The sequence below is a fragment of the Phaseolus vulgaris genome, chromosome 3 (genome assembly GCF_051622355.1).
Source record: "Phaseolus vulgaris cultivar YP4 chromosome 3, ASM5162235v1, whole genome shotgun sequence".
Taxonomy (NCBI): Eukaryota; Viridiplantae; Streptophyta; class Magnoliopsida; order Fabales; family Fabaceae; genus Phaseolus; species Phaseolus vulgaris.
The window spans coordinates 49,352,604-49,424,692 of NC_143500.1; the positions used below are offsets into that span (position 1 = coordinate 49,352,604).

The following is a 72,089-nucleotide window of genomic DNA, read 5'->3' on the forward strand; positions in this document are numbered from 1 at the left end:
CTCTAGATCAGTTGTCGTAGGTCTCAGCGATGTTACCTTGGGTAAGAGAGTGAGAAGAAAGTAAAAAAATGAAAGAAGAAAAATAAAATAGAAAATGAAATTGTTTAAAAATATTGAAAGTGAAAAATTGAGTAAAAATTTGTGAGTAATTTAAGATGTGATAATTTTTTTATCAATTAGTATTAAGGGTGGACAAAAAATCCAAATTACAAAATCCAATCCATAATTATCCATATCCATATTAATTTTAATCCATTTAAATGGATTTATTTCAAATTCAAATTTTTAGATTTTAAATCCAATCCATTTAATTGGATATGGATTAGATATAAATTGGATACATTTTTGGATTATCCAAATTGCATTTTGGGATGGATGTCTAACCGAGCAGTCTTGGGCCCATATTGAGCTGAGTGGGTCCGAGTTGATTTCGAGTCGAGCGCGCCCGGGCCGTTGTCCAGCCGAGCTGGCCCGGGCTGATGTCAAGTCGAGCTAGCCCGGGTCGATATCGAGTCAAGCAAGTCGGGCTGATGTCAAGTCATCGGGCTTGTCCCGATGTCGAGCAGAATGGGCTAGGCCAATGTCGAGCTAAGCAAGCCCGGGTCGATGTCGAGCCGAACAGGCCCAGGCCAATGTCGAGTCTCCCGGGCACGGGCCGATGTCGAGTCGATTGGGCACGGGCCAATGTCGAGCCAAGCGGGCTGAGCAATGTCGAGTCGAACGGACCCGGGTCAATGTCGAGTCTCCCGGCCCGGTCAATGTCGATTCGGGCCGATGTCGAGTCAAACGGGCTCGGATCGATGTTGAATCATCTAGGCCCAGGTCATTGTCGAGTCGTCTAGGCCCGGGCCCCTGTTGAATCATCCGGGCCTGGGCTGATGTCGAGTCGATTGGGCTCAAGTCGATGTTGAGCCGAGTCGATCGGAGCCAATGTTGAGCTGAACGGGCCTGAGTCGATGTCGAGTGGAGCGGGCCTCGGTCTATGTCGAGTCGATTGGGCCCGGGTCAATGTCGAGTCTCCTATGCCCGAGTCGATGTCAAGTCAAACGGGCTCAGGCTGATGTCGAATCATCCAGGCCTGGGCCGGTGTCGAGTCGTTCGGGCTCGGGCCGGTGTTAAGTCATTCGGGCTCGGGCCGGTGTCGAGTCATCCGGGCTCGGGTCGGTGTCGAGTCATCTGGGCTCGGACTGATGTCGAGTTGTCCGGGCCTGGACCGATGTCGAATCGAGTTGGTCCGCGTTCAGGTTGAGTCGGTTTAGGCCTGGTTCGAACCAAGTTAGTATGTGTCCATAAAATGGATTTAATGTAATTGACAAAGTGAATTTAATCTAATTAACAAAATGGATTGAATATAAATTTAATTCACTTTAAATCGATTTAAAAAAGATTCATTTAATTTTGATAGTTAAAATGGATATGAATTTTAAATCCAATCGATTTATTTAAATTTGGATTGGGTCTAGATTGGATTTTGAATCCATGACCACCCTAATTAATATATTTTAAAAAATTATTTTTTCTTTATATTATAAATGAAATATAATCAAATGATAAGAAATGAATATATATTTATCATATATTTTGAGTTAGAAAATCATTCTATCCTACATAAGTTGGGTATCTATTTTACAAAATAATCAATTATTTGATATTAGAATGTAAATGTAATTTTGTGAAAAACTTGAAGAAAAAAAAAGTTAAATATAACTTAGAGTTAAACGAATTTCAAATTAAAATAAATTTCTGTTATAAAATCGTAGTAGAAGAGAAATTATATTTTAAAATAAAAATTAAAATAAGTTACTCTACTATGTACTAAATTTTAAATAAGTTTATTTTATTTTATTCATTATTTCAATATTATAATTTTGATTCTATCTCTATAAATAGAAAATGATACAAAATTGAAAATTGAAAAATCGTTGTATATTATAATATAAACACGTAAAATTAAATAAAATACTAACAATATAATCGTACTTTAAAATTTGGGAGATGTTTTGTATTCTTTCATTACATACCCCGATGATTGGGTACAAAATAAATGTAATTATATTATGAGCTAAAGCTTCTTCAACCCCTTAGTTAGAGGCAATTTAAGTTAGGACTTTTAAGCTTCACTGAAAGAAAAAGAATGCTATTATGATAATTGAGACAAGTTAACCCATAAAGTAGAAACAATTTAACATCTTTAGACTAATATATTTAACAACCTTATTTATTGTATAAAAAATATTTCTCTCTTTTCTTTGTGTGTAAATTAGATTAAAATAGAAAACATAGATTTAGGTTTTCCTTCAATTACACAATTTCTAAACTCTAAATAATTTGTGTTATACACATGACGTTACTGTGGTTTATAAAATTAACAAAACATAACACATAAATCAACATTCCTATAAACTAGTTCATATTTAAATGTTACTAATAAGTTATTATTGTCTCCTCTATCTATTTTCAATTTTAAAATAATCAACAACAGAAAAAGCAGAGTAGGTGTTTTAACATAAAAAGAAAAAAACACTTAATTTTACGAGAATGAAAAATATATAAAAAACACGGGGTTAATATGATGGTTTTTGAAATTGTTTTTTGAGTTCGTATAATGTCTCCTATGTCCGGTTGTAGAATATGTGTAATACATGGATATGTGTTATCATAACCAACCTAATCAGTCTTTTCACCAATTCAATATTCCAAACTAAACCCTAAACCCTAAACCCTTCTTGCACCTCCATATCTTCTTCTGCCATCTTTATACACAACATGAAAATACATTTTTGTCCTTTTTGTGTCACCTCCATAAAATAGATTTCGGATTATGTAATTCGAAAACTCATTTAAAAAAAGACTTCCAGATTACATAATCCAAAAGTTAAATAAGATTTCCGGATTATGTAATCCGGAGAATAATCATGCATCTGAAAAATGGCTTCCGGATTAGATAATCCGGTAGCTAATTACAAATTTGAAAAATGACTACCGGATTACGTAATCCAGAATATTATAAAGGGGCATTTTTGGAAATTTGAAAAGTTATGGAGGTGAGAGAAGAAGGTATGGAGGTGCAGGAAGAAACAGTCTATTCAAATTAGTGTTTAAGCCCTTAGAATATATCTAGTAATCTATAACCAGGCAAATGGGAGAGGAAAAACCACAAATGAAAGTGAAGATGAGTAAGGAGGAATTTAGTCGTTTTAAATAAAAGATGTTGCTGTCTAACTGATTAGAACTTGAGTGTAGATAATAATTTATATGAAAATGAAAGGCTAAGAGGCTATAAGCACCCAAAAATAATAGGCGAAAAAAATAAACAAGGCAATAGATCATCGGAAAGAAAAACAAATGGGTGAAAAAACTTAAAAAGAAGGTGAAGATGTGTAGGGGTGAACTTAGTGGATTTACAAAACATTAGATGGTCCTAGAGTGTAGATAAAATTCTATATGAAATCGAAAGAGTAAGAGGACTATTCGTGCCCAAAAGTAGTAGAACATTAGGAGAATCTAATCATTGTGTAGGGTATAGAGGACAATTCCAAAAGAGAAGTAAATCAAAGAAAACATATTGGAATGACTTACGATGGAGGTGAAAGGAGGCAGAGAAGATGGAATAATGTCAAAAAAGGAATGAAGTTTGAGACAGAAACATTGAGAATAATTCAACTTTCAGTGAAATATGTTTGAAGGTTGATGGTTTTGGAGAATTAAGATTAAGATCTAAGATGAACAACAATATACATAAGCAAGCACATCCTCTTGGCTAAAGGCAAAAAGGCATACATAGCAAAAAAACAAAAGACCAGAATGAATGTAGAAACAATGGAAGGGGAAAGATGGGAGGAACAACATGCGAAAGTAGCTAAGTTGACTCTTAGGTTTAAATAATAGCGTATGACCCCCTTTTATTTATAAATATATAATTCGCTTTACTGAAACAAAATATTGGTGGTAGAAGATCCTAACCTAATCCATTAAAATAATGGTGACATAGGTTGAATTGAAAAATCTAACTTGTTTTACCATACTTGAAAACATGTCAACATGTTTGACAGTTGTTTGACTTGTAAAATCAAGCAACAAATTAAAGAACAAGTTAATAATTCACTCAAGATATCTTATTTATGTTTACTTTGTATTAGGAAATGATGCATAAGCTTAAGAGTTTTACACAAAATGATGGAATCATGTCCATTTAGTAGCTAGTTAAAAACCAGATATATAGTCTAGAAACCTGTCAAATGAAAATAAGCATAAATATGAAAAAGGAGGAATGGACTAGTTACACAATTTATTAAAAAACTTTAAATTTTCTCATGAACTATAATCCTCCTCTAATGCATTTTGAAGATTTCTTTTCAATTTTGGTCATGAGAAGCCAGACTTAGCAACCATTTCTGAAAAATTAAGTAGTGTTAGTAATGTGGTTTATTGAAATTTTAGCCAAATCAAGAAAGTGGTCATATTACCCATAAAAATTGCAGCAACTTGAGAGGGGTGTCCACATGAAATTCTTCCTTCATCGGTGGCTCTGCTTCTTTGGTCACAACAGCGACTGGGGGAGCAGCCGCAGGTGGCGGCGGAGAAATTGGAGGAACATCACATGTTCCATATGGGGCATTATCCTGCATATGTTTATAATTTTTCCTTCAAATAATAATGTATACAATTTTTGCACAACTTCTGCTTTATTTTACTCAATTTTATCAATATTTCTAAATTTTGGAATAGTTTATACTTTCTTTTCAATTTTAAAATTAGTGTAATAAATATTTTTCATGTTACAAAAAAAAATACCAAAAAACCATTACTTTGGTGTGAAAGGAAACAAAAGCTTACTAATTATTGTAAGTTTGTAATAATGTGTGTAATAGAATGTTCTTTCTAAAAAGTAAATGAATGTATATTATTCTTTGGAAGGAATATATTAAAAAAGTTATAAATATGATTTTGTTTCTTTTTAACAGTTGTGAGATAGAGACAAGTTGGTAACCTTGCAATAGACAATGTTGTCACATCCGCAAGTTAAGTGACCATTGGCTATGTCAACAGCTTCAGGGGCTCCTCCTCCATCACTCCTCTTTTAAGAAAAAGCACAAGGATTAACAACTCAAACAATTAGATTAATGAAATGCAATCAAGTTGTTTAATACCAGATAAAAATCAATGGCAATGAAATTCGGCCACCGGTTATCTGCAGCAACATGACAAGTTTTCAACATGTTAACTAATGGAGCCGAATTTTGAGCACAAACCGCAGTTGCATTAGCATTAGTGAGAAAATAGTTCATCAGAACCAATGACTTTGATTTGGTGTTCATTGCTGGAGATTCTCCACGATTTGGACAAGAACCATCTTTCATTCCCTCGTCTCCATCTGAAATTTAATTAAAAGTTCCATACACAATCATATGATTAGGGTTTGCCTTAAATATGATATAATGTTTTTCATGAAAAGTTATGCCTAAAGTCTATCTAGGTCAAATCAATCCTCCAATATCTTGACAAAAGAAGAGACTAATTTGACCAACAAAATATACGAATTATTATACGATGCAATTTTCATTATCAAACTCACATTGGTTTTCTACAACATAAGTCCACTCATGAGCAATTCCCTCAGAAGCTTCTTTAGATGATTTAGAGGTGAAAACAACTAAGCGTTGATTCTGCTTAACCATGTCATCCACAGTTGGCCAATCTTCACCATTTTTGGGCATTTTAGACAATGGAAACAAGTAATTGTTCAACCCTGCATCATTAAACACCTTTGAAATCCCCTGGGGAGCTGCCACATAGTCTTCAATGAAGATGGTCACAATTTCTGATGGATTTGCTTCCAGAAATGCATGAATGTCTTTAAGCGCGCTTATAGCTGGTTTCTGGCGTGATGTATATGCAGGTGTGGAAACAAATTAGAGCTTTTACAAAAAATTACAAATTTTGTGGCTAGGTAAGGTAATTCTCACTTACAAACGAAGTGGCATCGTAACATTTGCCTCCGAAGGAGTGACACAACCATATGTCATCTTTAAATTCATACATATCTAACATAAGGCCACGAACTCCATTCTGTGAATAAAATCGTAATACAATGGAAATAAGGAAGAAGTGAAAAATATATACATATCCAGAACGCATGTATAGATAAATTGCAAATGTTTTACACCTTCATTTATTAGACTTGTGTCAACTAAACACTTATTGTTAAGTTAATGTTATAGTTATAGATAATTCATTGAAGATTTTGATAAATGTGAATAAAATACTACCAAAGTTAAAAAATTACTTTCTTCACTCAATACTTTCTTATATTTTGTACAAGTTTTCTAAAAACATGATGATTTTCAGGAAGTTATTGTTACATTTAGATTGATTGGATTATTCCAATCCATGTGCAAATGCTATAAGAAGTAACTTAAATACAAATAAATCATGATTTTACCCAAACTAAAAGAACTAATAGCACAAATTTAGAAGAAAAAAATGTGTACATATGATTGAGAATTTGATTTATATTAATAAAATAAAATGAATTAAATATATTTTTAGCCCTTGATAAATTATAAGATTTTGTTTTTGATTCCTAATATTTTTATTATTATTTTTGTCCCTAATTAATTTGTTGTTTTATTTTCCCCCAAAAAGATTTATTTAGTGCTTTGTGTGGTGATCTAAAATACTTTAGATAGCGCTCTAAAGACAATAATAATAAATAATTTATTTGAAAAAAAAAAGTAGAGAGAAAAAGAAAAATTGGAATATTCATCCTCGACCAAATTATTTTTGTTATAATTTATTGGAGACCAAAATTAAAACTAGAAAACCTTTAAAAGTCTAAGCACAGGTAATGGATATCATTTATCAATTTACTCTCAATTTTTTTTTTACGCCCTGTATTATTTTGAAGTTTGAGTTAAAATAAAAATATTAAATTTCGTGGACTTTATTTAAGTTAAGTTTGACTATAAAATTTTTATTTGAGTATGTAAAATGCAATTTAAGAATGTTAAAAGATGTAATTTAAAGAATTTGAAAGAATAAAATTTTGTTGTTGTAAAAATAGAAAAGGTAAGAATAGTAAAAGAATTGAGAGAATAAAAAAAGAGAAGGAAAGTGTCTGACATGGAGTTGTTGGGCAATTGTGTCTTCCTGATTTGTGGTGGTTACAACGATTGATCCCGTGTCCGATCTAATGCCAGATTGAGCAAATGAGTTATGAGTTGTCAGCCATGAATATTTGTTGAACGCCAAACCTTTCACCTAATAACATACCACATTTAATTTAACTCACTCTATTTTTTCCATCTATTTAACCTATTCCTTTTAATTACCATTATAACACATCAAAAGGGAAACTATTCCATGCAAAATTAGATACCAATATTTTAAGGATTATCTCTTAACACATACTTTTAGATTAAAATTCACATCATAAAATTGATTAACGACTCAATATATATAATCTTCTCACTGAAAGTATTAATCAGATACACAGAACCAGGAATTACCCATAATCAGATCACAGTAACAAATATCAACTTTCCTAATATAAAAGACAAAAGGGAAATAATAGAACAAATTTCAATGCTCAAAATATTTAACAAAAACTTTTTTTTTGTGTTATAATAACTTTTTGTTAATGTATGATATATGTTGTTATTTAACAATTCACATTTTGTAATAATAGATTTTTTTAGTGACAATAACAATAAGAAGACGTCTTATCTCTATTTATATAGTTTTGTGCTTATGAGTTAGAGTAACTCGTACATTTTATCATTTATAATTTTCTTTTTGCTCATTAAAAAAAATAGTTGTTGTAATGAGAGTTGTATCTATTTATAATATGGATACTATCAAGGTTTCCCCTCACTAGACCAGACCTAATAGTTAAATTAATTTGATATATAATATTTAACAACTGATACGTAAAAGTTAAGTTAGTTATGGTAATTGTCATGTTGATGGGGTTGAAGTTGTAATGGTCTTTAGTACTGTTCTGTTTGGCATTAATAATCTCGGAAGATTGCCCAGTTTTCCCGTTTCTCTTTTTGGCAATTTTTTTTCGGCAATTGCTTCCTGCACCATATAACTCTGTATCCAATTCCAGGAAAAAAACGAAAATGTTCTTAAAAGATGGGGGCATAAAAAATGCAGATCTCCTCTTCTAGAACACAATAATTTCTTTCGGATCTACTTTTTTGAAATGTATTATTTTCAATTCTAGATTTTTTTATTCGTAATGGACTTTGGAATTTTGTTTCCAGATTTTTATTTCCAGAACATAATAATCTCTTCTAGATCTACATTTCTAGAATGTATTATTTTCAATTCCGGATTTTCATTTCTAGAATAAAGGGCATTCTTAGAATTTGAAAATTTTGTTGGGTGCAGGTTCAGTTGGGTGTAGGAAGTCTTTGCCTTTTTTTTTTCTCTGGTTGCAGGCAGGTCTTCCTTATTGGGTTTATGCATTTTTTTTCTTTGTGGACTGCAGGGTATCTTTTCCTGGACTATTTCTTCCTGCACCTCCATATTCATCTGCCAATACATATAAAATATGAAAATACCTTTTTATCCTTATTATGTTGTCCCCATATTTCAGATTATATAATCTGAAAGTTAATATTGGATTTGGAAATAGCTTATGGATTATGTAATCCATAATATATTTTTAAAAATAGTATTCTGAATTACATAATCTGAAAGTCTGAATTTGAGAGTAACTTCTGGATTATGTAATTCGAACACGTATTTGAAAAAAATTTTCCTGATTACATAAACTGGAAGCTAATTTAGACTTCCAAATTATGTAATTCGAAAACTAATCATATCTGAAAAAAGGCTTCCAAATTACATAATTCGAAGATAATTACAAATTTGGAAATAGATTTTCGGATTACATAATCTGGAATATTATAAAGGATCATTTTTGGAATATAAAAAGTTTATGGAGGTGAGAGAAGAACATATGGAAGTACAGGAAGGAAGAAACAGTCATTTTCTTGTATCAAAGGGTGTCTTTTTATTTTTTGGAGGGCTGCATCATGTGATCATCGTGCGTAAGCGGATCGAGAGGGTGTGCTTTTTTTCTGGCCCAAGGGTGTTTATGAGGAGACTGTTTTCTCCTGCACCTCCATTCCTTATTCTCTCACCTCCATAAATTTTGAAATTCCAAAAATACCTCTCTATTTTTAAATTTGTAATTAACTTCTGGATTACATAATCCAGAAACCTTTCTTCGGATGCATGATTACCTTCCAGATTACATAATCCGAAAGTCTTATTTAGCTTTCGGATTATGCAATCTAGAAGTCTTTTTTCAAATGATAATCCAGAAACTACTCTATGGGGATGACACAAGAAGGATAAAAATGTATTTCCATGTTGTGTATGAAGGTGACAGAAAAGAATATATGGTGGTGCAGGGAGAAACAATCTTATGAGGATAGAAAACTACATAGGATTTAGCTACTCTTTTTCACTTCTAAGTTGAGGTTGCTTTCTTCCTGCACCCCAAATAGGTTCTTGCACACCCCATAGTGATTGTGTAATAACACTTTTGTCCTTTAGTTAAAAATAAATAAATCCTAAAATCTTACCTAAGTTTTTCACCTCATCCCTTCACTATGCATTCCCAAGCAACCCATCTACCCCAAGACACTTCCAGAATGCCATTTTTAACATGTTGAAGGTTTTTTTTGTGGCTCTATACAAAATGTGGGAGCGTTTTAGAATGCGTTGTGATTGTGGTTGGAAATGTTAGTTTTAAAGATGTATTCCACTATTCTTCTGCACTCATTTTGTTATACTGATTTTTATATTTTTTTATGTTTTGAGAATCTTTTGAATTATTAATTCATAATTTATTTTTGAAAAAAAAAATTCAGATTACATAATTTATAAGCTATTTTTAGTAGCTTATGGATTATTATCCTAAATGAATTTCAAATTAGATTTGAAGGTTTTCTTAATTTGAAATTAATTTTTAGATTATGTAATTTAAAATATATATTTTTTTTAAAAATTGAATTATATAATACAGAAGTTAATCGAAAAAAGACTTTCAAATTATATAATAAGAAGATGCAGAAGACTTCAAACTTTTTTAACTTTTTCACATAGGGGCATTTTTGGAATTACAAAATTTATGAGGGTTCCACAATAACCTATGGGGTGCAGACAGAAGCAGCCGTAAGTTGAGCTGTATGGGCCTTTGTGGCTGCTGTTTCTGTGTGCTCGGGGATGTGTTAGTATTATCATTTCTGGATTTGCAATGTATGAGAAGAATGTCAAATGTAGGGTAGAAGGTTCTTATGTAGGGTAAAAGGTTTTTGTTGAACTCAACTTTTGTTTTGTAAGTTGGAATATCTCTTAATTGTTCCACTTTATAAATTTTATATTTTTTATTGATAAAAAATTTGTCATGTTGATACTGTTTCTACCGTAAGTTATTATTTTTATGAAAACAAATAACAGAATAAATGTTTTTCCGTTCTAATTATAAATAAAAGAAAACGTGAAGTTGAGGAATGAAAACTTGCAGAATTACAAAACTAAAGGATTAAAAAACCAATTTAACCTAAAAAATTACATTGAAAGTGAAAACAAATTATCAAATAAAAGTCCAACTTAATTGAAAATACACATGATTAAAATGAGTTTGTACCTTGGAAGTAGGGATTATAGGTTGGGTCCTGATGCATCTAGAGCGGGTATTCCCATTTTCAGGACATGTTGCACATTTAAGACCATCCTCACATTTGTTATCAGACCCACAAGTTTCTCCTAGCTGTTATTCACCATGAAACTAATCAGAATCATTCTTAACTTTATCCAATAATACTGCGAATGTAGGTGATAGTATATGATTTTAATTAATGATTAGAGAAATAATTAGGTATAAACCTTGAGGCAGGAGAAGCCATTAACCAGGGAAAGTGCCAGAAGAACTAGCATTATCACTTGGCTTTGATTCTGAATTAGAGAAAAGAGTCACACATATATGAATTTCCATTCCACGTAATTAAGAAAGTAGCTAGAAATTAAGATATTGATTATTGAATGTAATTAAAAATGTTATGAAGATGGCTAACATGCCTTCATGTTGACGTAGGGTTTCCACATTTTTGTTTGCGCTTGAGGGTTGAGAGACAATGAACATTGAGGATGTTATATCCCCGGTCTCTCTGCAATTCCCTCCTTCAACGATTCTTTTCAAAAAAAATTGAGAGCTTTTATGGTTTCATCAATTTATATATTCTGGGCTGAGAACAAAGGGATTTGTTGAGGGGAGCAAAAGTAGGGAAGGAGATATTGTACATGTCTTTGTATTCAAACTTTTAGTTTAGACAATTAAACTTTCAAACAAAAAATACATTTAAGTTATTTATTCTTCTATTTTGATCCTTAAAACAAAACTAACATTTATTTTTCTATTTATATATGAATATAGTTTAAATTTATAGATTGTAATAATCACATTGTGACGTGAATGTGCGTCAAATATTAAATTAAGATTGAAAACTAGACCGTTGACAACAAAATCAATAGGCACCAAACTTTTAACATGAAAAACCCTAGTGAAAGGAAGTGCCTAAAAATCTTTACTAATAAAGATTAGCGGTGCACCAACTCCTCATATAATGACTAAGATCAATAAAAAAAATCAATTTTCAACAATAAAGAGGATAGTACTTACACTATCACGACGAATGCATGAAAATTCAAGAACAAAACAACTTAAACTCCCAAACATTTCTTGACGTAGCATTTTTTTCTCACGTTCACGTTTTTTTTTTTTTTCTATTGATGATCTATACGAAACATAGAAACCAAAAGAACTTAAAAAAGAGAAAACGAAAACGAACATACGCAATGCCTATTAGGTACAGAACGACAGACAAAAACAAACTCAAACCGCGTGATTTATGCATCTGTTTATTTTTTCCTGAAAACTCAAATTTGAAGCAATATGTCCATTTGTTTGGTTATGATAATAGAAATTTACTCTTGAATTAAGAATATGAAGATCATGAAGGAGACAAGTGAGTCACTGTAATTCACAGATTCACAGAAAGCAGTGACTAGAGCTTGATATTTTGCCTTCAAGAATGAACACAGTGAAAAGCTAAACGTTGCCCTCCCCACCTTGGGTCGTGCCGCACGACTTGGAAGTTCTGCGCCTCCACTTTGCTGGATTTTCGGAGGTTGAAGAAGTGGTGCCGTTGGAACCTGAAATCGCGCCACCAATGGCTGCTGGAACGTGGGTTGTGGCCGTTTGGGCTGCTACCATTTTCCCTATAAAAGCAAGGGTTTCCCTCATTCAGAATGCATCTCTCCCACACACCTCTTCATCTTCTTCCTCCGATCACCACCTTCTCATTTTCCCAATTTCCATTTTTCACTTTCTCTCTCCTCTTTATTTTAATATTATAATCTATTTGATATTACTCTTTGAAAGAGAAACTTGCTAGTTCTGATCCTCGGAAATTACCGGGAAGTTCCTGTTGTATCCTGGGGGACTTGCGGAATACACCGCGGATAAGTCCTTACGGACAGTGATTACTCACGCCTCGGGAAACTATTTTTGTTCGTTTTAAGGCCTTTATAACTACAATCGTAAGGACTTATGGCTGAAAATCCGAACAACAACGACAACACCGCTACGGGAACATCAAATGTTGCTTCCGCAACGCAAACCATTTTTGCGAAACCTTTTCCGGATGTCTCCAAAATTGAAGTCTTCACCGGTCAGAACTTCCGACGTTGGCAAGAACGCGTGTCCACCCTATTGGACATGTACGGAGTTGCTCATGCACTTACAACTGCCAAACCCGACTCAACCACGGCTGCGAAACAAGTTGACGACTGGATCCATGCGAATAAGGTATGCCGTCACACTTTACTCAGTGTGTTATCTAACGATCTGTTCGATGTTTATGCTTCTTATAAGAATGCGAAAGATATTTGGGATTCTCTTATCCTCAAATATACTGCCGAAGACATCGTCAGACAAAGGTTCGTAATTGCAAAATACTACCGCTGGGAGATGATCGAAGGCAAAGACATCAAAATCCAAATAAACGAATATCACAAGCTGATTGAAGATATCAAAACTGAAAGCATAAAATTGCCAGATGAATTCGTGTCCGAACTCTTGATCGAAAAGCTTCCGCAGTCTTGGACGGATTACAAACAACAACTGAAGCACAGACAGAAACAGATGTCTCTATCAGATTTGATCACCCACATCATCATTGAAGACACAAACAGGAAGGAGTGCGCTGCTGCAAAGGCCAAAGCTTTGTCTGCCAAAGCAAACGTGATAGAAGACAAACCAGCTCCAAAAAGGTACGAGAAAAAATTTGATCACAAAAAGAAACCTAATAACAAATTCTCTCGTCCCAGTGGAACTAACCCAATTTTCAAGAAAAAAGGAAATTGCTTTGTCTGTGGAAAGCCAGGCCATCATGCACCTCAGTGCAGACATAGGGCTAAAAACGACTATCCTCCTAAGGCAAATCTAGCCGAAGGGGAAGATACTATTGTGGCAGTCGTTTCACAAGTAAACCTTGTGACAAATGTGAGCAAATGGGTGGTAGACTCTGGGGCTACCAGACACATCTGTGCAAACAGAAATGTGTTCACCTCCTACACAAGTGTGGGGGATGGAGAAGAACAAGTATATCTCGGTGACTCCAGGACAACTCCTGTCCTAGGAAAAGGAAAAGTTCTTCTGAAGCTCACATCTGGTAAAACTCTAGCTTTGAATGATGTGCTACATGTGCCATCAATTAGAGTTAATTTGGTCTCTGTGGCATTACTAAGCAAAGTTGGGGTTAAAGTGTCATTTGAATCTGACAAGATTGTTATGACAAAAAACAATGTTTTTGTGGGAAAGGGATATTGTGATCAAGGCCTTTTTGTATTAAACATTTCTGAAATTATGAATGAATCTAAATCTTCTGCTTATATAGTTGACTCGTATGATATATGGCATGCTAGATTAGGACATGTGAATTCGTCGTATGTTATAAAATTGCAACGACTAGGATTAATCAACATGCATGACAAACAAAGTAGTAAATGTGATGTATGCGTAGAATCTAAAATAACGAAGAAAACATGTCACTCTGTAGAACGTCAAACTGAAATTCTTGGTTTAATTCATACCGACCTTGCTGATTTAAAACAAACCATGTCTAGAGGTGGTAAAAATTATTTTGTAACCTTTATAGATGATTTTTCTAGATACACCAAAGTGTATTTAATTAAACATAAGGATGAAGCCTTTGATATGTTTTTAACTTATAAAGCGGAAGTAGAAAATCAACTTAATAAGAAAATTAAGAGAATTAGATCAGATAGAGGTGGTGAATATGTTTTATTTAATGACTATTGTGTAAAAGAAGGTACTATTCATGAAGTAACCCCACCATATTCACCTGAGTCTAATGGAGTAGCTGAAAGGAAAAATAGGACTCTTAAAGAAATGATGAATGTCATGCTTATTAGTTCTAATGCTCCTGATAATTTATGGGGTGAATCTCTGCTTACTGCGTGTTTTTTACAAAATAGGATACCACATAGGAAAACTGGAAAAACACCCTATGAGTTGTGGAAAGGTTATCAACCTAATTTGAAATACCTAAGAGTGTGGGGGAGTTTGGCTAAAGTGATGTTACCTGATCCTAAGAAAAGGAAAATAGGCTCTAAAACATCTGATTGTATGTTCTTAGGATATGCAGAACATAGTGCTGCCTATAGGTTTCTAGTTCTTAATAGTGACATAATTGAACGCAACACTATAGTAGAGACAAAAAACGCTGAGTTCTTTGAACACATCTTTCCGCTAAAGAGTAGTGGTACATCTGAACAACCTATAGACAGTGTTAGTGATACCTTGAGTGAGGATGTTAGAAGAAGTAAAAGACAGAGAAAGGAAACATCTTTTGGAAATGACTTTTATACTTATCTAGTTGAGAATGATCCAATAAGTTTTGTAGAAGCTACTAGTGCTCCTGATGCTAAACATTGGGATAAGGCCATTAAAACTGAGCTTGAATCAATTAAGAAAAATAATACGTGGACCTTAGTAGATCTGCCTAAAGGAGCAAAACCCATTGGTTGTAAGTGGATCTTTAAGAAGAAGTACCATCCTGATGGATCCATAGAGAAATATAAGGCAAGATTAGTGGCTAAAGGTTTTACTCAAAAACATAACATAGATTACTTTGATACTTTTGCACCTGTTACTAGGATTTCCTCTATTCGTGTATTGCTAGCCTTAGCATCTATCCATAAGTTAGTAATTCACCAAATGGATGTTAAAACAGCTTTTCTGAATGGTGAATTAGAAGAGGAAATTTATATGACTCAACCTGAAGGATGTGTAGTTCCAGGTCAAAAAGAAAAAGTATGCAAACTTTTAAAATCTTTGTATGGTCTGAAACAAGCACCAAAACAATGGCATGAAAAACTTGATAATGTTTTACTTTGTGAAGGTTTTTCTACCAATGATGCTGATAAATGTGTGTATTCTAGATCTGAAAATGGTGAATATGTTATTATATGTTTGTATGTGGACGACATGTTAATTTTTGGTACATGCAATGATATAGTTTTTAAAACAAAATTGTTTCTTGGATCTAAGTTTGAGATGAAAGACATGGGTGAAGCAAGTGTGATTCTAGGAGTCAAGATCATAAGGAAGGGAGATAGTATATTACTATCCCAAGAAAAATACACTGAGAAACTTCTAAAGAAGTTTGGTTACTATGACTTTAAGTCAGCGAGTACTCCTTATGATGCTAACTCTAAATTAAAGAAGAACAGAGGAGAATCTATTTCCCAAACTCAGTATGCCCAGATAATTGGGAGCTTATTGCATTTAATGAGCTTTTCTAGACCAGATATTGCTTATGCAGTAGGTAGATTGAGTAGATACACTCAATGTCCTAGTCAGGATCATTGGGAAGCACTTGCGAGACTCATAAAATACTTGAGAGGTACAATGGATTATGCCATTGAATATAGTGGATTTCCCGCTGTGCTAGAAGGGTACAGTGATGCTAACTGGATCTCTGATTCAGATGAGACAAAATCCACTGGTGGTTATGTATTTACACTTGGGGGTGGTGCAGTTACATGGAGATCAGCCAGACAAACTATTATTGCAAGATCAACAATGGAATCTGAGTTTGTTGCTCTAGAAATGGCTGGTAGTGAAGCTGAGTGGTTGAAAAACTTCTTAGCAAACATTCCTTTAGGAATGAAACCAACCCCATCTGTATCAATGCATTGTGATTGCCAATCGGCAATAGCTATAGCTAAAAATAAAAGCTACAATGGAAATAATAGACATATACAATTGAGACATAATTTGGTGAAACAGCTGTTAAAGAGTGGAACGATTTCTATTGACTATGTCAAGTCAGAACGGAATCTGGCAGATCCTCTGACAAAACCCCTAGGGAGAAAAATGATTTTAGAAACATCGAGGGGAATGGGACTTAAGCCACTTGCAAACAAACAAGTGATAGAAACCCAACCTTTGTGATTGGAGATCCCATGAATAAGGTTCATATGGGTAAAAACAAGTCACTTGTTAGTTCTGCTAGCACTAAAATTGATTTTAAATCAATTTTGTCCATTCCTATGGTGTGTGTGAAAGTGCTAGATACTGCATTATCGAGAGGATAAACTTTGTGGTTAAAATTCAGAGGTAAAAGAGTTTTAACGATTTACAAAGTTCTAATGATTTTCATATCCCTTATGGGTGGTGTATAATTTGCAGCATACACTTGATGAAATCACCTATATGAGTGTCAAGTGGGACCGCTTGCATGAGATCTTGGCAAGATCTCTATAGCACTCATGAATACCGGGCACGCGCATGGCCTAGTAGCGCAACACAACGATAACAGCAAGTAATGTGGGGGTGTATTGTGACTGATAAACCTCTAACACATACTAAGTGTCTTGGTTCATATAGCTTGCTATACCAACTACACTATGTGTTACGTTCATCAATCTAAGACTGGTTCAGGTTCCAACTCCTTTTTTGAAAGGCTTGAAAACGAGCTGGCATAGACCGGTGGTGCAAGGCCTTCGATCTAAAGGTCTTATAAAGTTCAATTCTACAAGTAAAGGAGGGGCTCTTATTGATACCAGATCTGATGCATTACATCTTAGATGAACCCAGAATATTCCTTTTCTTTCTTTATCTCTATGTTTTATCTTTTGCAAAATGTGGGGGATTGTTGTAAACAGAATCAATTTTTGCAAAATAAACTGAAAAACAGAGATGGAGATAAAACAGAAAAACAGAGATGAAGAACCCTAATCTTTCGATGCTTCTGTTGGAGGAAATCACGGAAGCAGAGCGAAGCAGAGAATGACTCCAAGTTTGAAAAGCTAAACGTTGCCCTCCCCACCTTGGGTCGTGCCGCACGACTTGGAAGTTCTGCGCCTCCACTTTGCTGGATTTTCGGAGGTTGAAGAAGTGGTGCCGTTGGAACCTGAAATCGCGCCACCAATGGCTGCTGGAACGTGGGTTGTGGCCGTTTGGGCTGCTACCATTTTCCCTATAAAAGCAAGGGTTTCCCTCATTCAGAATGCATCTCTCCCACACACCTCTTCATCTTCTTCCTCCGATCACCACCTTCTCATTTCCCCAATTTCCATTTTTCACTTTCTCTCTCCTCTTTATTTTAATATTATAATATCTCTGGGTTCTATTTGATATTACTCTTTGAAAGAGAAACTTGCTAGTTCTGATCCTCGAAAATTACCGGGAAGTTCCTGTTGTATCCTGGGGGACTTGCGGAATACACCGCGGATAAGTCCTTACGGACAGTGATTACTCACGCCTCGGAAAACTATTTTTGTTCATTTTAAAGCCTTTATAACTACAGTAACCAGTTATCGAACATCGAGTATTTGGATAAGTGTGGTTCAATCCAAGTTGCTGAAACATGTAGTTACAAAACAAAGTTGGAAGAAAAAAAATTCCTTAGGAAGGAATACCTTTACATATGTGTTTTAAAATCCATATGTACATCAACCCAAAATTTTTATAAAAAGTTAGAAAAAATTAAACACGTATTTAACATGTACTTGTTTATTAGTCTGAAACATAATGTAATTTATCTAATAAACTCGTTATAATACTTATTAATCACTAATAAAGATTCAATACCCAGGTGAAAATCATGAAAATATATGTTAATAACACTTGAATCAATTAAAAGAATATAAATTTAAAAATTAATTAAAATTCAGAAAATACTAAAACAACTTATAAAATACATATTTCTGTATCTCTATAAACAGATACACGTAATTTTAAATGCACTAACTAAAAATCCTAAGAATTTGGTAACAATATAGCCCATTTCATAAATTATCTAGATTTTAGAATACATTTCGTTTGAAAATAGCAATATTAACTTATTATTATATTAAAATATTTGAAAATGAAATGAAATTAATTAAATATGTATTCATGACTGTATTAAGTAAACAGGTAGTATTATTAAATGTGAGAATGCACAGGTAGCATCTGATATGAGAAAGTCCAGTTTGATCTGCCAATAATTAGATGCCACCAGAAAAAAGCTTCGTAGACAGTAAAGAAAGAGAGAAAAAAATGAGCTAAGACCCCATCTGCCCCACCAAGTAAGCTATCAAGATTCTGATTCTGCTTACACCCTTTGGAGTAACATCACACGAACCTCCCTCCCTAAAACTCTTCTTCACTACTCACTCTCTTTTTCTTCCTCACATCACATTCAAAACACCGACAACATGGCAATGCTGACCAAGACAGACTCCGAGGTTAGCAGCCTCTCCCAGTCCTCGCCGCCCCGCTCTCCCCGGCGGCCCGTCTACTACGTCCAAAGCCCTTCCCGGGACTCCTCTCATGACGGCGAGAAGACTACCAACTCCTTCCACTCCAGCCCGATCCAAAGCCCATTGGGCTCCCCGCCCCGCTCCCACTCCAACTCCTCGCTGGGCCGCCACTCCCGTGAGTCCGCATCCACCCGCTTCTCTGGGTCCCGCAAGAGCAGCTCCACCAACCGCAAGGGCCCCTGGAGGCCCTGGAAGGACCACTTCCACGCCATCGAGGAAGAGGGTCTCCTCGACGCCCACGACAATGCCCAACATGGCTTCCCTCGTCGCTGTTATTTCCTCGCATTCATCCTCGCCTTCCTTCTTCTCTTCTCCTCTTTCTCTCTCATTCTCTGGGCCGCAAGTCGCCCCCAAAAACCTGCCATTTCACTCAAGGTTAATTCTTCTCGACATATACACACTTTCATTTCACTTTCAGTTATTATATACTCTTGCAAACCAATTCTTGTTGCAATCTTTCAGAGTATAACCTTCGATCAATTCCTGATTCAAGCGGGTGCCGATGTGTCAGGAGTTGCCACGAGCTTGGTCTCCATGAATTCATCTGTGAAATTGACGTTTCGTAACACAGCTACATTTTTCGGGGTCCATGTCACCTCCACTCCCCTAGATCTAAATTTTTATCAACTTACTCTTGCCACTGGAACTGTAAGTTAATAATTACTTTTTTACCATAATCATTGCATTTTGTAATGGTGCTTAGTTTAATTTGTGAACTTTGCAGATGCCAAAGTTTTATCAATCTAGGAAGAGCCAGAGATCTGTCAGAGTGATGGTGAAAGGTAGTCACATTCCACTGTACGGAGGGGGAGCGACCCTCGACACTTTGCACGGGACACCGGTTGAAGCGGTGCCGTTGACGTTGAGCGTAATGGTGCGGTCTAGGGCTTATGTTTTGGGCAAATTGGTGAAACCTAAGTTCCTCAAGAAGATTGAGTGCTCTGTGGTTTTGGATCCGAAGAAGATGGGCGTGGCCATTTCGCTCCTCAAGAAGTGCACTTACCACTGAGTCAACACCATCATTAATTTTACTTACAAAATCAAACGTTAATATTTTGTTTTCAAGGGTGTGGTTGGATGTAGTCGGTGCTTCAATTTTCAACATCTATTGTTATGTATTTTCAAAGCTCAAGATAAATTATTTCTATTCTCTTTCTTACTATATCTCAGTTCCTCTTTCGCATTTTCCCCCTATCTAATGCATTAGCAAAACGTAGTTGCGGTAGCTGGAATAAGTGGAAAAATATTTAATTCATGAACTGATATTTTGGGCTACATAAACCCCAAAAAAAATAAGTAGATTGCTGGGTCAAATCATCACTTTCTATATAAAATAATCCTGTTGAAGTTGTTTATGATTTAAAGAATGATGTAAATACGGTTCACACGTTACTTAGATCACATGTAAACTTTATGGAAGCGGGAAAAATACCTCTAAGGTTTTCTTTGATTTGTTAAATAAGGAAAAGACAAAAGCTTAGATAGCACTATACATTATTATAATTTTTTTTAAGTGATTACGCTACAGAGGCGTTTAAAGTAATGTTCTAAATATTTCGCCGGTTATTCAACTGACAAAAATATTATACAACGCTTTTTTTTTATATAACTAACCATGACGATAATTTGTTTTCCACAGAAACCTATTTACAAAGTTCGAAACTGTTCTCAAAATAGTTATAAGAGTAGACTTAGAATTCGAGATTCCCATTATAGATTTCTGAATTTCGCTCTTTCATAAAAACGTCAATAGGTTAAAATTCATATCATTAAGAACCGAATTCTGATATAATTTTTACATTTTCTTAAAAAAAATATCCTTCTTATATGAATTGAAAATAAATTTATAAGGTCAAACTCTTCTCTTCCATTTAATAATTTTAGTCAAGATATTGTCTTATTGATTCTTTGATATTATGAGATGTTTCTTTATTTTATTTTTTTACTAGATGGTGAGAGTGTCTATAAGGATACATTGATGTTCAAAGTAACATAATAAATAATAAATGTGTAACTAAGATAAACAATATCTATTTTAGAATTTTTAATTATTTATAATATTTTAATGAACTTTGAGGTATATGGGTCTAAGATAAGCATCTAACTTGTTGTAATGTCATATTATCATATGAATTTCTAATTAAGCACACAATGTTGATTATGTCGTTAATTCAATATGATGTCCCAGTTGGGTAATATTATATTAGTGCCTGAACATATACTGACCCACCAAACTTGAAGGTATTTGTTATGCTGAGAATCTGTAAAGAAAACTTTTATATCTTTTGTTGAAATGATCTTAGCATCCTCATCTGTGAAACGACTTCATTAATAATTGTTTGATAAAAAAGACTAAATAGTCATAAACGGATTATGTACAACTTACATCATAATTTACTTTTGGGTTTTTCACTAGATAAATCTTTTCGCCTATTTGGCTTGAGATTGGAGGACTGGGTACCATTAGTTAGTATGATTTCCTATATTAGGATGCAATGTAACTTATCTAGTTAGTTATATAGCCTATGAATTATTAATTCAACAAAATAACCCAAAATTTTATATATAAATTTTAAGAATTGTATAATATTAACTAAGATTCAGATGATAACAAAACTAACTAAGGTTTATAAAATTTCTCTCTAACTATGAAATTGAAAATGAGACTCAAATTAAATGTTTTGATTTGATGTGATCTAAATTTTGAATAACAACCACACTATTTTAATAATTATGGTATGAAATAACACTATAACAAATTAAATTATAAAAATCAAGTTAATATAACTTAATTATTTTGATTGATATGTAAGATGAAAAACTAATAAAAATATTAAATAAAAAAAGTAGTTTGGTATAGAACTACCATTTGATTTTTTTTAAGGCCTCCAACATTAAAAATAATTGATTCTACTTGTTATTTGTTCATAATTTGAAAATGGAAAGTACATGTTGATTGTTGATTGATGATTGATTCTCTGTCTCAACGAGTCTTTTAATTCATTTTTAGTATTAATTAATAACTTGCACTTATTATGAAAAACGATAAAATATGATATTTATATTGAATGGTTAGATTGTCAACAATCTCCCGTCACAATTAAATCCAAATAATATCTTAAAACATCATTTAGTTAGTAATAAGTCAATTTATATGTAAAGTATGATTCAAACGTAATTAATTTTCCTTTTGGATCCTACGTGAGAGTCCATGACAACAAGGATTCAACCAAAATGTATCAATAACATATATACTGAAGTGGTACATGTAACTATTCAACTTTCACATTTGCAAATTCTACTGGGAATAATCATGACTTGAGCGTTAGAGTATCTTTGCAGGTTTACCCTGTCATTGGTAGAGACGAAAGGAATGGAAGGCAGAAAGACTATTGAATGGAAGGCAGAAAGACCATTGAACCTAGAAGCTGAGAAGATCGAAAGCAAGAAGTGAATTTAGCAAGAATTCAGCCTTGGAAGAACAATGATAATTTTTTAAAATAACATTATAAATATAAAATTTAAAAAATATATTTATCTTGAAAGGCTGGGTATGAGTAACATTCCATTAAATGCTACTCTTGGTATAGTGTTACAAATTCACTAAAATTAATAAAAAGTGTATTATGGTGTCAAAATAAAAGTGTTCTATATTGTACAAAGATGTTTTTCGGTTCACAATTATGTGGCCCATCTTTCACATGGACTGGTTAAACATTCTCCAAATTAGATCAATCTCAACATTTTATTTTCTTGTTTCTTTATTATGGCTAACATGTTTCTTCCAGCTCAAAAATGGGGTGTTTTGCCAATAACTCTACCCAGGGTGTATTCATGTACATCATTGCTTTTCATACACACTCCTTGAGTTTCTTTTTGCCTCTGGGTAAAGTGAGTTTGGTTTTATAAATAACCTAGGTGGTAACATTATGATTCAATTATATAAGAAACTATATATTTTTTTAAAAATAATTTTACTCGTAGAATTAAAAATAAAAATTGCATTTTTAATCATGATTATAAATTATAATTCACTTCGGACAAAATGATTAAGCTTGCCCTGATTAGACTAGTTTTTGTTTGATTAACCTAGATCATGACACAAATAATCATAAAGCAAATGAATGAATGAATATTAGCATTACTGAGTGGAACATTTACAATTACCAGTAACATAAGTATATGTTATTAGTAATGATGTTTTATAAATTAGATACACATTAAATCGAAAAATGTATTAATTAATTTAGGGTTTGTTAGTATGGATGATTAAATATACTTTCCAATATTTAATATATTAATTTGTAACAAACTATCCTCTTAAAAAACTATTAATAATATGAAATCACATGAAATAAAGTTATGAAAAAACTAAAATTAGTACTAAGTAACTATATTATACCTCTTTTGTGTGTTATTAACAATATGATAACCCGTACACTTGTCATGTAGTTTGGTATTTAAGTGTTATTCAAGTAAAAAATATTTTTGACCGAATTAAAAACTTAAAAAAAAAATTAATTTGGTTGTTGTGTACCAGTTCTTTGGTGACTACTTGAGGTGATTTTTATGCCTATGATTTACATGGAGAGCAAGCATGTGCTACACTTAGTATAGTGTTCGAAAATTGGGGAACACGAAGAGAAGAGTGATTATATGGTACAGAATTACGTGGGCCGTCTTTCACATGGACCTTGTTCAAGACCCTTACAATTGGATCAATCTAAAACATTTTGTGATTATTGCTTTGTGGGCTACCATCTTTTTTCCAGCTCAAACTTACATATCTATTGCTACCAACTCCACAAAGCCCTTATTCACCTCCATAGCTGCATGCTGTTCCTTCTTCAACTTTTTTTTTTCACTTTCTGGATGCTAAATCAAATTTGGAAGAATATAAATTGAATGAGTTTTAACCTTCCAAATGTCTTTGACTAATACACCTTAAAATCTTGTTCAATGAACACCAAAACACTTATATAAACACACCCTTAATCATTCAATTGAGTTTACCCATTCATGTTTGGCAAAATCATGATTGAGTTATATTAAATTGAGTTTTGTTCCCAGGCTTTGATACTTGTAGAAGTGGAAGATATTTACTATACCGTTAAGTTAAAATATGATTTTTACAAAATGTAATCCAAACACACCCTTCACAAAAGCAGGAGCCACAAACGCAGCGCTTCTCTTTCAATTTGGACGCAATAAAATCTCAAAAAGACAAAACGTGCAATGCATTTTAAATATTTGCCACAACACAAAAGGTCCAAGTCCCAACTAACCAAGTAGTGGTGGACAAGAAAATTTAACGCAATATTTCTAAAATAATTCTCCCTTCCGTTCTTTTTAAGTGTTGAACTATTAGAGAATTTTTCTTTCTATTTATTTGTTTCTCATTTATAAAGTTTAAAATTACATTAATTACAATTTTAACAATTATATCTTTATATGTCTTTTGATTTTTAAATAATTTACTTTATTCTTACAAAATCATAGAAAACAAATAAAAGAATGGGAAGGAGTAATTTTTTAGTTCTTTACTTTTTTGTTCTAAAATTATAGTGCTGTTTAAGTATCCAATGCTATTTTGTAAAGCACATTTTAGTGCCCACAAAAACCGTGGCCATTGTTTATGATCCTGGAATACTTTGCTGTTGACCTTATTCTCTAATAGGCAAGGTTTAATTCTCCTTCTTGACTTTTACTCTCTATTGTACCATTCTTGAAATATTTTTCTGAATGACCAAAATAAATGGCGCATCATATAAAAATCTGACAACACGCAGAGTGTTATAATTTGTTCCTTTTCTTTTCTGGTTTTGTATACAAATGAACACGGGAGTTGTTATTTGACCTTTTACTTTTCGGTCTTATTGTTACGATTTAATACATGTATGCCTCTGCCATAAGAAGAAAATCTAGAATACTTTGATCTCACTCCTCCGTCGCCAAAATTCTATAACACTTTGTGTCAATTTGGTAATGGTCGATTCCTTTCTTTCCACCATACCTAATGTTGTAGGTGGATTATATTCACTGGATTTCGAAGAAATTTATATGGTTTTCCACAACGGGGTTATCGGTGTTTTTCCCAACTCAACTTTGAATCTTAAACTTTTCTGCTCATCGTCATAATAACATTTAGCACTATTAACTCCGTGTTTTTTCCAATTGCGTGAAGAGCTGTCTTCACGCTGGCACGATACACTGTGAAGGCCCAGGTACTCCCATTACCTTTTCATTTCACACTAAACTTAAACCAACCAAGTCAAACGAAAGCACATTTTAAAAAAAAAATCATTGAATTTTCTTGGCCATTCACATCTAATTTGTCAAAGTGTTAAAAACCAAAATTAAATAGAAGAAGTTGGGAAGTTTGACGCAGACCATACCGACCCAAAAGTTTTAAACTTCATTTACCCCATATTATTCCCTTTGACAACATGCAATCATGCCTTCAATAATCATGTCAACGCTTTTACAACCACGGGTTTGCGCCTCTCCCCCAATTCATAACAACACGCTCCTAAAAGTTAAAACTTTAAACACCTCATGAGAACCAAATTCCCCAAATAGAAGGAAATTAAGAAATTAAACACAAATAACAGTAACCGAGTAATTTACTATAAAATCAGCCTCTGTACAACGCGCCACAACCGGCGCCAGTTAAAACTCTTCCATCAAGTCAGTTCACAAATCACAAATGTACGTATGTGTATCCTACCCAATTTACAAAAATTTAAATCAATGAATTTTAATATAATCAAAACCAAGATTGCGATCAACAATCTTCCAATTCCTCTGCCAATTTCACCTGACACTACTCCAACCATCTGATTCCGACCAATTCGCCGGTCGATTAACCGTCGATATCCGACGGAGCCGGTCCTCCGGCGCGCAGAAACCTTCCAATCGGGACTCGTCAAAATTCCACGGCGATTGAGATTCCGGCGAACTGGGAAGTGAAGACGTCGCACTAGAAACCCAGTCGGGGAAATCGAAGTGACTTCTGGGCGATTCATGAACGCGCTTAAATGAAACAGTGTCATCAGAAACAAAAGGGTGCTTCAAAAGCATCTCTGCACTCCACCTCATTCTAGGATCCTTAACAAAACACTTCTCGATAAAATCCTTCCCTTCTTTCGACAAATTCTCAGGTATCTCGGGAATTTCTTCTCCCACCCCAATTCGAAGCATCAACGACCACATACTCGACCCTTTCTCAACCTTCCACGCCGGCTTCCCGGTCACCATCTGCACAACGGCGCATCCCAGAGCCCATATGTCTGCCGGCGACTCACACTCTCCATCGATTACTTGCTCCGGGGACATAAACAGCGGAGTCCCCCTGCATTCACTCTTCCTCTGTTTTCTATCCCCTGCCTCCTTCGCCAGACCGAAATCCGCAATCTTGATTTCCCCGCCGTCAAATACGAGGATGTTTTGCAGCTTTATGTCGCAGTGGACAAACCCGTTTTGATGCACGTGATTCAAACCTTCCACGATGGACCTCGTGTAACGCCGAACTTCAAGCTCGGGAATCCGGCCACCGCAATTGTTTACCTCATCTGCGAGACTCCCAGCGGCAGCGTATTCAAGGAACAAATTGTAGTACTCAACTCCATTCTCACAACTGTAGTCGTCTCCAAAGCAGCGAATGATCCTTGAACACGAACCTAGGCGATCAAGCACGTGTTTCTCGTTCCTGAGCCAACACGAGGTGAGTGGTTGGGAGGACTTGACGGCGGTTAAAGACGGAAACTGAGAGGAATTGTTAGTCGGAATGACTAAACTAACGGTGGCGAAGCTTCCTTGACCCACTGCGTCTCCTCGAACCCAATCCATGTATTGCAATTAATCTGTGTGGTGAGTGCAGGTGGTTTTGCTTTGTGAGAAAGAAAGAAAGAAAAAGAAGAGAGGTGAAGTGATAGGAATGGGAAGAAGAAACAAGTGTGAAGTGTTGGTTGGAAAGGTTGAGAAAGAGCTGTTTTATATATATATATGGTGAAATATGGTGGATATTGAATGACCTAAGGCTTAAGGCGTCTGGGAAAATAAAGATCTTTTAAGAGAGAAAAAAGTGGAAACGAAAATACTAAATGTTCGTAGATGATTGAAGCACGTGATAGGCAAGGATATTTTCATGCCAAGGAGTGTTTTCCTAATTTCCTAATTTGGGTGGACTAGCTTACCACACTTCTGAACGTGGTTGATGAGATGAACGTTTCCCAAAGATTTTATGACAGATATCACGCTGCTAGGAAAGTGACTTCTATATACACCCCTCTAAATTGTAATAATAATATTATGTGTGATTTTAGTAACAATGTCCTTTTACGCATCTTCTGCAGTCATATCAGAGTATTCAAGCGTATACTGATTGTTTTCCTTTTCTTTTTGTCCTACTTATGCTTTTACACACATTACTCCCTAAATTATACTTATTATATTTGTAGTGTGTTTTGCACTAAACATATGTTTATTTTAACGCAGAGATTTATGGCCACGATCTTCAAAATATTCACTGTTTCTTATTCCCAAATTATAGTCACTCAATCTTATCCTTTTTGTTACAAATTGCTAGGTAGTTGTTGCTCAAACTTAACAAATTCCTATCTCTCTATTTAAATATTCCTACTATTTGTTGGAATATTCTTCATCCAAGATTTTCCGTCTCTTTTTATAAAAAAACGAATTCGTATGAAAGTCCAGACACTGATTTAATAATGATTTAACAGGTGTCATCAATTTTTCATGTAAAGTAATGTTTCCATGTTAAGAGTAAAATATTTTTAGGCTTTGATATATGAGTAATTATAAATTTTTTTATTGAAGTTTGAGAAATTATGAAGATTTATGCGACAATATCAAGCAACTTAACTAATGTTTTAAGAGGAATGTGCATAATTTTATTTTCAATTACAATGCGAAGTTATGTGCGGATCACTCACATTATACAACATTAAATTAAGTGTATATATTCCGCCAAGTTTTACAAATCTTAACATAAATAAATATATTTCATTTGTTAAAACATTTTATTCCTGCTCCGGGATTTTTTTTCCTCCAATTTGAGATTCAGTTAATAAATATAGGGTATAAAAAACAATGTGATTGTTCTGCTGTGAATTATGGGATTTAATAGGAAAAGCCAAAGCATGGATTGAAAAAGGCAAATGCTTTCCTCTCTGTATCCTTATTTGAAATCAAATCAGAGGGAAATCAGCTAGGCCTATATACTTACTACTGTTCAAATTAAATCAATCTAAATTGGATTGCTCAATTGGAGAGGTGATTTAAAAATGTGCTGTAAATAGTATTAAAAAAAAACACGTTTGTGATCTAAATAAAAGGTTTGTGTTTTGGCACGTTTCTGGTCTAAATAAAAGGTTGGTGTTTTGACATTGAAAATTAAAATATTAGTGGCTGGATTTGTTCAATTACCAGCCGACACTCTCAAAAGATGCATCCATATATTTGCGGGGCTGGAAGTTGATCCGTTCAAACGTGTATTCGATGATTAAGTGATTTAAAGCACTAAAGTTACAGGTAGAGATTGGATTAGTTTATTAATGATAATGTTGTTTAATTAACCTAGGCTACAAATAAATTAACTTGGCCCTAATAGATGTTATAGAAGTGAAATTTAAACTTTAATTAGAAAACTAGAAAAACATTACCTATAATAATGGCCTAAGTGGTTCTCCTTATTATCATTTTTTGAAAAACGAAAGTTAGCATGACATGAAGGCGTGTTTAGTGTGAAATCAATGACGACGTTTGACTGGAGGTGAATGCCTTCCCTTTGTCGCATGGATATTTATTTAGTGGTACCTAATAATAACCAATATACTACGAACAAATACTATTACTTGCAGAATAATTAAGTCTCAAGACCACACCGACAACTTCCACTAAACATTTTGAGGAATTTCATGTACTGAACAAACCAAACTAAGCAAACGATCAAGTCTAACAGGATAAGGAATCCCCAGCAACCAACTGAATAATTAAGTAATGTAATGTTCATCCCATTCTATTAATTACTTCTCTTCGTTAACTTATTCAATGCACCTGTACAAATAGGCATTTGTAATGGAAAAAAAATTTAAATTAATTTTGGAAATTGAAAGTTTGAAATAAAATTTTGGAATCCAAAATGTATTTAATGTGAATAAATATTTATTTTTAAAAATTTAGAAAAAAAAAAGTTATGAGAGAATCATGACTTTTTAGTTTCTTAAAAGATTTCACACTCTTTAAAATTATGTTATTTTTTATCAACTTTTTTTATATTTTTTAATTGTTGAGTTTTTTTTTAGAAAAATATTCAATATTAATAAATCATAAACGAACTATATAAGAAATAAAGATATCACATTTTACTCCTAAACTCATTTAGTTTGTAGGTTTTTTTATTTTATACATGGTTCATCTTGCACATTCATACTCAATGTATGATCTAAATTCACAGTTGTAGTCCTAATAATTTTTCCTTCAAGTGTCACTTCTTTTCACTAACTCACACGTTCATTTCACATCCATCACACTAGTTTGTTAGGTTATTGTGAAGGAAAACATCGAAAAGATTCAACATTAATGAGTTATGAGCAAATCATATAAGAGTCCAAGACACCATCTTTAATTCTAAACCTTAAGAAAATAGGTTTGAGTCTTTTTTCTTTATATATTGATTATTTTGCTCATTCCTTACTTAATGTGGAACTCAAATCTATACTTGGAATCCTAACAATCTCTCCTTCATGTATGAGTTTCTTTAACATTGATACACTTCTCCTCAAGAAATAATATGGTGACAAACTTGCATTGTCGTTTTTATCATAATAGTACATATTTACATATTTACTCAAATCTAAGACTTTTTACCCGTTCAAGTTTTTTATCCACTACAAGAAAATTATTAAATAAAGACTAATTTTAGAGACAAAATAACTAGTCACTATAATAACTAAATTAGATATTATTTTAGAGACTACGAAAATTATAGATATATAAAGTAGTTTCTATTATTAATAAATACTTTCTAAATTGATATCTAATCAGCTACTAAAAGTTTAGTTACCAAATAATTAGTTTCTATTATTAATAAATATTTTTTATTTTCATTATTTGTCCACTACATATATAATGTGAATTTAAAATACATTTGTATGAAAATTAAATTATTTTAATAATGATTATATATATAATAATAAATCAAGTAGTATTATTTTGATAGGTTGTTGTAATATTTTTTATTTTAGTTTGTTAAAAAGTGATTTTAATATCGCTAAAAATTATAAGAAAAAAATATGTATGAAGCTATAAAAGGGGAAAAAACTTGTAACAATAATCACGAGCTACAACAAATTAACAAGTTTATAAAAGGCAGTTATTTTTTTGAATTTTTTTTTACAAATTTGATTATATTGAGTCAAATATATGACTGAAACTGTCAACCAACCAGCTAAAATCAACAACAACAAAAATCATATTTTTCATAGATGCTCTGAATGGAGGAAGGTAAAAAAAATAGAAGCCTCACTGTGAGAATCTTAGAATAAAAGTCAAAGAAAAAGTTGGGTTGAAAAAGAATAATGTTTAGAATTTGTTTTAAAAGGTTGAACAAAACATAAAACCGTTGCATTACTAAACTAAGTACGAAAATTAAGTTCACAAGTCACTCCAGGAACACTTGCATAACTCCGTTAAGTATGTTCATCTTGTAATTAATTAAGTAATTATCTTGATGAGGTGATTAACCTTTTAGTCTTTGTTTAGTGGGGATGTGAGTTGTAACCATCTTCCTAACTACAACTCCGATGTAACGTTGATTAGTTTAATAAAATACTGACACGTTTTTAAACGAAAATGAGAAATTGCAAAAAAGTGGAAGATAAAGAAAAAAGAGAAACTTGACTTGCCTATAAGGTAAAGTAAGTATGGACATAAGAAGAATATAATCTCAACCAACTAGCAGAAGACAAATGCTTTAGCAAATCCAACTACCTTCCTATGATGTCACACAATCCTTTCACAAATTTAAGCACCCAAGTATTCCATTAAGATACCCTTCAACTATACTTCACCCCCAAATTCTATAACGCAACTAAACTAATTATTTCCTAATTTCAAACTCCTTTGATTTTTTTTTCTTTTTATTTCAACGTCAATATGTTTCGATATATATAAACTGCTTTAAGTTCTACAAATGCCTAATATTTTTTAATAATATATATTAATTGCGTTAAATAAAGAGTGAATGGATACAATACAAAACTATACAGCTATTTTATTATAATCAAGAAAAATATTATAAAAATGACCTTAAAACATATAAAAAAATTAGAAAGCATTTATTATTAACCATGTAGTAGAAGTAGATCTACATATAAGTATTTTTGAAAAGTAAGTTAATATTCTAAAATTAAAAAAAAGTAGTAAATTAAGGAGAGTATTTCCAAAAGACAACGGTGTGCAATTTGACTGCACCGAAATACATGCAATATGTCCAACTAGTGATGCCTCGGAATTTGATGAAATTTGCGGCGCATGTTACATGAAACAGAGTGTTGAAGCAAGTGGTGATAAAAGTCATTGGTTGACAAGTTACGGTAATGCAGATGCTAAAGTTGCTTACAAACCAAGCACAACAAACACCAACATATAGCTACACCCTCAATTAAAAATGATGTTATTATTATCATAATATGATTTATTTTTTTCATTTTATGAAGTAGCATTATTATTATTTTAGTGGCTTTTATTATAACGATTTACACATTCTGTTTCTGAAACTTGAGTCTCAGAATCTCCACAAACGTAATTTAAAACGTACATGCATTATTGGAATTGTTTTTAGAACCTTTTCATCTACGTTGACAGATGATGGGAGAGAGGCATTGATCAGGTACATCTGAAGAAGCATATGTTGTAAGCAGTTCCCATTCCGAGTATCAAACCTCAATCACGTTATCAACCCCAAAAAAAGTAACTTCACTCACGTTTTCCAAAGTCATATATTTTAGTTCTACGCATTTATGCTCATTGGTTCCTCCAATTCGTGCAAATCTAATGTACATTTTATTCCGTCCAACTTCCCCATTCTACGCGACTTTTTTTTCTATTTTTGAATTCTTCTTGCTTACAAATTTTCTAACTTTCCATTATATGGAAAATAAGTTGTGATGGTTAAGTATGTTGATAATTGATTTCAAATTGCCCAATAATCTTGAACTGAGTTTCTGTGGTAAATATTCGGATAAAATCTTTTTCTCTATGTACCAATTCTATTAAATTAGAATTCTTCTACTAATATCATACAATCGGAAATAGTCCATCACACTATAGCCTCTCAGTCTCAGACAAATATCAATAAAGTTAAGTATAAATTTGTATCTATATTGTTCAAGTTCAAAGGAACATTTTGGTTAAGTTATATATATATCCCGTAAATAGGTTTAGTAAAACATTTTCACTTTATAGACTCAAGATTGAGTGTCTATGTACCGTACAAGTTCAAGATGACATTTGGATAAGGTCCATAGTAGAATGAAATGATCTATGGGCGAAAAGACAATTTTCCTTTCTAAAGTAATCTCCAACAAATAACTTACATACCGAGATTCTCATTTAAATACTCAGATTTGTTTACACATCATTATTGTAATTTACACAATTAAATCTCAACACAATCAATCCTATTATCACACAATCAATATTATTCTTTTATGAACTTATGTTATTTATAAGATATTATGGATTTAATATAAATCATTTATTAACTAAGATATTGAAAATCTTCACTCAAATACCTTGCGGATTTATCTCCGTCTTATTGTCCAATTAAATCTAAATCTGGATGCAATATTGCACAATGAGGATAATTCTTTGATAATTGGTCTTTATCACAAAACATTGTTATTTATACGTCATAATATGAGATATTGTTATTAAATCTATTCATGCCTCATAATTTGATATATTGTATTAAATCTATTTATACATAATAATATGAGATATTGTTATTAAATCTATTCATGACTCATAATCCAATATATTGTATTAAATATATTTATATGTCATAATTTGAGATATTGTTATTAAATCTATTTATGCTCACAAATCTAAAATAACCAAATGGGCAAAAACCTATAAATAAACAATAGATATCATGAGTACTCTTAATTTTTTCATACTCACTATACTCTTTAAATGTTATAAACTATATTTTATATTATTACTAACTTGAGCGTCAAATAATGTTCTACAGGTGGAAGACCCCTTTCTCTCCTTATGCCCGACCATGATCGAAACGTTGTACGTAGAAAAGTCATCCGATCAACATCTTGGCCCATCTTGACAATAAGAAAGTTCACTATCACAGTTTGTGAAAGAATATAATTGTTTTTCAACGATGGTATTTGTAATCTATTTAAAAAAATATAAAAGTATTAAGTATTTTTATATTTTAATATTATATGATATTTATTTATCGTTACACTTTCTTTAAAGAGGAGCTAAATTTACAAAATTAAAAATAAAAGTAAATTAATAATAGTATAATAGTGATAAAAATGATAATAAAATTACAATAGTGAAGATAATAGCTAAAGTAATTATTATCAATGATAATGATAAGGTGTTATATCTTTACTATCTAAAGGAAATATTTAACACGCGTGTTTTTCCATTAGTGGGGTGTAATAAAATGTTATAGCTAGATAATTTAGTTTGTGAATAATGTTGTATGGTAGAACACATGTTTGGCATCCCACCTTACTCCACTTCACATACTGTAGACTTTAAGACAATTAAGGTTTATCTGGACAAATTAAAAGAAATTAGAAGGGAAAAATATGTAAAAAAATTGTTTTTTTTGAAAAGTTAATCAGAATTATACGAGAAGTTTATAGAAATTAATTTTTATATACATTAATTTTAACTTACTTTTTTTCTCTAGCTTATGCAAGGTAATATGAAACTTTATTATATTATAGTAGGTAAAGTAGTTAAGTCGTCACTTTGGTTACAAGAGCAAGATAATATATGGTTGCACTAACTTAAGGAGACATGAAGTGGGATGCTTCACCTATAGCTTCTTTTGCATTGAGTGCTTTGTGCAATCTTATAAATTAGTTAATATAATGAGCTTTCTCTGTCTCGTTATCTAGTCGGTGGTATATCACATTATATATCATAGCCAAATTATGTACATTGATCGAAATAACATATAAATCAACGAACATATTCTCTGTTTCTTTTCGGTTCTATCTCAACATCAGTTTTGGATTCAGTTTGAGAAAGGGAAAATAAACTACCGATGAAGTTTCACTTAGAATATGAAATAGATTAATATGCATTCTCCACCTACAAAATGATTATCATGTTTCAAAATGAAATAGATTAATATCACTCTCCACCTACAAAAATAATTATCATGTTAAACTTTCATGTCCTTGTGGTCCTTGGTGAAATTAACAATGCATATACATATCAGGATTACATCTCGTACTAGTCAGTTCTCGGACATCGACTGGAGAAATCGGCATCAAACGCGACATCGAACTTCGGTGGTCCAGTCACACTAATGGGCCACGTAGGTGGTCCCCATAAATAATAATGAGTTATCACCCAGATGTAAGAAGAACCTAAGTCACAAGAGAAATTCATGCATGTGGTGTGTATAGCACGTTCAGGTCTAACAGAAGTAAATAATCCTTGGAGGCGCTAAGGCCCGTTAGGGTTAGGGTTCCCAAGGATAGACTACATGCATGACACGTGAATACTTAGGGCACCCATAAAACAGATGACCCTGAAGCGTTGATACATGAGTTGGTACCCTAACAGCCATACTGTTAAAGATTTTGCACTCCAGAAGAGGCAAGTCATGTGTCGCGGCTGCGCTAAGCTTGTGCAACGCGTCACAAGATGTCTCACCAGTAACCCTAATTCCACTAAAGGAAAGATCCTCGTGGGACAGGGAGTTGACCTTGACGTAGCCTATATAAAGGGTGGTAAAAACCCTAGGAAGGTACGCCGTTTCTAAGACTAAAACTGTTTTACATACTTTACTGTTTCTTAGCCCAGTACTGACTTCATCGTCAGAGTGCAATCAACAGGTAAGGTACCCTCTGTTTCAACGGAGCCACTCTCAACCACCCAAGGAGAGAGCTGAAACCACCAAGAAATAAGAGGAGTCACCATCTGCCTGTGGAGTCAACGGCGACTGAGTCAACCGGCGAAAACACATCTCATCCAACATAGTTTAGGTTAGCACGTATTTCTAGTGATTATGACAAGTAATAAATATGTAAGAGAGGGCATGTTTATATGAAAACGTGTGTTTTGAGTCACATCAACTATCCAATGTGTGTCAGGGTTATATCCCATCTAACACAATTTAGGTTGGGTTACATCCCATCCAACACAATTTAGGTCAACATGTGTTTTCAATGCTTAAAACAATTAATAAACATATGGTAGTGTGCAAATTTATCTAACGAAACATATCCTCAGTCACCCCAACCAGCCAATGTTTTTCAGGATCACATCCCATCCAACACAGTCAAGGTTAGCACACCTTTCTAGTGAGTATGACAAGTCATAACTGTTAGAAAAGATGGCTTTAAACTAGAGGGGGGTGAATTGTTTAAAGAGGGTTTTCGCAAATTTTCAAAACTAGAATGAATTTATCTCAGGAACCAATTGATTCAGCAATTCAGTTAACCAAAACAGCAAGTAAAAGCTGTAGTACCAGAAAAACAATCGGTTGTTTCGTAGAAACAATCAGTTGTTTATACCAACAAACAACAAATAAACTGAATTTAAAGAGTTAGAGATTGTACACAGTTGTTTATACTGGTTCACTCCAGACCAGAGCTACATCCAGTCTTCTCAGAAACCCTGAGGAAATCCACTAAGCAATCACCACTTGATCACTTACACCACAACCAAGAGAATGACCTTGAACACCTCAAGAAACACACTCTCCTTGGGCAACACTAAGATTGCTGATCTTGAACACCTCAAGAACACACAGCCAATCTCAGCAAACACAGAAACGAAATTGTTTAACAGAGTACAAGGATTACACTTGTTACAGAAGATAATCTGAAATCAATACAAGCAGAATCCTATTCCAACACTTTGATCAATCACAAACTCTTAGCAATCTCAGTACTTTGAAAACTCTTTGGAAAAACTGTCAAAAGATTCTTAATTGTCAAATCTGTTTTTCTGAATATATTCAAAGATGTAGTTTGTTATCAAATCTTAACAAACTCTTAAATTGCATTAAAAGATTGGTCAAAGCATTTAATGACTGGAGCGTAAGCAGTTAAATCATTTAAAGCTCAGTCAAAGAGAAAACAATTTTTCTGTTATGGTCCCAAAACAAACAATCGGTTGTTTCCTCGAATCAATCGGTTGTTTTGGCACTTCAACAGTTCAACCATTCAAAACAGTTTTCAATCTTTTTCTCAAAACACCTAAGTATAAACAATCGGTTGTTTTGACAAAACAATCGGTTGTTTTAACTTAGTTTGAAAAAACATTTTATTTTCACAAAGATTGAGAATGCTAATTGCTTTAGATTTAATCAAAGGGTGGATTACAACATATAAACTACCCCAGAACAAAGCTTAAACCAGCACAGCAACATCAAGCAAAGCAGAGGCTTCAACATCCTTCAAAGGATTTGGATTCTTCAAAACTTGAACTTCACAAGGTTCAACAATAACATGATTGTGTGCATGTTTATATAATGACACATGACTTAAGCCACCCCAACAACCTACTATGTGTTAGGGTTACATCCCTATCCAACACAGTTTAGTCTTCAACATGTGTTTCCAGTGACCACAACAAGTCATAAATGTGTGATAGTGTGTGTTCTCGTCGGCTCGAAATCGGTTAGATTACGGATGAACTCGTCTCGGTATCCCTTCAGGATCTCGGTCGACAAACTGGATGAGGCGCCGATAGGCTCCCTCAAGGCTTTAGCGAACCAAACTTTTGGGGACGAGGAGGGTTCCTCCTTCGATTACACTTCGATGCTCAAGTCAGTGAGAGCAAATAATATTGTGTATATAGTGAATATATTGCAAAGATGCAAGTTGAGATACTCCATGTGAGTGGTTGTTTTGTAATGCTTCTCAGCTCAACCATCTCTCTCTGCAAAGACAACAACAACATCGTTTGGTCAGCTTCGGTCATCCTCTCACTTGTCATGCTTCGGGTTGATACCATCTACTAGCGTTCAAAACTCGATTTCTCTCGGCCCCACGGTGGGCGCCAATTGTTCTTGTATGAGGGTTGGGGCCTAGAGAACTATTGAGAGGATTCTTCTATCTCCTTCTGTCGGTCGGTCGTACTGTCCTTAAGTTTCCTTCCTTGCAAACTCCTCACTCTTTCTCCCTAACCTCGGCTCTCAGTCTTCTCGTAATCCAGACTCGGAGGGTACCTGCATAAGACAATCCGACGCTCAAGTCTGCAAAGACGTTTGGTACTCAATTCTCAAAGCACTGTATATGATGACATACCTGATTCTTGGAATGTGTTATCTATATTACCTTTGATGGACTTTTCTTATTGGGTCAGGTTAAGAAGTTGAACCGCATTTAGGGCTGCATTACCTACCTCCTAATCGTGGATTAGTTTTGCTGACCTTGTTGAGCGTTAATGAACTTGTGCTGTCGGTCGACCTTACGGAGGTGGGCCTTTACTTCGGTTGACCTAGTGATGGGGATCGAGACGTGATATCAATTATCACATACATTCCATTACTTTCTTCTAATTTTTTTGAAATTTTGTTCATTTATATTTCTTAAAATATATCTATTTCTTAAAATTTATTTATCTCCCCTTTTACTTCTCTACATAATTAAATCTACACACTTACTAAATATAATTAATTATTTAATATTTCCTTCAAACAAATTATTTTTATAATTTTCCCTCCATATTATTTAATTTAACAAATAAAAACTTTTAAAAAAAAACAGCAACCGAATTTCGGTAGGTTTTCCGGTGCCATATAGGTATGAATTTGACTCTCGTGCAACTGAATTCTAACGTAAAACCAAAATGACGCTATTTGTTACAGTGTATACGGGAAAAAAGAAGAAGAAAAAAGCATTGTATGTGAGAAAACAAATTTAGAAAGATGAATGATTTGAGGAAGAGAATTGAAAAGTAAGCGTGGAAGATGATGAGTATAAGGGAGAAAGGAAAATCTTAGTTAACATGAAAGCAGTGAGTGTTGGGTGAGAAACACATGGAAAGTTGATGTGAAGCGAGAAAAGCACGTGAGAGCTTAGATGCAACGAACCGCTTGTAGAAACTAACTTAACCTAACCATCTACGTAGCCGACGGTGGCAGTAAGAGATGGACCCGCACCATCCTCATTTTCTCTCCCTAACAATTCGTGCCAACCCTTCATTCATTGCTTCACATCACCAAATGAATCATGAATCTTCTTTTGTCATTTCCTGCACTGCAACAAGCGCGGTGAATGGCGCTTTACTCCTCAATTTCCCACTTTTCTTTCTTTCTATTTTCCATCTCCAATCAAAATACATTCTCAAAAATCTTTTAATTTTGTTACTACTTTGTGTTAACAAAACTAATCTCCTATCATGAATTTTGAAGGGTCCCAGAACAATTTACTCTATATTTAAAGAATAAAATTATTTATGAGATTGTGTTGATCTCTTGGTATTTGTCGCATCCCCATCATTTTTGTATTATAATTATTATTATTAGTGGGCCCAATGGATCGCGGACGGTGATAGGCTGCGTTTTGGGCTTCTCTGGTTTTTATGAAAAAGAAATGGTGTGGGGGCCCAGTGACGGAAATTTGATTCTGATTCCGTAAAATCAGAGTCTGACTCTGCCTCTCCAGTTGTTTTGCGGCAACAGTAACAGCAACAGATGTGCTTTCGGCCGCACCTGCCTCATCATGGTTCAGTGTGGGATTTTTATTTCTCTTACAACTTGCTTGGCCAAATTATTATAGAATAAACTACCAATTTAGTAACTAGAAGTGAAGAGCATTATCCTATGTTTTTACTTTTAAATTAAAACAAAGTCTTTTTAATTAATTGTTTTAGAGACTGAATATAGATGATGGTAAGTAGTTGTTATTGTTAGGCCCCATCCTGTGCCTTTGCATCTGCGTTGGTGATGATCCAATCTATTTCTTTGTTTTTGGTTTAATGTAGAGTGGTTATTTAATTGTATTAATTGACGGGTAAGGCGTTTGGACAAGTTGGCATTTGGTGGGTCGTAGTTGGCGTTTGAGTTGCAGATTGGGATGTTTTAAAATATTGACAGAAGCTGAGCTCTGGAAAAAAAAAGTTCACTGCATACACACGAATTAGTCGTGTCTAGGTTCGCATAATCCTCTGCTGTGACGAAGTGTTTAAAGGAAAAAAAGATAAAAAGCATTTATATGTTGCCGCCCCTTGGCTGCACACATCTTCTCATTCATTCATGCATGCATCATCGCCTCCCACTTTTCCAGTCAACCCATGTACCCTCTCATTATTATGTTTGCATAATAACAATTTACATAATCATATACTCATGAATACGTCGGTTAACTTGTTATTATATTTGCATAATAACAATTTACATAGGTTAAATATACAATTGCATAAGAACATGTTAAAAATGTTTTGATTTTAAGTTAATTATACACTTTAGTCGCTAATAAAAAACTTAGACTCTTGCTGAGAAACCCTAAATTGAAAAACACATTAATAAAGGTTAAGATATATTTAAAAGGAAAAGAACACGCATGAAGAACATAATTTAAATATATTTATCTTAGGAGACTATTTTTCAGCCACTAGAGCCATTTTTAATTGGCAACATATTTAAAATTGAGATTGGTGCATGTACAGAATTGAGGGAGTATTTAGATGAAAATAAATGAAGGGAAGAAAGCATTGGTTTTGGGGAGTGCATAGGAAAAGATGGCCTTTAAAGATATTAAAAGACAAGTTGGTTATTTCAACTTGCAAAACCGTTAGGCCCATTGAGTTGAAGTGAGTCATGCTGAAGCCATATCCAAACTTTGTATGACCAGTAACAATCACCCACTAGTGGTCATCTTTGGGAACACAATTGGATTACAAATAGGTTAATTGTTCTTCCACTCAACCTCCTATTTCATTGGATCTTCCAAAGGGATTCAGTCAACTTCTGAATTCTATTATGTATTTTCATTTTCCAAAGGGTCATACTATGACCAAACTATAGATTATCACACACTTTCTTTACATAAAACTATTTAATTTATCATTTCCAAATAACCCTTACACAATTGACTCCAATAAATAAACAAAGTCAACAACTAGATTAATACAACGTAAATATCTAACTAACCCTCTCTCTACTAGAAAGGACCATTTTAATCAAGTCAGCAACTAGATCACTATTACCTAATAAAACTCCTTCGACTAAAAAGGGCAAAGATTAATTAATGTATTTATTTTTATTGCTTCTTATAAATTAGCTGTTTATTTTTAAAAATATGAAAAAATAAAAATAAAAATGGATGTGAAATATATCTCTTAAATAAAATCCTTAAAAATATGAAAAAGCATAATTACATCTTTGATTCTTTTGTTTTGGTCAACATTGTGCAACTTCCTCCCAACATAAAGAGAGAGGTTGGCCTTTGTATTTAAGCCACTAACAAAGGCATTGATGCCTTCAACTAAGTTGATTTTCTGGGTCCAGCTGCATTGCCTAACATTCCATTTAAAAGCCCAAAATCTTCCAAACTTGTTTGGCCCAAAGATAATAAGGCTCAGCTTTGATATTCAGAATTCGACAAAACATGGCATACAAAATTTAATTTAATTTTAACAAAATTATTAAGTAATATTAATAACAAGAATAATTGTAATATTACTATTATTTATTATATTATATGTATATTTTTTAAATAATAAACCGCTCAATAGTTTGAAAACTAAATAGCAGTATTTTTTTGCTAAATATTCTATGAAATTTAAAATTACAAATTTTAGAAGAATTTTTTTTAAAAAAAAAATCATGACCCAATTGATTTAATCTAAGGTGGGTTGAATTAAATTGAATTTCATAGAAAACGTAGAGAACCAACCAGTCTGACTTGACTTTTTTATTAGGTTATCAACCCAATACATCAAATTTGCACACAAAATTTGTAACGTTGTCTTGACCTGCATTTTAAAGAATTTAATTTTAAGTAAATTTATACCCGCCTAATATGCGAGTTTTATCGATCAATCCCATTTCACAAGAGAAATAAAAAAATATTCAAAACTTTATTTTAAAACTATAACCATGAATTGTTAAATAAGAAATTATTTAACCAAAATAGTAACATATGTATTAAACCATCTAAAAAATATTTTTTTCTGCATCATGTTTATTTAATCTACAATTTTATGATACATTAAAGTATTATATCATCTTCAACAACTATTCAACTAAAAAAGCTTCTCACATTTCATATATTTGCTCTTAAATTTACATGTTTTAGTTATTAGTATTATATTTTTTATATTAAATTTAGGTTAAATGGACTGAGATAAATAGCCCACAATTCAAGTGAACTCAAATTTTCACGACTTATGTACCGTATAGGGGGAGGTGGCCAGCGAGAAAAATCCAAATATCTCCTTTTAGATAAAAGTAATACTTCTTTTGAAGTAGTTTTAAGAGAAAAAAAATATATTAAAAGAATCAAAATTCTTTATAAGTTAAAACTACTATTTAAAGAATTTAATTTTAGTTTACGGATATGTTAATTTTATATATTAGCTCATTTTTAATATATAGGTGTATTTTATACATTTGCTTGAACAAAGTGGGCAGCCATCTAGGACTCCAATTTTTTAGACAAAAAAAAGTTTGTATGGACATATATTAAACCTAAAAATTGTATATTCATTATCAAATTGTATAATGTGTATAATGTTTTTATTTGGAAAATAAGGAAATTGTAGTAAGAGAATAATCTGTCAACAAAAATTAATGCACGACAAGTGTGATTATGCTATTCAGTCCATTATTTTAAAAGAAATGAAGAGATGGGACATGATTAATGTTAATAGAGGTAATTATAAGTATATTTTTAAAAAATCTTGATTACAAAATAATCATTTAGTTATGGTTGACGAGTTTTACGAAGTTATAGATGTTATTGAGGAAACTTAAAAGATGAGACTTACTAATGTTTGACTTAAATGTGATTTTGTCGTTGTTTGTGTTGCGTTGCGAGTACTATTAGGACTAATGTTTTGTAGATGCTTCGTAATCGATGAAATATTTGTCTAATTACTGTGGGAAAATCAGGTTTAGGGTTACTTATATTTTTCGCGAAGGGAATGCGTGTGCTAATAAGTTGGTTAATTTATGATTTATTCATAGAGAATCATTTCATTAGTATAATGAGTTTCCATCTAGTCTATTCTTAGAATTCTTTTTGAATATGTATAATTTGTCTATGTATCGTTTTTGTTAACATATGAGTTTTGGTATGGTCTCTCATATTTTTGTATTTTTTTTAATAATATTTTTTCATATGATGACAAATGATCATTGTTACTTGAGGTGTCAAGTTGAATATTAATAATTAACCTGAAAACTTTTATAAAAAAAAAATGTAAAAGAAAAATAATATTTAAATAATTTAAGGGATATCGTTTCCTTAGTTTGCTCATAGCAACAAAAATATCACGACCGACCCTATTTTAGCTAATAATTTATTTTTAAAAGTGTACATATAATTTTTTTTTCAAAGATACTCATAGTAGATAAGATAATGTAATAAAATAATAGATAAACAATGAATTTTTGTGTGTAGGTGTTTGTAATAATAGAGTGCATGTATAATGTATTTAAAAGTTTCAGGTGAAACGAGACCAGTGCAACGAATATAGAAAAATCAATGTTCCAAAAGAAAACAGGTATTGCTAATAGTGTTTCTTATAAAAAAAAACAAATTATTGTGAAGCTTGTTTGATATTAATGTTAAAATATCACTTCATAAAACCTTATCACGAGAGCTTATAACTTGTTTTTAGTGAATATTATCATTACTCGTAAAAATGAGATGAAAAAAACTGTATAAGAAAGTAATAAATTACTCCCACTAGTTAAATTTTGTAAAAGCTCTTCTAAATAACTTCCTAAATATATTGCATATTTACAATGGTTTAAATTTATCATTGTTAATTTCATAGCAAATTTTATGATATTGAGTTATTAATTTTGTGAGATTGAATTAGATTTAAAATTTATTTTATAAGATGATATTAAAATTATTTTATGTTAAACTTAAATTTTACTTTCTTTAAATAATATTAAAATTTGTTAAGAATTTATTCGTTATCACGTGTTTTTTTATTCTCATGTTCAATGTTTTCAGTGTAAGGTGATTATTTGAGATTCACATTATCTAAAGATATGTTCAGATATACAAGGTTATAAATCTCACTTTATTGAGTTAATTTTGTGAAATTGAAATAAACTTAAATTTCACTTTATTAAAATAATATAAGAATCTTTCAAATTCTATCTTAATCAAGTTTTTTTAAACTTAACGCTTTGTATCAAGTTTCCCTTATTCTTATGCTTGAGTCCTCAATGATTAAATTGTGTTGAAAATTTAATGTCGATTAGAGTTGTGACTAAATTATAGTATACAAATAAATGTCAGTCCTACGTGATTAAAATAATTTTGTAAGGTTGATTTATACATAAATATTCACATTAATTAAACAAATTGCAACTAATTTTTCTAGTTTTAGTGAATATACTGAAATCTCCTAAAATAAGAGTTTTGGTTTGATTATATATTTTCTAATAATATATTTATTGATATGAAATTTTGTATTTCATCTTCAATAACGTGTATATTTATATGAGTTTATATTTATCTAAATATTTATTAAATACTTAAAAGAAAGTTATAGAAAAAATATTATTAATAATTTAATATTGAAAATATAAATCTTTTTTTTCATTTTAATGTCATGTAATAGCGAAATAAATTATAATTATATAATTTAAAAATCAAATAAACTAAATATTTTCATAATTTAAAACAAAAATAAATACGAAAACGAGATATATAAATATATTTATTTTCTATTTATAAATTTAATATTATTCATACTCTTAATTTAAATATTCTTCATCAATATAAAAATACAAATTTATTTGTCACAAAATATATTTTTCGACCAAATTGATTTTCCGATTTTTTGTTCCAGAAACTATTTATCTAACACTTCACAGTAAAGCCCAATCTTAGTTACGTTACTGTGTAAAGGCTCCATGCTGACATTCATAGCCCATTCAAACTTCACAGATTTAAAAATTTAGCCCAAAGTGGATTTAAGTAAGAAAATAAATAGACAAAATCTTTTTACACCCAACTTTTTTAACCTGCACCCTTTACACTTTTAAATTTCCAAAAATATCTTTATTCTAGAAATGAAAATATAAAATAAAATAAAAATACATTCTGAAAAAACAAATTTATAATAAATTATTGTGTTCGGGAAAAGGAATTTAAGGTTCAGAAAAACCTAAATCCTGAAAAGTATTCTGAAAAGGGGTTTTAGAATGTATTTTTTTTCATCCCTTTTATTTAAGAACATTTTTGTCATTTCATATAAAAATCAAGTGCAGGTTGAAATTTGATTGGGTGCAGGAAGTAATTGCAAAAGAAAAATGTGATTGATGAAGTTTGACAAAATCAAATTTATGTGAAGTTTGTTGGAGTGTTTAAAGAGCAAATTTATGTGATAGTTCAAGTTCTTGTATTTTTTAGACCCTCACTTTCATCCTTAACACATGAATAGTAAGCTATGGTCATATAACATTAGAGATGAAAATAATAATTTTAAATTACAAAAGAACAAAAAACAAAGATTTTTTTTAGAAAAAATAAAATCAAAACTTCCTTAGGTATAAAAAAACATGATGAAAACTAATTTTTATATAATTACATTATGAAAATGGTCTTTCATAGTGTATAAAATATAACTAGCATATGTAATATCAAAGTAACATTACAGAAAGTAATTTATGTAACATCTGGAAAAGGGAAAGAAAGAAATAAGAGTCAGTTTAAATATTTCAATAAGTCCAAAAAAAATCAAACATGATGTGCAAATAGCATATCCTATGCGGTCCTTTAAAAGCCCGACCAAACTTGGTATATCTAGAGTTTTGGCCCAATTTTAAATTGGATAATCACAGGAAAAGAACGTTTAAATAATTTTTAGTTTCTCTAATATTAGTAGATAAATTCCCTATCTATCACCATTTACACTTTTATTTCCCTAACTAGCACCCTTTTGTTTTTATTTCTCTATTTAGCACTCTTTGTTTTTATTTCCCTATCTAGCACCCTTTTATTTTTTATTTCCCTATCTAGCACCATTTCAAAAATAAATAAATAAATAATAATTTATTTATTTTTTGATAATTTTAATTTTGAATGCATTAAAAAATAAATATTTTTAATGTTTAAAATAGTTAGAAATATAATTAATGAATAAAGAAATGAGTTTTTATAAAATAAAATTAAAAAATTAAAATGTTTAGTTTAAAATTATTTTTTTTAAGAATGAAGAAAATAAAAAATTAAACTCTACAACAACATAAAAGATATAAAATAAAGGCAAAACAAAATAAGATAAAGATAAAAGATATAAAAATAAATCCAAATAAAATAAATATAAGATATATAAGGCGATACTAAATAAGTATATGTTGATCATAAAAATGAAAAATAAATGAAAGATTACCATTCATTTAATATTTTCTTCAATGGTACATTAAATAGTTTGTACGAAATGAAACATAATTAATGAAGAGAAGTGCACAATCCAGTAATGTTGGGACATATTCTTTATGTGTCCTGGTGTTTGACAATATGAACATTTGTTTTCGATCATGTTTTTCGTTTATGTCCATATCAGTTCTTATTTAACTTGGTTTTTTTATAATTATGTCATCAATAATAATAAAAATAAATACTAATTTATGTTTATATATTCAACTTTTATGTTATTGTAGAGTTTAATTTTTTATTTTATTCATTCTTTAAAAAAATAATTTTTAAACTAAACATTTTAAATTTATTATTTTTTTATTTTTATTTTGTAAAAACTCATTTCTTTATTCATTAATTATATTTCTAACTATTTTAAACATTAAAAATATTTATTTTTTAATGCATTCAAAACTAAAATTATCAAAAAAAAAAATTAATTTATTATTTTTTAATTTATTTTTGAAAAGGTGTTAGATAGAGAAATAAAAAATAAAAAAGTGCTAGATAGGGAAATAAAAACAAAAGAGTGCTAGATAGGGAAATAAAAACAAAAGGGTGCTAATTAGGAAAATAAAAGTGTAAATGATGCTAGATAGAGAATTTACCCAATATTAATACCTCTGTTTGGGTTTTTGTTTTTCCATATTTACTTTGTTGTTTCTGCAGCTACGGCTGCCTTAGGGCTTAAGATTTTTATTTTTTTAAAAAAATTAAATAAAAGCAATTATTTACCATAATCGTATTTATAAATCTGAATCTGATAAATATTTGATTTAAGAATGTTTATCAACTGCGACTATATAATATTCTAATAAATGTAAAATAGAAACACTTATTTTACGCATCAGTGTAAATACTCAAATCGATAGTAAAGTACAATATTAATATTGTGAAGTATATTTAAAAGTTAGATATTTTGTAATTAATTGTAAAAATTTGCAAAAGAATAAAGAATTTTCCTCCATCCCATTACCAATCTCATGCTGGGAAAGTTGTCATTACACATTCAATGATTATGACACAAAAACATTCTATAATTTCATCTCTTTGGACAAGTGTTCAATGTGTCAAAATGAGCAAGTTTATCCATGCTTGGATGACACAAGTTTTTTTAATTGTAAATGCTTAAGAAATAAATCATTGCAATCTTGATAACAATTAATTCCGTTTGATCCAATAATCACAAAATTTTATCAAGGTATTTTCCAAACACTAAGCATGTTATTTTATTTTTTACTTAAAAGGGTCACCCTTAAGTAATACTAGTCTTATTTTACTTTTTTTTATACTATTATATTATATAAAATTATTTAAATAATTTTTACAAGTTGTTTTAGTTTTCTTGTAAGATTTATATTTTATAATTATTTATTTTTTAGAGTTGTATTTATTTTTTGTAAGTTTTTATAATTTTATTCATGTAGTGAGCTTTTATAATGTTATTTATTTTTGGTTTATAATTTTATATTGTTACATTATACTTTTATAGTTATTTGTCTGTTTGTAATAATTTTTTATTCATATTTTTGTGTAAATAAAAATTTTATAAGATAAAAAATCGTTTTTTATTCTTATAACTTAGATTTTATTTAAGATTTTTTTATCCAAGATCATTATATAATAATAAAAAAAATTATAATTGAATTTTGTTCTTAAAAAAAATCGAAAACATTCAACAACACAGACTTCACTAGTTGATTTCTCGGATTTGGGCTTCCAGTTTTTTTCTAGGTTGGACTTTCGACTTCTCTTCTCACAGATGGGTGTGTACCTACAAGGTACTCCGATATCAAAGTCAGAAATAGTTTTACATTCATCAGATAAAATTCACTCTACTTTACCTCTTGAGTTGATCCTCTATTTATAGAGTTTTTTTTATTGAACTTATACCTTGTTTGGGCCTTTCTTTCTGCACCTCTTTATTATTTTATACACACTCATTAATTTGGACTCTTATTGATTTAAGTTTTGTTACAGTTATTATATATATGCTTATTTATCCTTTATATATAATTCTCGGTATAACTTCTTTCAATATTCTACCTCTCAGTTATCGTATTACAAATTTAGAATTAAAATATTATCTTAAGGCAATTATATGCATTTTATCACTCCAATATAAATCTAGAGTGTCAATAACCTCCACAAATATTTACCAGATTGTTGATATAAAAATAACTTCTTATGAAATTGGCAGAAACTTTAGTGGAGGAAATCTCCATTTATCTGGCATATAAACACATCAGTAAGATTTATTATTATTTTTCATCACTTTCAATTGGATGAGAACAACAATTATATTTTCTATTTTTTTATGTTTCTGGCATCACATCGAAATGAAGAAAAGAAAATTCTATTTAATCAAGAAGATGGACCGTAAAGTGCAAGGAAGCTTATATTATTTTAAAAACAGATTACATACTTTTCACTTTTCATCTACTCTCAAGGACACACAACAAATGGCAGAGGCTTAGCCACAAGTTTGGTTTGATTGAAAGGAATTAGTCCAGAGATTCAAATGCTAATCTCCACATATGGTTGTTCTGGGAGTAGATGAATAGAATAATAATTTGAAGGAATTTTGATTGTGATTAAATTCCATTAGTTTTGTTTTATGTTGTATCTGATTAACACAATGAGGAATGAGGAAGTTGAGAAAAGAAATAGTTGGAAGAGAAAGGGTTTGGCAGAAAATATGGGTGAAAGTTGAAGGTATTTAGTTGAGCTAGAAGTGGTAAGTAACTACTTGAAATGCAAGCACAATGCCAACCCATTTGAACCTTTTTTGAGTTGACTCTGCAGCTTTATAATAACCCAAGCTACTACTAGACATTGGACACAGTGCAAACAACAACCCTTTTAACTGTATTCTCTGTACTCCTATCTCACAAATTAATCATAGCTTCCCATTCCCTTCTTTTTCTTCTTCCTAGCAGGCTACACAGGGTTTCAAGAACCCTTCCCATAGTAACAATTATTATCTTATAAAAACTATAGCAAGACAACCTGAAAGGTTACTTCTTCACTTTTCCTGTAGGTTCACACTGTTTGGGTGAAACTCAATTAATTCTCAATATCATATATCAACAAAAATAAGGGACCACTTTCCCTGCAATTATAATAATTAACATCTTATCTTCTTATCTCCTGTCCTTTTTACATCATGCTCATTTCTTCATTTTTATATCCCTTCTCACACTTTTATTATAAATTTTAAATAATTCAATTCTGATTCCTTTAAGCATCTTTTGTCTCCTTCTTTCACTGGGGTCCCAGCAACAGAGAAGCTAAGATTTATATTTTAATTTATCCGCATACTATTATTAGAGACCCGAATCTTCTGAATCATAACTTGGTTTCATATACAGCACTTTCCCCTCCAAAATGTTTCCTGTATAGAGATTTATATAGCAGTTAGACATTGATGCACTGATAATAATAATGTAAACTATTTTTCATCGTCATATATCATGTTTTCCAACATTCCAAAAATTATAATGTTTTTTTTTACTATGAAGCATTATTGGTTGATGAACCGGAACATAAAAGAAAGTGATATATTTCCACATTGCTACATCCACGCGTGTGTAACTTTGGAACAAATAAGATTCAGGGAGAAACACGGTGCGTTCAGATTGTACTTGAACTGACGAACTATTTATGTTAAAAGAACACAAAATTTATTGACTTGCACAAGTTTATGCAAGCCAAAAAGCACCAAAAATGCTAAAGCTAATTTCCATTATTTAGAAATTCTGAAAAGGTCTGACAGAACGGTTAGCAGTGCAGGCAAGCTTAAACAGCAAGCAATTCTTGCACTTTCTTTACAAATATTAAAAGCAAGATGCCAAATATCAAATCAAAGAAACTTCTTCATGCTTTATTTATTTTAATGGAGATCAAATTTAGAATTAGAAGATGAAAATATGTGAATTTGTTATTTCGACGTGACAATGAAATAAGAATTGAAGTAAAAGTGCATTTTTTTTTATTGATGAAGTGTAAATATGGAGAGGTGCAGTAAGTGGTGAGTGGAGAGCAGAGTAGAAAGAAAGAGGGTCCGCAATTACGCCTCACCGCTAGCTCCCAATCTACCTCGAAAAGCGTTCTCTGATAACAGTGACTACTTGAGTAGCATATTTCGTCAAGATCTAACTTATTTATTACCTTTCACATTACAAATTCTTAACTCATCTCTCCACTTTTCTTCCGTCATCTTCAAATAACAGATTTTATAACATCACAACTTTCAAAATTACTGATTTTTGGAAATCACAAAATAATAAATAAGAAGACAAGCATAATAAATGGGATCTTATGAAAGAAAAAAATATCAGAGAAATCAATAAATATTAATGAAGTATAATATATAAAAATAATTAGAGCTGTCAGTTTAAATTATTGTTATTTTTCACATTTTGACCAGACGAAAGATTTGTTAATTGTTTTACAGACTCTTTTCCATCTTGTCGGCTAGAGAGATACTGTTAAACAACTTAACGTACTTTTTCTTTATAAAATACGATCTCATTTGTAGGAGTCGTTAAAATTATTTTTGTAATATTTGAATATAAAATTGGTGTTTAAAGTAAAATAATGCGAATTGATCCATGGTTTTGTTTAAGATAAATGAAAAGAGAAGTTGATATGTAATTTTTGTCCTTTGTTTTATTTGTTGGCAAGTATATGTAGCGGAGGCCCACCGTACCCTTATCTTGATCTATCTGGGGCTTGGCGGCCCTTTCCGACGGTGGCGGAGGTAAGGTTGAAGGTTGCAGTGAATTTACTTATCTCCAGTCTTCTTCTGACATATGTCATGTGACTGTGGGGGCTACTTTGGCTCCTTTATCAAACCAAACTGGTAAAATTTCAACCCAACTTACCAAAGCACACCCCTTTGAGTCAAAAGCATGGATACATTACAATGCTGATTGATTCATGCACCAGCATTTCAACTCATCCTTCTGCCCCACTTCCACCGCTATGTGGTCCCTCTTCATTCTCAGCCCTTCATCTTAAATGCCCCAACCCTTTGACCTCTCCCCTTTCTACACCCATCAACGGTGCAACACACCACCTTCCCTAGACCCAACCCCACACACCTCATGCCCACTTTCCATCCATAGCTCATCATAACTATTAACAACATTGTAAATCCAATCATCATAAATGAAAGAGAGGTACACACATACATATACTCTCACACCTTTTTTTATTTTTTATTTTTTTATCTTTAATACTCTTCAATTTCAATAGCAACTATGTACTTACATCACTCTTCCAATATGCTAATTAATATCAAGGTTTTTTAAGTCTCCTTAGCTATAACTATCACCACATATCTTCACCGGACTTACACATTTTCAACTACCTTAAATGTTTAGTCTCTTAACTCATTCCCCCCGACAGTACAATTATTTTAGTTTTGTAAAAAAAAAGAAAAGATTTTCCTCAAGTTTCCAAAGATAAAATTTCAGTCACAAGTTGCTATAAAAAGGACTTCCACTTACAGTGACCCTGCTGGATATTGTTGTTGTTGTTGGTGGGTTCAGAGATAAATAACAATCTTTCTCTCTTCACTTTCTGCACTCTCCTTCTACTATTTTATTCTTTCTCTCACCCCCTTACCCCTCTCTATGATACAAACCCTACATCCAGAACCCGTTTCCTGAGCCCCCATATCATATTCTGCAGCCCTCTTTTCTCACCTTCCCCATTCTCATCTTTCATGGATGTGGACATAGTGAAGGCTTCCGTGTGTGACACCACCAACATGGACGTGATGGCAATGATGATGCAAATGGAAAAGTTCCCCGAATTCTGCGACCCTTTTTATACCACAGAAGCAGACATGTTGTCAAGTGGAAGCTCCTCAGCAAGCGTTTCCACCATTTTTAACAGCGCAACTCCACCGCCTCTTGTTGATCCACCACCGCCAAATCTTCTCAATTTTTCCAACAATGACAACAACCTTATCCAACAACCTATGACACCTTCACCCCATCCCCCACAACCCAGCACGTTTCCCTACCCTTCTGAGAAAAAAAACTCCATGGCGGCGATGAGGGAAATGATATTCCGAATAGCAGTGATGCAACCTATTCACATAGACCCTGAATCCATAAAGCCACCGAAGCGAAGGAACGTGAAGATTTCAAAGGATCCGCAGAGCGTAGCGGCGAGGCACAGAAGGGAAAGGATAAGCGAGAAGATAAGGATTCTTCAGAGATTAGTTCCAGGTGGCACCAAGATGGACACGGCATCGATGCTGGACGAGGCCATTCACTACGTGAAGTTCTTGAAAAAACAGGTGCAGACCCTGGAACAAGCAGGGGCAAATAGACAACACAATCACAATACTGTTGGTGCTGTCGGTTTCCCAATAGGGATGTCTAACTCCAACAATATTGTTAACTATTCTTCTTTGTTGATGAAGGGTTGCCAACCTTGTCAAGTGTTCGGTGGTTCTACTTCCAAACAATTGCTCAGCTAATTAATAATTGAGAGAAGATGCAAGTGAGGGAGTTAATTTTCTTGTTTTCCGATGCGAAGCAATCAGTTCTGTGTCCTGTTGATTGGTGTATGCATGGTTTGGTGGGTCGGGAAGAAAATATTTCTCCATGTTATATATGACCATTGTTACAGTGAATTTCTTTTACTTTTGCAATGGTCACGACGGGGTAGTCAAAATTTCAATAACAAAATGGATCAATCTGTTCTACAATTTTCTGTTTTGTTTTCTAATTTATGGTCAGCATATGCAACACATCCCCTCTCACAAAAATCTAATCAGCCAAAGAAAATCAGTTGTACCCAAATAAATAAAAAATTGAAAGAGAGTGTAAGAAAAATTGTCTGAGTTTAACTGAAAACAACGCAAGTATACTTAAATTGAATAAATGAAGAACTCTTTGAAGATCTCAGACTCTTTTGTTCGCTTTATCACCTAATATCACACTTTGTTTTCAGCCAGATCAAATAATGTTAATTTGTTTTCTAATTATGTAATTAAGGAACAAGTTTGCAATTTTTTCTTACTTTTTAGTTATATCCCGTTAGGGTTCACATGCAATGCACTTCAGTGCTTTAATTCATCCTTGGTGATCGAAGCTACCCTACATGGTGCAGCATATATACATGACGGTTAGTGATCATGATTCTCGCTTTTCACTCATCTCATAGCTTCAGATGATTCTTGCTTTCATTTATCTACCATTCTAGAAAAGTGAATCTGTTTTTATATTTTATAATATCTATTTTGATATTTTAGATTGTTATTATTTGTCTTAGATCTTTTAATAAAATTAAAATATCCAAAAAATAATATGGATTTACCTATTTTTTTGAAACCAGCATTATTCAAATATCTGAATATACATAATCTATAACCCATACATACTAACTTGATTATCCATTCAAGTAAATGAAGAAGTATTTTTTTTTTTATCAAGGTGAGTGGTATAAGAATATGTAAGTTAACATTCTTTAGAAAGACCCAACAATTTATAAAAACAATAAACTTAACTTTAGCAAAGGGAAACGGAAGAATTTGAAAACGGGCTAGTGAAGAGAAACTTTGATCATTGAAATATCTCAAGAAATTTGAAAATCGGAATAATTGGTTTTCATCTAAAAGAATCAACTCTTAAAAAATGTGACGAATTGAATAGTTAGAAATGAGACGCTGAATACCGACCAACAAGAACAATATCGAACGAGACACTAATCAAAGAACCAACGTTACAAGATTGACCGTAATAAGATACCAAAAAAACCCAACAAAACTATAGTTATACTTTCAAAAAACTACAACATTGAAGGAGGACCAAACTCTAGCCATCACTCATCAACTATGTAGCATAGACACAAACACTGAATCGATATGAACACGAACACACATATACGTATAATTTTTAAAATGTAAAACACAGAGACACAAATTTATATATATTATATAATTATGAATTATATAAATTGACAGTAAAGATTTATGTGCAAAAGTATGTTTAAGTTTTTTTTTTTAGAAAAAAAAAATTTATAGCTAGTTTAAAAAGATTTGTTCCTTATTTTTATAATCATACTAAAAAATTCATAATGGATTTTAGAAAATTAATATATTTTTCTTTCTTTTTTTATTTTTTTGTTAAAATTGTGTTAGAATGGTAAAAGATCCAACAAATATTTTTTGAATTGAATACTTCACTCATAAGTGTCATACAAGTGTTTTTTGAGTATCGTGTCTGATACGTGTATCTGACACGAACATGCCATATAAGAGGAGTGTCTGACCCTCATAGTTCATCCATTTCCAATAAACCGCGAAGAAGGACGACCTATGTAGCACATATACGGATACACGGAGATACGTATAATCTCTAAAATGTAAGACACGGGAACACGAATCTATATATTATATAATTTTGAATTATATAAATTGAAAATAAATATTTATGTGTAAAAGTATGTTTCAGATTCTGTTGGGAGCAGGAAGATATTTTTCATGATTGGTTCAAAAGAATTTGTTCCTTATTTTTATAATCATAATAAAAATTTATACAATAAATTTGAGTTTTTAGAAAATTATTGTATTTATACATTTTAAAATTGTGTTAGAACCGTGTTCGAATCTTAAAAAATCTAACAAATATTTTTTGAATTAAACACTTCCTCAGTGATAAGTGTCCTACGAGCTATGTAACACAGATACGAATACGGACACTGACACGACACGGAGATACGTATAATCTCTAAAATGTAGGACACGGGGATATTGATCTATATATGATATAATTTTGAATTATATAAAATGAAAATAAATATTTATGTGTAAAAGTATGTTTCAGATTCTCTTGGGAGCAGGAAGACATTTTTCATGACTGGTTCAAAAAAATTTGTTCCTTATTTTTATAATCATAATAAAAATTTATACAATAAATTTGAGTTTTTAAAAAATTATTGTATTTATACCTTTTAAAATTGTATTAAAATTGTGCTATTTTTTGAATTGAACACTTCACCTATAAGTGTTCTACGAGTGTGTACGAGTGTCGACACCGATACGTGTGATACGTCCATTTAAGAGAAGTGTCCGAACCTCATAGCCTACGAGTGTCGTATGGGTATTGACACCGATACGTGTGTCTAACACGGATACGTCCATTTAAGATAAGTATTAAGAATCCTAACTACCAACCCCTGAACACCCACCAAATCCTTGTTATGCACCTTTTCTCCAAAAATCTAGGCGAGTTTTATTTTCTCCATTCTATAATATATTAAAATTCAATTATCTCTTTTTGTTGAACTTTTAATCAAAGTTTGCATCGACTTCTTTGTTTCTTTTTCTTTAAATCTAAATTCTCTTCGAAATCTATGTTTTTTTTAGCCATCGTTTCGATTCGTTTTTAAAATCGAATTTTGTAATTTTTCTTTTGAAATTTAAGTTTTTGTTTCGATATTTTTTAAAAGAAATCGAAGGCATCTTCATCATCATTTCATTTCATGTATTTTTTAATTCACTTGAATAATTTTATTTTAAATTGTTAATACTATTTTTTATTAGTAATCGAATTCACTTTTCAGTAAGCAAAATATTTTAAAATATTTATGTTATATGATTTAAGGATATCATGATCAAAGAAATACTTCGACACCATAAATCCACCTCACTGTGCCATGGTTTTCAGGCACACTCCTTATTTATTCGAAAACTTTGTATTTCAATTACTAATGTAGGAAATAATCCTTCGATTTTCGATTTCAAATTTAATGTCAAAAATTTATATTTCTATCAAAAAGTTTTCTATTCCAAAGCTTATTTCAACCAATTTCAATTTACTGATTTCCATATTTTTTTCCTTTTAAGTTTCATGCCACGTATCAATTTCAATTTATGTACATTGATTCCATTTATATTTGAAATCACACAGTAGATATGACACCAAAATTTTATTTTATTAATTGATTTCTATTTCGTGGTATCAATCTTTCTCATAATGTGAATTTGAATTATCATTGATGATTCTATTACGTGGTTACTAAAATAAAATGTACGACTATATACCTATATAACTCCTTATATTATAAGAAAACCATCAAATAAGAAAATAAATTAATTTTAAAAAATTAAAATAAATAATCACTATATTAACTAAATTATAAATCATTCTATAAACTAAAAAATTGTTATATATAAAATAGTTTATATTATTAATAAAAATTTATAAAGTAGTTTTTAAGTTGGTATCTAACTATTAACTATCAATATTTTAGGTACTAACTACTTATGCTCTAAATTAGTCTTTTAGAGATTAATTTAAAATCTAAAATATTAGTAGTTAAAACTTTGGTAGCTAATTTTAAATACCAATTTAGAAACTATTATAATATTTTATTAATAATAGAAACTACATTAGATATCAATAATTTTTTACTCTCTAAATTAGTCACTATATAATATTTAATTTAGTCAATATAATGACTAATTATTTTTTGTCTTTAAATTTGATTATTATTTAATGATTTTCTTGTAGTGTTATGACATCATTAAAGGAAGCAAGATCCATTATAAGAGACTAAAAGAAAGAATTTAATTCTTTTCCAGAATAATATTTCCTATGATAAAATAAATCTTTATTTATTAGTAAGTGCTAATTAATGAATAAATTTGGATAAGTATCCTGACTTTATTTGAGACTATGGTGTTAATTATAGTTAAATCTAACATAACAAAGAAAATAAATATTTAGATAATAGAAAAATATTAGGAATTATATATCCCCATCTAGAAATCTAATTATAAACTTAAGAGAAGAACTGCAAATCTAATCTGGAACCAGCCACTAATACTAAATGTTCCAGTTATGAGATCTTAATATCATTTGAATAGAATATTTTGATGTCTAGTGTAAGGGATGTTTGTGAAACATTTCCCACCATCTCTATGTTAGAGTAAAGGAGGAGAAGGAAAGAAACAAAATAATTGTAATTATAACAAGTATTAAAATAATTTATTCGATAAAAAAAAATATTAAAACAAAGTTAAATGTAATTTATTTTGTATTTTTTGCTATATGATTTTTTTTTCTTAATAAAGAATAAATAAAATAAAATGAAACACTTCAAGGGTTACTAAAAAAAATTAGTATTATCTATGGATTTTTATCCACGAATCTGAATTAGTAGGTAAATTTAACATTATCTACTAATATTACCTACGGACAACATTACCTAAGGATTATTACCCACAAATTCTGAATCCGTAGGTAAATTCAGCATTACTCATCAACTATTACCCATGGATCTTATTACCTACCAACTATTACCCATGAATCTCTATTACCTACAAACTATTACAATAATAGTTATATACATAATATTAAAAATATTATTATAATATAAATAATTATAACATCATAATTAATATTCATAAATAATAATAATCATAACTAATAAGTATACATATTATTAATATGATAAAATTAATAGTATTAATATTAATAGTATTAATGATATTAATAATATTTATTAATATTAATAATAATAATATTTAATAATACTTATAGTATTAATGATATTAAATATATGAATAATGTGATTAATTTTTATTTTATTAACTATATTAATATTGATAATCATACTAATAAGTATAATAATAATCATAACATAACAATAAAAATTTGATTGGTGTAATGGTTAAAAATTGATTTAATTACCTTATTTGTCCTTACATTTGGGGTCAATATTCAATTTAATATTGTGGTTTTTAAAAAAATCAATTTCGTCCCTATGTTTTTTAAAATGTATCCAAATTGGTCATTTCCGTTAAGTCCCACCTAACGGCGTCAGGTATTGTTTACGTGGCAGAAAGAAAGTGTTTATGTGGCAGAGAGAGTGTTTATGCGACAGAAAAAGAATGTTTATGTGAAGAGAGAGGTGAGATTGAGAGTTATTATTATTATTATTATTATTATTACTACTGTTATTATTCTTCTTCTTATTATTATAATTTTTTTATTAATAATAATAATAATAATATTACTACTGTTATTTTTATTATTATTCTTATTCTTATAATAACAATAATAATAATAATAATAATAATAATAATAATATAATAATAATAATAATAATAATAATAATAATAATAATAACAATAGTAATAATAATAGTAATAATAATATTAGTAATAATAATAATAATAAAAGCAGTAATAATAATAATAATAAAATAATAATAAGAAGAATAATAATAATAACAGTAATAATAATAAGAATAATATTAATAATAATAATAATAATAATAATAATAATAATAACAGTAATAATAAGAATAATAATAATAACCGTAATAATAATAATATTAAGAAAATAATAGTAATAAATAATAATAATAATTAATAACAATAATAATATTAATAACTCTCAATCACACTTCTCTCTTCACATAAACATTCTCTTTCTGCCATATAAACACTCTCTTTCTGCCACGTAAGCAAAAACTGACGCCGTTAGGTGAGACTTAACGGAAATGATTAGTTTGGATACATTTTGAAAAACATAGGAACGAAAATGATTTTTTTAAAACCCACAGTGCTAAATTGAATATTGAGCCCAAATGTATGGACGAATAAGGTAATTAAATCTTAAAGGTTCTTTGGACATTTGTCAAGAGACTTGGTTTTGAGTCCCACCTGCTGCAGTTAAATGAAATGAAATTTTGATAAATTTATAGTAAAAATATTTAATAATATTATTTAAGTTTATTTGTTACGAAGTGGACTTTAAGCCTAAGTCAACCCCATAAAACCGGCTCATGAGGTTGAGGTTTGCACCCACTTATATACAATGAATTGTCCTTAGAATATGATTGAACCTGACTCTGATACCATGTTACAAAGTGGATTTTAAGCCTAACTCAACCCCATACAACCGGCTCAATGAGGTTGAGGTTTACACCCACTTATATGTAATGAATTGTCCTTATCTTTAGTCGATGTGAGATCTCTATCATTATTACAGAAATTATTTTTTAATTTAATTTTTTATAATTATAAACATTTAAATATTATTTTTATTTAATAACTTTTTATATATCTATAATAATTATTCATATTTTTTAACTAGATATTTGACTGTACGGTTGTTATCATTTTTTGAAATATTATTTAACATAATTTTTATTTATATTATGCATTTTATTGTATTTTGTTTAATATTCGTTATAAATATGAATCCATTTCATTTTTCTAAAATTTATGTTAATTTTTCCAGTGTTTGACAATTTTACATAATTTGTATTTTGTCCCGGGTTAGTTATTAGATAGTATTGGAGGTAATATTTTAATTAAAAAAAATAAAATGTATAAATTAATAAATCATATTATTATTTTTAATTATTTTTAAACATAAAGATAAATTTATAATTTTACTTTTACAAATTAAAATAATTAAAATTTCAATCACACTTATCTAATTTTCATAAATTTTTTCTTATTTTTTTTATCAGTGAAGAAATAATAAAATAAATATGAGACATTTTTTAAAAATGTCACAATCCTATGACACAAAAACAGGTTATCTATATATATAATTTCAAAAAAACCAAAAAACTATCAAAACTTGTATACATCAAAACGTGGCCTTCAAGCTCTTGCTCACATTTTTTTGATATATTTAATAAAAATTTAATTATTCTTCTACACATCAATTTCTTTCCAATGCTAACTTGTTTCTTTTATCACTAAAATTCCCATTTCTCACACTACACTTTCCATTCTATATTAATAATTGTTTCTGCTAGGGAGATGGGACCTAGAGAACTATTGAAGTCTTATTCTCCTTCCTTCGGTCGGGCAGGTGACTGGGTGATGAACTGGGATTTTTCTCGTCCTCCTGCTTATCCTTCAGCACTCGGCACTCGGCACTCGGTCGTCGGGTGAACACCGGATGGTGGGGGTACCTGCGAAGGCACTTCGACGCTCAAGTCAGTAAAGCGGGTGGTCAGCTCTCAGGTAGGTGAACAGTAATAAATGACATACCTTTCTCCTTGGAATGTGTGCTATTTATATTATTCTAATGGGCCTACCTTGTTGGGCCCGTTTATCGAGGTGGATACCGCTTAGGATTGCATTACCTAATTCTTGATGATGGATTAGCTTTACTGATCTTGGTTTGAGCGTTAATTGTAATAGGGTTCGGCCATCGACCAAGTTCCCATGGTGAGGGTCGGCCATCGGCCAAATACCTGTGGTCTCCGACCGTCTCAGTTAAGTCTTCTAAGGTCTCGGTCTCTCGGCCAAGTCTCCAAAGGCCTTGGCCTCTCGGTCGCTCGGCCAAGTTTCCAAAGGTCTTGACCTCTCGGTCTCTCGGCCAAATCTCTAAAGGCCTTGGCCTCTCGGTCGCTCGGCCAAGTTTCCAAAGGTCTTGACCTCTCGGTCTCTCGATCAGGTTGACTGGGCATCGGGCAGCCAGGCGGGTCCCAGCCTCGCCCAATACCGATACAATAATCACGGCTATTTTCTATATCAAATTTTACCATCTGATCAAAATCTTATCTTCATGAAACTGTTTTGTCAATAATATTTTATTACCTAGAACAATTTTTTATATTCCTGTTAATTATATAACCCAAGATCTGTGCATCCGTGATAATAGTTAAGCATAGAAGAACATTGTTGTTTCATTGTCATGTGAGTCTGATGAAGGGGACCATAATTACAGTCACAGTGTGGTTGTTAGAAGAAGTTTAATGAGGAGGTCCAAAGACAATCATAATTATCATGATGCTGACTCATCTCAGTCACTATGAGATGGGAGGAGTATTTGAGTATGTAAGGGATAGAGAGAAAAAAATGATGATGTCAAGACATAAATGAAGGTACATTAATCACTTTAATGGTGACTAATTAAATTTGTCTTATAACATGTCTATGTCTATTTTATTTTTTTTGTGAAATTATTTATGATTAATAATTTTTATTTTAATTAATGAAATATTAATTACTTGATCACATAATTAATTATTTTAAAAACTTATTATATAAAAAATAATTTATTATTATTTATAATACAATCAAATATGTATCCGATATAATTGATTATGATTTTTTTTTGCATAATTCTTTTTATGTTTAAGTAAAAAGTTTGAAGCATATATTATTATTTATTTTTTTCATATTTTTTTAATTATATTTTTGTTTTTATATTTTTTTACTCTTTTACTTTCAGCACTTTTAAATAAATAAGTTTAATGTTGGATTAGGATCTACACTGTTTTTAAGAAATATTTGTAATAAAAAATAATTTTTTCTATAATAAGAAGAATTGGTACACCTTTTTTATTATAAATATTAAATTTGAGAAGTTGTTTTCATTAAATTTTTTATTAAAAAATAATTATTTGAAATAATAATAGGTATACAGTGAATTACATTAGAATAAATTGATATCATGACATTTCTACAATTTAAGGTTAACACATTTAAAAGATAAAACAAAAATGGTAGGTGTAAAAGAAACCAATTAACATTAACTATTAATGCTTAGGATAACAATTAATTTTTTCTTAAATACATGGAAGTGAAAAGAATCATGAATAAGGTATAAATTATTAGAAAAAAAACATTTATATGGAAAAATTCAATTTATCTATTTATATATTTTAGAGAGAAATTAACATGTATAGAATACTTTGTTTAGGTAAGAATAACTTTTGACTCAGCATGGCACATCACAATAATTATTTTGCTTATTTATTATGCTAATGAGTTTGATTGTAAATAAAAAAGAGGTGTGTCAATAAGTGTTTTATTGAGTTTCACGGTAAATGTCAGACTGTTGCATCCAAAATTTTAGGAGATAATTTAATCTAGAATATTCAATAATAATGTTTTTTTTTAAAGTGTTGTGTTCTTTATTTATAGTGAGGTTTTTTGCATTTAGGGTTGCAATTAGATATCTATAAATTTCAGCACTCATAATTTCCTTTTATTTTCTTTAATTTTTTTATTCTATTTTTTATGTTGATATTCTTAAGTTAATAAGATATTCTTTTTATAACCTGGATATTAAAATAGATTATGGTTTGAATAAAGATTTATTATTAGACCGTGCACCTTTGATTATATAGATAATATATCATTGATCTTTCTTACTTTGATACTCATTGGTCATTGACTGATTGGTAGAATCAATAGATAATCTATTAGTGCATAATCCCTACGGTTTGAGTGCGAGAGTAGAGTATAGTGAGTTCAACATATCAATATGATGATAATTTTTCAACACAAACATTAACATCTTTTGTCACATAGCTTTTATCAAAATGTGGTATCATAACAATTATTTTCCTTCTCTATTTTATTCATGAGTTTTCTCATAAATAAAAAAATCATCAGGTAATGTTTCACGGGATCTTGTGGTGGTTGACACTCATAAATAAAAAAAATCATAAAGAAAATTATCAATTGACTATATATATATAGCTTGATATGTATGACAATACATTAATTTGGTTTATCAATACACGTCTTTCATATGGTAGGATGTGCATTAGTAGACATTTTATCGATCGATTTGTAGTTTTTTTCACTTATACTTAAGATTGAGAGTTGTGTATTGACATATATTTTTCTGGTGTGATTATAAATGACAATTTGACACAAATTATGTTAGCTAGTTGCAGTCCGTTGTGAAAAAGTGTAAGATGAGTTTGACATTTAAGTTAATTTACTCGTATTGTGTAACTCACATCCCATATGGGTCAAAGTGCTAAATAACCCATCTCGCCTTTTAACCCCTTGATTTTTTTCTCAATATTTTATTATTTTATAATATTATTTGTGTGTTGAATATAACTAAATGTTTTTATTCACTATTTCATCAATGTTATATATTTACAAATGAAAATCTAAATTTTATTTCATATTTAATATATATATATATATTCATAATATGTTTCCTTATTTCTTGTAGTAATAATATATAATTAATATTTATAAGATACTTAAATTTAAGATTAAAAAATAAAATAAAAATTATTTATATTTTTTTTTTCAATTTATGTAGGCAAGCCTACATGCTAGAAAAATAAGAGTTATGTGAGGTGAGTCAAAACTATTAACCCGCAAGTCTTTTGTGTATGCAAGCCACTTCGATTTATTTGTGGTGAGTCAAATATAGGATGTGTTGACCCATTTTATCATTTTTAACTCTTAAATGTGACTTGATAATCTATATTTGTGTATCAGTAAATATCTTGTAGACGTGATTGATTTTTTTCTTTACTTGCATTCAAAATTGGAGACATATGTATTAATGAACATTTTGTTGATCGAATTAATAGTCTTTTTTATCATATTAAATATTGAGACTCAGGATTAATAAACATTTTGTTGACTTGTCTCTTTGTTTATACTAAATTAAATAATGATTAAAAAAAAATGGTGATTATACATCCCAATGTAATAAACTAATTATAACCTTAAAATAAATAATTATAAATAAATTTTGGAATAAAAAAATAATCAAAGCATTAATACTGAATACTCTAATTTAATTAAATTTATCAGCTAAAATATTAGTCATTAACAAAAGTGTGGAAACTATGCATTTTAATTGTAAAAAACAAGTGAATAATGTAAAATAAAAATGATCTGAACAAAATATTTGACGGTGCCGTAGTACGGATATGTGGAATTAATTATTAGGAAGATGTTAAGTTTGATTTGGTTGTAATTAGGTGAATCCGAAGTCACGTAGGTGATATGAAGCATAAAAGTCAAATAGTATTTAGGCATAAATTAAGAATGTTTTTAGTAAGAAAAGAGAGAGTGGTTTTGAAGTATTATATATTATTATGTTGTCTTGTCCCTTTTGCAGCAGATACAGATGGTACTAGTAATTGAGAAGAGAAGGGCCCTAAGAGGGTGGAAGTAGGTTGCCTCCTGCAGCAAGGTCGAATTATTTATGTGTTCATGTCTGAAGGATCATGCCTCTTCAATAACATTGTTATTGCTTTTTAATCCTCACAATCATCATTCAAATATAATTCCAAAATGAAATAAAATATTAGGGTGAGATATGGACAAAGGCACATCTACAGCATGTGAGATATTCCACTACGCTCCCGACACGCCATTTAAGATCACATTTTTAATTGGTTTTTTATTGCAGAATAAAGACTAAAGAAGCAAATAGACAATGTGCAACCTGCAATCATCTATTTGCATTATCTCTACGCATTCCATGGTGCATTGTATCCTCCTTCTCTCACAAATTCTTCCTTCTTATCATTCCAATTCCAATTTATATATACCCATCTTCTTCATCTCTACCCAACCACCCACCATTTCACTTTCCTATAAAAACTATTATTCTAAGAGATACCCACACCCTTCCCTATAAACAAATACATTCAGACACCAACAACAATTTTAACGCCATACAAAATTCGACACCTATAACTCTCACATTTGCTTCGATTTTCCAACTTTACCAATACTATTAAAACTTACGTTTACTATTCCTTGTTAACACTATTCCACAAGAATTTCACTTCGAATTCTGTATTGGTTATTCTGTTTGTCCTAATCGACACAAATATTAACATCATTTACATTACACACTCTAACCTTTAAAGCTGGAATAATGAGTGTTGTTCTAGTTATTGTGATGAAAGTTTTTGGAGAATGGACTTCGCTATGATTTGATATAATTTTACTCTTATTTTGTAGTTTTTGGGAAACTCTAATGTGGTGGTGCCTTGCTCTATATGTTTGAACCCATGTAGAACTCTCAATTTTACTATTTTTTAAAATATTTTTTAGGAAAGCGATAGATGTACTGATAAACTAGCAAATATAGGTATATTGATTCTACAGTAAGTTTTATTTGGTATGATCAATTGCCTAGTAGTATTTGTATGCTTTTTTTTAGAATCCAGTTTGGTATACTGAAATATAGGTTTTCTTAACTAGAGCATGGGTTTGTGTGGTCCCATGTTTGCAAGTAGTATTTTTTTTTATTTTTTTATTTTAATGTGTAGCTTTCATGTTGGTAGAAGATTTGGAATTCTCGTGTTAAATAATAATATGATACTTTGCACGAAGGAATTTCATAAAAATAATTCATCTACATCACACCTTAATTATAATAATAATTAATATATTATTAAATAAAAATTAAATTTAGAGATAAAAAATAATTAATTACTATATTGAATAAATTAAATATTATTTTAAAAATTAAAAAAAATATTTGTATATAAAGTAGTTTTTATTATTAATAAAATTTATAAAGTAATTTCTAAGTTGATATTTAATTATCTACAAAAGTTTTAGCTACTAGCCTTAGAATCTAAATTAATATGTGACTAAAACATTGATAGTTTATTAGATACCAATATTTGAAACTACTTTATAAATTTTATTAATAATAGAAACTACTTTATATATCAATAATATTTTTTGTAGTATCTAAAATATTCTCTAATTTAATCAGTATACTAATTATTTTTTGTCTCTAAAATTGATTTTTATTTAAGGATTTTATTGTAGTATAATAATCGATGTAAATTATCAACGATGACTATACAATTTATAATTTAATTAAATTCAATAATATAAAACTTAGTTATTATGATTGTGATGAGAATTAAAAAATGAAGTCTTCAAATTAAAGAAGTAATTGTAAAAAATATAAAATACAATAAAGATAGAAGAAAGGCTCCGTGACAAAAAAAATATTGAAAATAAGCATGGGTTTGAATAATCTTATTTCACAATTTTTTTAAGTAGTTTGTAAGTTTGTATTTTAGAATAAGATTGTTTTAGGTTAGTTTAAGAAAACTTTAAGGAGGCTACATGTGTTAGGATTTTAAGGAGGCTACATGTGTTAGGATGTAAGAATGACACAAATATTATTGATATATAAGGTAGTTTCTATTATTAATAAAAATTTATAAAGTGGTATTTAATGTTAATTACTAAGAATTTATCTATTACTATTTTATATTCTAAACTAGTCACTAATTTAATTAAAGAATAATTTAGAATTTAAAGTAGTTAGTAACTAAAATCTTGGTAGCTAATGTTAAATACCAATTCAGAAACATCTTAGATACCAATATTTTTTTGTTATTTGTAAAATAATATATTTAACTTAATCAATATAATGAGTAATTATTTTTTATCTCTAAATTAGTTAATATTTAATAATTTTCTTGTAATTTATTAATGTAATTTAAATAAGAAAAGGAATGTTTAAGATGTACTCATGGTTATGAATGATAAAACTACAATGTTTAGACATTAATTGTCTATCGCTATTTCTAAGGCATTATGTGTCCAATGTAGAAGGGAATGTTATGGTCATATACCCACAACTCTTTTGCATCTCATTTAACCTAATAAGACTAAATATAAAGCTGTATGATAATAAAAAAACAAGTAAAAAACTAGGAGTTATTGGAAGGTCACCATTATGTACTTATCTCCAGGACCAATATCTTTGGCTACTCCCTATCCTAAACATGTTGTAGACAATTACTATCAATATACAAATCAATATCAAACAATATTAAATTGTGATAGTTAAATGAAAACATGTGTAACTTGCTTGAAAGAGACAATATTAGATGTCTAAGCCAAGAAAGGTATTGAAGCTTGCCCTACTAACTTCACCTCTTGAATGGGCACATGGACTCTAACATCAACATCTCAAGTCTCTTCTATCAATAACCATTTGGGTAACCCTACAAGAAAAATCTGTTTTATCTATTATTCAAATCAATAATATTATAAACTATTATAACAATTAATATTATTGTTAATATTCATAATATTTATAATATAATAATATTATTAAATATTATTAATATTCTTATTATTATTAATATTATTATATTCATGTTATTAATTTTATAATGTTAATAGTACACATATTAGTTATGATTATTATGATTAATATTTTTTATATAATTAAAACTTTTTAAACTATTAAGATTATTTATATTTTTAATATTGTTAATAAAAATATTTATATTAATAATTAATAATAATATAAAATTTACTTTTGGATATAGATTCGTTGGTAAAATTTGTGGATAATGTAAAATTTACCTACTGATAAAGATTTGTGAGTAGTTATTTGTAGGTAAAGTTAAATTTATCTACTGATTTAGATTTGTGAGTAATATTTTTGTAAATAATGTTAAATTTACCTACGAATTCAGATCAGTGGATAATATTGGTAGATAATGCTGAATTTACCTGTGTAAAAATTATAGATTCATAATTGTGTAAAAATCTATCGGTAAATCTAATTTTTTTTTGGTGTTATTTGATTAATCAGTTCATTTATCAAATAATCGATTATTCTGTTATAAAATCTCTAATGAACACTTTAACTTATTATTTAAAAACTTAATCCATCAAAAATGTTATAGAAACTTTTTCTTAAATTTTTAAATTAAAAAACAATTTTTTTAATGTTTTTAGTATAGATTGTGTGCTGAAATAAAAATCTTGTAGATACCATGAAAATTAGAAATTCTTCTAAAATTATCAACATTTTCATTTTGAAACATAATTGTTGATTTTTTAGAATAAATCAGAGGAAGATATTTTATTATCTTTGCCAACAATTACATTTATAGTACTTGCAATAACAAACTCTTAACTAATTTTATGAGCAGTTACATAGAAATATTAAATCAACAATTAAAACAGAATTAAAACAGAAGAATAAAATATCACATGCATTTATTTGCAGTTAACAAACACAATTTCCAACACTCCTCCTTGATTTTTTGAACCGCAAATTCCAATCTTCTGTCTTGAGAACTCAAACTTGTTGGCTGAAAGTGGCTTGGTAAACAAATCTGCAATTTTTATTTTTTTCCATCCTCGCTTTGCTTAGTCTCCATTCAACACCTTTTGATTTTGACATAAGGTGCAAATTCTAAAAGACTTTTGTCAAAGCCTAAGCTGATAAGATAATCATCAATTCAGTTATACCATGTTCTGGGAACATCTTTTAAGCCATAAATAACTTTAGACAACTTATAAACTTTGTCTTATTTTCCTTCCACAATGAAACCTTTAGGTTGCTCAACATAAATTTCTTCTTCAAAAAATCCATTTAGGAATGTTGACTTGACATCCATTTGATGTACCTTTCTATCTTATGTCAACAAGCTCTCGAATTTTGTTCTTCTCAATCATATATACCTCTTCCTCCATTGTCTTTTTCGACTTTGGGTCATTGATAACTTCTTTGTGATCAGGTTCTTTGTGATCCGCAGGTTCACATACTGCAACGTTACATGTATGTTATATGTCAGAGAGTAATCGATTGTCTTTAATTGGTGGATCATCTTCCATTTCAGATTTTTGCATCTTGAGAAGTCCTTGACCAGACACGGCTCCTCTTGAATAGATCTAATGAGAAACTTTTGCCTCTCATTTGTACCTTGAAGAAATCTTGTCCTGTAGCATCCTTGATCAAACAATGGTTATCTTCGAAAAAACACCTTGAAGGCTTTTTGCAGCAACGGACCAACACTCAATAAATTTTGGTCTATGTTAGGTACATATAACACATCAGTAATAGTTTTAGTACCTGAATGTGTTTCTACAACAATGGTTCGTATTCCTTTTACTGAAATGTGACCCCATGGCCTATCTTGACCTTTGAAATTTTTGAAGGTTTCAACTCCTTGAAATTTTTTTTGTCATAAGTCATGTGATTTGTGCATCCACTATCAATTAGTCAAGATGCACTTGAAATATTGTTGGAGAAACCAGTTGCAATGAAAAGTACATCCTCCTCCTCACTTGCAAATTGAGCATTTACATCTTGTTGCTCACTTTGGTTTACATCTTGTTGCTCACTTTGATTTTTACAAATGACTGCTTCATGCCCAAGTTGATTGCACTTGTTGCACTTAGCATCAGGTCTTCTCCAGCACTTAAACGGGGATGACCTGACTTGGAGGGTAATTTATGCTTTTGTTGTTATTGTGTGCACCAACTTCTCCACTTTCTTGTTGGTTCTGCTTGATCTTGCTACCTTTATTTCTCTAGCCACCTTCATACGTGGCTGTTAAAGCTCATTCTATTGCTCCATCTTGTCTCATGGCTCTTCTTTGTTCTTGTGCTTGTAAAACATTTAAGAGCTCTGCAAGAGAAATTTGTTATAGGTCCTTTGTGTTCTCTAGGGTTGTTATATTCAAACCTCTCTGTAATCGTTACAAGCAGTTTTTCCACAATTCTTGGAATCTTTTAAGACAGATCGAAACAACCTCACTTTGTTGACAATGCTTAGAAGTCTGTCAGAGTACTCTTTTACGGATTCTGACTCCTCCATTCTCTGCAGTTCAAACTCCCTGATTAGATTCAACACTTGCATTCCACGAATCCTCTCATCACCTTCATATTTTGCCTTGAGGTAATCTCATATTTCTTTTGCTGACTTCAAGGACATTATCCTTGTGAATACTATAGGAGATACAGTTGCAAATAGACATGCTTTTGCCTTTGATCTTTTCATCTTATTTTCTTTCTGTGATTTTATTTGTGCCAAAGTAGGGTTTTCTGGAAGGGGCTAGATTTCTTCTTCTACAACTTCCCATGAACCCAATGCTTCTAGGTAGGTCTCCATACGAATAACCCACATTTAATAATTGTCTCCATCAAAGACAAGTGGTGTCATTGCTGAAAAATTGAAACCTCCTTCCATTGATGCACTCTACTAACCTCACAACCTCAGAAATCCCTCAAGAAGATAGCTCTGATACCAATTTTATTATCTTTGTCAACAATTATTTACAATAACAAACTCTTAACTAATTTTATGAGCAGTTACCTAGAAATATTAAATCAACAATTAAAACAAAATTAAAACAGAAGAATAAAATATCACGTGCATTTATTTGCAATTAACAAACAGAATTTCCAACAATAATCATCAAAACATTTTCACTTTAGGGTTAACTTTAATCTTCAAGTTTAAGAATCTCCAACCCAACAAGATCTTCTTTGTTTGGTGATTTTCTGGTGTGGGTATGATGCAATGATTTCCCAAAGTACTATCATAGACCCACACCAACTGCAACAATTCAAACACGACTAGGAGAACTTTACAGATTGCGAACCTTATGCTACCACATATATTTCCTTGTGACTAGAGTTGTCTCTAATAACTACTCTGTCTGACAAACCATGCGAAATACGTTAATAGGAGAACTTTAATCCTCTAGAACATGGTAAAAAAACTCAGTGTCTTCCCTAAATTTTCTACAAGATTTATATGCTACTCTCACTCTAATTCTTTCGTACTCATCTCCTTTCAAAATCTGTGTCTTCTTCATTCTTGCTAAGGGCTATTATGAATATTTTTTACCACATTTGGGATAACAAGTGTGTTTGCTATTCAAAACTATTCCCTCTTTCATGTAAAATCTCATTTCCAAGTATTTCCATTCGTATAACCATTTCTGCCGTGTAACCAAGATAATTAAGTCATTTACATACATAGAATTGACTTTGTGTTTTCTGTCAATCCTGTTATTATCAATGTCAATAACTTTATCAAATCATCATAACAAAGCAGACATTTTAAGAAACAGTAGAACGCGTTTGTCTCCCTTATTTGAATCTCCTTGTTTGCATCAGATCATGTGTTGAAGGTTACGATATGCTTATTAAATGGATATTAAATACAACATTAGCACAATGTAACTTTATTCAATTACATAAAATTGAATAATTTACAAATTCTGCTAACCATCATTGTCCAATATCAATAAATTAAACAAACTATAAAATACCGCAGTTTAACAAAATGGTAAAATGTACTCAATTCACACTTACCAAACATTAAACATTGCAAGGTACTTATTTAACAGGGTATTAACAAAAGTGAAAGACCTTGTTATGAAATAAGTTGTATATATAGAAGCAATATTAGAATATACCAGCATGAACATGAGCGAGGAGATATTTTTCTTTAAGTTAGTAGACCTCAAGCTTCATCTTAAGTAGATATTAAAGAAATAAGATCAAACAATTTAAATAAACTTAACGACAAAAATAAGTAGATGACTAGTTTTAGGCAAAGAATAAAATTTGAGAAAGATATTTACAAGATATGGTAAGCTTTCGTGGACAACGAGAGAATTTATCATGGCTGAACCCTTCTGATATTTAAAAATATACGCATACCTTGAGTTCATTACTATCAATAAACTAGTAGATAGAATAATGTTAACGATAAGGCTTGTGACTTACCTCCACCATTCTTACATGTTAGCTTCCGACAGAGCATATTAATAATTGCATAATTGGTTTTAGGACATGAGCATTGCATCTAGATCTCCTATGCACAAATCACTACAAGAAAAATTAGTTTTAGTGATATAAACATTTATCACTAAAACTTATAAATATGTCACTATTAATATCTTGTGACAATAATTACATTGTTACTAGTGCTCTTATAAAACTAAACTCTATTGTGACAATAATACTTATCACTAATAATAGTGACAACCAAAAAATATCACAAATATATAAGACAATAGTGATAAATTAATTGTCCCTATATCTTTTTGTAATAGTGACAATAACAAGTTATTACAAATATATAAGAGAATACAAATAAATTAGTTGTCAATAATTTATAATTAATAATTAATATCATTTTAATGTCAATTTTTATGTACTAATTATTTATTTATTAATTTATTTTAATTATTAATTATTAATAATTGATTTTAATTATTAATTATTATTAATTGATTTTAATTATTAATTATTATTAATTGATTTTAATTATTAATTATTATTAATTGATTTTAATTATTAATTATTATTAATTGATTTTAATTATTAATTATTATTAATTGATTTTAATTATTAATTATTATTAATTGATTTTAATTTATTACTATTTTATTAATTGATTTTAATTATTAATATTTTATTAATTGATTTTAATTATTAATACAACTTAATGGAACATTTCAACTGTTAAATGAGGAGGAGATTAAACAAAGTAAAGATTTTGGAAATAAGTATTGAAAGTAAGCAATAAAATCATTTTGGCCCAATTTTAACATTTTAAATGTGTCAATTGAATCATTATCAGTATTAAGGGAAGACAGAATAACAGTGATAAAAAAAGCATAGGAACACAAATAACTGAATCCATTACATTTCACTTGTAGAACGAAAGAATTTCAACTTACATAGTAATAATAAAAAATAAAACAAAGATGTAAAAATTGCTAAAAAATCAAATAACAGGAGGCAATATTGATCTGTAT

The 72,089-nt window shown here is 30.8% G+C and overlaps 4 protein-coding genes across 4 annotated transcripts; 2 read left to right on the forward strand and 2 right to left on the reverse strand.

Annotated features, from left to right (window-relative positions):
* Positions 1-4,457: 4,457 nt before the first annotated feature.
* Positions 4,458-11,103, reverse strand: LOC137805965 (PI-PLC X domain-containing protein At5g67130). The gene is made up of 9 exons (XM_068605840.2): positions 11,098-11,103; positions 10,906-10,974; positions 10,667-10,789; positions 7,123-7,260; positions 5,971-6,069; positions 5,576-5,879; positions 5,151-5,374; positions 4,991-5,077; positions 4,458-4,622 (listed from the first exon to the last, which is right to left on the reverse strand). Exons 1-9 carry the CDS (start codon positions 11,101-11,103, stop codon positions 4,458-4,460), a joined length of 1,215 nt encoding a protein of 404 aa, XP_068461941.2.
* Positions 11,104-18,624: 7,521 nt separating this feature from the next.
* On the forward strand, positions 18,625-20,074 carry LOC137808294 (uncharacterized). The gene is made up of 3 exons (XM_068609326.2): positions 18,625-19,287; positions 19,375-19,560; positions 19,637-20,074. Exons 1-3 carry the CDS (start codon positions 18,808-18,810, stop codon positions 19,919-19,921), a joined length of 951 nt encoding a protein of 316 aa, XP_068465427.2. The 5' UTR covers positions 18,625-18,807; the 3' UTR covers positions 19,922-20,074.
* Positions 20,075-25,517: 5,443 nt separating this feature from the next.
* On the reverse strand, positions 25,518-27,266 carry LOC137808295 (mitogen-activated protein kinase kinase kinase 20). Its single transcript, XM_068609327.2, has one exon. It carries the CDS (start codon positions 26,758-26,760, stop codon positions 25,726-25,728), a length of 1,035 nt encoding a protein of 344 aa, XP_068465428.1. The 5' UTR covers positions 26,761-27,266; the 3' UTR covers positions 25,518-25,725.
* Positions 27,267-51,271: 24,005 nt separating this feature from the next.
* On the forward strand, positions 51,272-52,488 carry LOC137808296 (transcription factor HEC1). Its single transcript, XM_068609328.1, has one exon. It carries the CDS (start codon positions 51,493-51,495, stop codon positions 52,255-52,257), a length of 765 nt encoding a protein of 254 aa, XP_068465429.1. The 5' UTR covers positions 51,272-51,492; the 3' UTR covers positions 52,258-52,488.
* The last annotated feature ends 19,601 nt before the right edge of the window (positions 52,489-72,089 follow it).

Coding starts and splice junctions, on each gene's coding strand:
- LOC137805965 (XM_068605840.2), bottom strand. Junction 5,880..5,970: donor GTTACGATGCCACTTCGTTT/GTAAGTGAGAAT, acceptor ACATCACGCCAG/AAACCAGCTATAAGCGCGCT. Junction 4,623..4,990: donor ACAACATTGTCTATTGCAAG/GTTACCAACTTG, acceptor AAACATATGCAG/GATAATGCCCCATATGGAAC.
- LOC137808294 (XM_068609326.2), top strand. CDS start 18,808: ATGGCAATGCTGACCAAGACAGACTCCGAGGTTAGCAGCCTCTCCCAG. Junction 19,288..19,374: donor AACCTGCCATTTCACTCAAG/GTTAATTCTTCT, acceptor GCAATCTTTCAG/AGTATAACCTTCGATCAATT. Junction 19,561..19,636: donor TTACTCTTGCCACTGGAACT/GTAAGTTAATAA, acceptor TGAACTTTGCAG/ATGCCAAAGTTTTATCAATC.
- LOC137808295 (XM_068609327.2), bottom strand. CDS start 26,760: ATGGATTGGGTTCGAGGAGACGCAGTGGGTCAAGGAAGCTTCGCCACC.
- LOC137808296 (XM_068609328.1), top strand. CDS start 51,493: ATGGATGTGGACATAGTGAAGGCTTCCGTGTGTGACACCACCAACATG.